At 44.3% G+C, this 72089-nt stretch overlaps 3 protein-coding genes and 1 pseudogene across 4 annotated transcripts; all 4 read right to left on the reverse strand.

The window, feature by feature from the left end:
• Window positions 1-7925: 7925 nt before the first annotated feature.
• LOC119327487 lies at window positions 7926-11040 on the reverse strand (annotated as a pseudogene).
• A 5069-nt stretch (window positions 11041-16109) lies between these two features.
• On the reverse strand, window positions 16110-17861 carry LOC119332358 (protein ALP1-like). 2 transcript variants are annotated; one of them, XM_037605543.1, is made up of 4 exons: window positions 17749-17861; window positions 17076-17545; window positions 16764-16989; window positions 16110-16686 (listed from the first exon to the last, which is right to left on the reverse strand). In XM_037605543.1, the coding sequence occupies exons 2-4, from the start codon at window positions 17520-17522 to the stop codon at window positions 16229-16231; spliced, it is 1131 nt and encodes a 376-aa protein (XP_037461440.1). In that variant the 5' UTR covers window positions 17523-17545; window positions 17749-17861; the 3' UTR covers window positions 16110-16228. The 2 variants fall into 2 exon arrangements, with proteins under 2 accessions (XP_037461440.1, XP_037461439.1); XM_037605542.1 differs by having other exon boundaries at window positions 17076-17579.
• Window positions 17862-21328: 3467 nt separating this feature from the next.
• Window positions 21329-23937, reverse strand: LOC119329352 (putative glycerol-3-phosphate transporter 5). Its single transcript, XM_037602384.1, has 2 exons — window positions 22846-23937; window positions 21329-21941 (listed from the first exon to the last, which is right to left on the reverse strand). Exons 1-2 carry the CDS (start codon window positions 23795-23797, stop codon window positions 21424-21426), a joined length of 1470 nt encoding a protein of 489 aa, XP_037458281.1. The 5' UTR covers window positions 23798-23937; the 3' UTR covers window positions 21329-21423.
• A 587-nt stretch (window positions 23938-24524) lies between these two features.
• On the reverse strand, window positions 24525-29091 carry LOC119329353 (hydroxyproline O-arabinosyltransferase 1-like). The gene is made up of 8 exons (XM_037602385.1): window positions 28592-29091; window positions 27694-27761; window positions 27410-27611; window positions 27229-27326; window positions 27033-27102; window positions 26861-26932; window positions 26667-26780; window positions 24525-24969 (listed from the first exon to the last, which is right to left on the reverse strand). The coding sequence occupies exons 1-8, from the start codon at window positions 28994-28996 to the stop codon at window positions 24898-24900; spliced, it is 1101 nt and encodes a 366-aa protein (XP_037458282.1). The 5' UTR covers window positions 28997-29091; the 3' UTR covers window positions 24525-24897.
• Window positions 29092-72089: the final 42998 nt, after the last annotated feature.

A 72089-nucleotide genomic window follows, 5' to 3' on the forward strand; every position in this document is an offset into this window, starting at 1 on the left:
TGAGCCTATGACTAATCCTTGATATTTCTCTTATGTTGACTATCTTATGTCTTGGATATATTTGCACCTTGCATGCTATCTAACCCATGTAGGTACTTGGATGAATCGAAATCTATGAGATTGCAACTCACTCACATCTTGAGCAATTTCTATATCACCAAGTCGCTACACAATGGTGGATGAAGACAAGGAAGCACGCAACCATTCAAACATATCCTTTGACAAATTCTATCATGATTGTCATTTTGGATACACAAGTGCTCTTCCTTGCAAAAACTAACCCATGTAGGTAGATGAACTCAAACTTCAAGTGATGCTCCCAACTCTTGATGAGCTACATCAACCTTGAGCAACCCACACAAGTTCAAATACATGATCATGATCAACACCACCACCCAAGGTATGTTATTCCATCTTAGAGAAGCTTTACTCCAAGTCATGGGATAAAGCAACTCAACAAGATGTGAATACATCAAGATGCTTTAACGAAAAATGGTAACCCCATTTTGAGGTTAAACGATGAGTATGACCAAAGATCAAGTAATCTCACTTGACTCCTAAGTCAATATACTCTAACATAGGTGACTTTCTCACCGCCCAATTCTAGATGAAGTTCTCTTGTGTTCTTTTCTGAGCTCTTGCATTTGTCTCATGCATATTTGTTTTCCTCTTCAAAAAAACTTCATCTAGATTCTTTTTAGTTTCTTCTCTTTTATTTTCCGTTCTGCATTTTTTGCATTAAATTCCTTGCAAATCCTTGTAAGATCTTACTTGTCTAGTGAGCTGAGGTGACAAATGTTTTCTCTGCGATGAACTCGGTCACACCGGGCTGTTTACTTCGGTCCAACCGAACCCTTTCGGTGCCACCGAAGCACCAAACTCGGTGCTACCGATTTCACTGCAGGAAAAACATCTTGCCACTTATTTCTGAATTCTTTTTGATCCAGCTTCACTCAATGAATCTTGTCCTCGACCAGCATCCTACTCAAATTCCTGCTTTGTTCTGTGACTCAAGGACCAAACCCATCATGACAAAAAATCCAGAAGAACCCTTCTTGGAAATTGATGTCAAAGGGGGAGAGAGATCATCATATCTATAGGGGAGAGAATACTCTAGGGAAGAAAGAGACCCCAGATGCTTGGTGTTCAAGAGGAGAGAAGTCACATGTCTTCAAGGGGGGAAAGACGTGTTAATATTTTCTCGATTGTATTAGCTCTGTTTATTTCCTTTGAGCTCTGTTTTTGCTCTGATTTTCTGTTCCCTATCTTCTCCCAATATCCCATGTTTGATTCAGGGGAGCAAGACATCTAAGTGAAAGAAATCCTTGAATTTACCCATGTTAGATTCAGGGGGAGCAAGACATCTAAGGGAAAGAAATCCTTGAATTTATTGCATATCTTTACCTTTGGGGACATGTCTTTATCCAATGTGGTACTTAGTACTCACTCTACATGTCATCCCAGTCTTGATACTCTTGTGGTCTCTCTTGTTTGCTCTGGCCAGTAGGTGTATCTGTGTTATCTAACCTTGTTTACGCAGGTTCATCTCATCCTAAGCCAACTCAAGACCACAAGGTAATGAGAATGACTCGTGAGCATGAAGGTACATCTCTCATACTTTCATCATTTGCTCTGATGCATATAACCAAGATACATATAACACATTGCTTACTCTGTCATGTTTATGCATTCACATGCTCCTATATTCCATATTCACATGATTGCATACATGTAGGAGGAGCCTATGCAAGTTACATGTCTTTCCAGAGCTTTACTTTCTACTCTTAATATCTTGATCTAAAGCGTTGATGTATGTTGTCATAAATTACCAAAAAGGGGGAGATTGAAAGCACAAGTGCTCCCTAGGTGGTTTTGGTAATTAATGTCAACATATCTCTTGTTGGACTAACATTTTTATCTAGTATGTTTCAGATAAGTTCAACAGTGAAGTGGCATGGACTAGAGGATGTGAAACCACTTCAAGATGCTAAGGACAAAGGATTGGCTCAAGCTCAAAGCTCAAGACTCTACATTTTCTATTTTAGTGATCCAAGATAACATTGAGTCTATAGGAAAAGCCAATACTATCAAGGAGGGATGAGGTGTTGCTTAATGAGGTTCTTGCTCAAAATGCTTATTGATATGCTCCAAAACCCTCAACTACTTTCTCACATCCACATATGACCTAAACCAAAAGTCAAACTCGGCCCCGCCGATTCTTCCTATCTGGTGCCACCGAGTTTCAAATGTCATAGCCACTGCCACAAACCCTAGGCAAATCGGTCTCACTGATAGGGATCTCGATCTCACCGAGATGGGATTGCAAACTCTCTATTGCCTATTGCAATACTTTCGATCTCACCGAAACTTGCGATCGGTCCCACCGAGATTGCAATGTAAACTCTCTGTTTCCTTTTTGTAACATTTCGGTCTCACCGAAATGAGCGATCGGTCCCACCGAGTTTACCTAACCAACTCTCTGGTTAGCTTATTACCAAAATCGGTCTCACCGAGTTTGTGTAATCGGTCTCACCGAGATTACATTATGCCCTAACCCTAATCATATCGGTCCTACCAAGTTGCATGTCGGTCCCACCGAAAACCCTAACGGTCACTAGCTTTGCTAAATCGGTCCGACCGAGTTTAACCATTCGGTCCCACCGAGTTTGGGAAGTTATGTGTAATAGTTAGATTTTGTGTGGAGGCTATAAATACCCCTCCACCACCTCTTCATTCGTGGAGAGTGCCATCAGAACAAACCTACACTTCCAACTTACTTTTTCTGAGAGAGAACTACCTACCCTTGTGTTGAGGCCAAGATATTCCATTCTTACCATATGAATCTTGATCTCTAGCCTTCCCCAAGTTGCTTTCCACTCAAATCTTCTTTCCACCAAATCCAAATCCTGTGAGAGAGAGTTGAGTGTTGGGGAGACTATCATTTGAAGCACAAGAGCAAGGAGTTCATCATCAACACACCATTTGTTACTTCTTGGAGAGTGATGTCTCCTAGATTGGCTAGGTGTCACTTGGGAGCCTCCGACAAGATTGTGGAGTTGAACCAAGGAGTTTGTAGGGGCAAGGAGATCGCCTACTTCGTGAAGATCTACAGCTAGTGAGGCAAGTCCTTCGTGGGCGACGGCCATGGTGGGATAGACAAGGTTGCTTCTTCGTGGACCCTTCGTGGGTGGAGCCCTCCGTGGACTCGCGCAACTGTTACCCTTCATGGGTTGAAGTCTCCATCAACGTGGATGTACGATAGCACCACCTATCGGAACCACGACAAAAACATATGTGTCTCCAATTGCGTTTGAATCCTCCAAACCCTTCCCTTTACATTCTTGCAAGTTGCATGCTTTACTTTCCGCTGCTCATATACTCTTTGCATGCTTGCTTGATATGTATTGTGTTTGTTAAACTTGTACCAAAAATCCACTTCAACCTAAAGATTTTAAAAACTGCAACTTTTGGTACTTAGTGTCTAATCACCCCCCCCCCCCTCTAGACACCTCTTCTCGGTCCTTTCACCTGTCAACAGGCTATTGCAGGCTTCCGTTAGTCCGCTCTTGGCAGACTGAAACCTTTCAATCACCATGCCCATAAGAACACGGTGCTCATCCACAATGGAAGCGCTGCGAGGCGCTTCTAGCTGATTATCTGGTGCCCCTGGTTGGACAGGGGTCACCGGTGGAATAGGCATACCCCCTTCGTTCGAAGGAGGTCGCGTGCCAGATCCCGGAGCCGTATCGGTCTCCGGAATATAGTCCGGTTGAGGGCCGAACTGAGTACGGCCCTCCTCCCTAGTCTCCAGGGGGACTGGTTCCCCCTGGTGTTCGGCGGCGGGGGCTTCGCCTTCGGGCACCCCATGAGCCTCTCCCTGGCCTAGGAAGGTCTGTTGCGAGAGAACCTCGTCGTGTCCTTTGGCCTTGGGAGAATAAGCGGTCGGCGGTGTCTCGCTGGCCATCTCCTTTGAGTCCAATGAACCTCTTGATGAGGATCGCTGGGAGCTGTCGTTGGCCGGACTGCAATGGCATAATTAACCATGTCAATACATTTAAGTGGAGATGCTGGACATATGGGTATACGAGAGTCATAGCACTTACGATGCAGCTTGAGGCTTGGTGCGGGGGTGCCGCTCCGGACTGTTGTCGACGTCCCACGCGGATTTGTCCGTGAAGGAGCCCTTCCCCTTCTTGGACGTCCCCGCCTCCAGGTTCGTGGAGGACGCCCTCTTCTTCTTTCCCTCATCAGGGGGAGGGTTGTTCTCCTCATCATCATCATCATCATCATCATCATCATCCTCGGCGGCGGAGGAGCGGGTCTTGTCTTCGGATGTCGCGTCCGAAGCACTCCTGCGACGGGGGCCACTCCGGACCCCCTTGGCCTTCCCCTTGGCCTTCTTCGACGGCGCTGTATAGGGCGCCGGCACCAGCATCTTTGCTAAACGCGAAATGACTGGTTCTTCAGGTAGCGGAGCCGGACACTGGATCCGCTTCGCCCTCTTCATCCATTCCTGAAGAAGTAATGACAGCAAAAGTTCAGATATCCTCCTTGAAACAAACAAGTATAGGACACGTTAAAAACTTACCTCGCTGGCGGGGTGGTTAATATCATGCCCACGGTCCGAATCCGTGGCTGGCGGTATCTCGTTTCCCTTGAAGAGAAACTTCCAGGCATCTTTGTGAGTGGTCTCAAAGAGCCTCTTCAGGGTATGGTGCTTCTTCGGATTGAACTTCCATAGCGGGAGGCTTCGGCTTTGGCACGGGAGAATCCGGTGAACTAGCATCACCTGGATTATATCGACAAGTTTGACATCCTTGTCCACCATGCTTTGAACGCGCGTCTGCAGCGCTATCAGCTCGTCTAGCGAACACCAGTTCAGGCTCTTCTCGACTCAGGAGGTGAGCCGCATTGGAGCACCGGGGTTGAATTCGGTAGCTGCGGCCCAGTTGGTGCTGCGGGGTTCTGTAATATAGAACCATTGTTTCTGCCATTCCTTGACAGTCTCCACAAAAGTGCCTTTCGGTCAGGAGACATTGGACAGCTTACTCACCATGGTTCCTCTGCACTCCGCTTGTTGGCCATCTACCACATTCGGCTTCATGTTGAAGACCTTGAGCCACAACCCAAAGTGGGGCTGGATGCGGAGGAAGGCCTCACACACGACGATGAACGCCGAGATGTTGAGGAAGGAGTTTGGGGACAGATCATGGAAGTCAATCCCGTAATAGTATATCAGCCCGCGGATGAAAGGGTGGACTGGAAACCCTAGCCCACGGAAGAAATGGGGGATGAATACCACCCTCTCATTGGGCTTCGGCGTGGGGGCGATTTGCCCCTGGGCCAAAAGACGGTGGGCGATTTCCTTCGCCAGGTACCTGGCCGCCCGAAGCTCAGTAATGTCCTTCTCCCGAACGGAGGAGACCATCCACTTGCCTTGACCTCCGGATCCGGACATGGTTGAGTGTTAGCTTCAGTGGGTAGAAGATGAGAACTTGGGCGCTGGAGCTCAAGATTGGAAGGGCGAGGAGAAGGCGTGGGAGAAGAAGGGGGAATCCTTATCCCCTTATAAAGGCAGTGTATATTGAACGCCTCCTCACTCGCCTTAAAACTCGCCTATTCCCAAGGGCTGTGTAAACGACATGGTTGGGTTACCCATACCCGTATTGATGAGAATCCCGCAATAAGGGGACACGATCTCTGCTTCGATAAGACATGCCAATGGCGACCGCGTCTCGAAACATGGAGCGGCAGACGGAAAACGGTTCGAAATTTTGACCGGACAGACGTGATGTCATGTTACAAAAAGTTGCCAGCGGATTGGATTCGTGGAATATTATATTCTCCCTACGGTTGTGTGTGGTGTGTGTGTTACAGGTCCGGACACGTCGGTACGTCCGAAGACTATTTTGGAGTTCGGAAGGAGGAACCCGCCTTGTAATGCCAAAGACAGATCTACGCGCCGGATACATTGTCATTGAAGTCGGGTTCAGGGGCTACTGAGGGAGTCCTGGACTAAGGGGTCCTCGGGTGTCCGGCCTGTTAGCCATGGGCCGGACTGATGGGCTGTAAAGATACGAAGACCGAAGACTGCACCTGTGTCCGGATGGGACTCTCCTTGGCATGGAAGGCAAGCTTGGCGACCAAATATGTAGATTCCTTTCTTTGTAACCGACCTTGTGTAACCCTAGATCCTCCCGGTGTCTATATAAACTGGAGGACTTAGTCCGGAGGGAGATAGACTCATTACCATAGTCATATAGGCTAGACTTCTAGGGTTTAGCCATTACGATCTCATGGTAGATCAACTCTTGTAATACTCATATTTATCAAGATCAATCAAGCAGGAAGTAGGGTATTACCTCCATAGAGAGGGCCCGAACCTGGGTAAACATCGTGTCCCCTGACTCCTGTTACCATCGACCTTAGACGCACAGTTCGGGACCCCCTACCCGAGATCCGCCGGTTTTGACACCGACAGCCTCCACATGTACATTACTGCTCAAGTTGTTTTTATCATATGCAGGTTTCTGGAGTTGTGTTATGGATTCATATGGCGAAGTTTCAAAAAGTTATGCTTTGTGCATGATGGCTCCCTTGTTTCTATGTTCATTTGTTTCAAATATTATGGTTGTGTTGCCTTTAGCATTTTTGATTTGTTACTTACTTTGATACATATTTTTCTACTGACAATATGCATTTCATTGGAGTTTGATGATTATTTGTGACATCTAAACTCTCCATTTTTTGTTACTATTCATATGATATTTGTATGTCTAAAATTTGTGTTACTACTTAATGAATCTGCATATATGTGTGCAGACTTGAGTAGGGTCCGAGATGAAAAAAAATCCAAAGATGACGCATGACTTGAGTATTTTTCACTTCAATTATTAATCTTTTGCAGGATTGTTAGTTACTTCAATTTGACTAGACAGCTTGAATGATGGTATCTTGTGTATAATATGGATTTGCTAATAACTATTTTATCCTTATAAGATGCATCTGATATTAATTTTCGTCATTGTTATGTATTCCCTCTGGCCCATAATATAAGAGCGTTTTTTACACTGGGACTGAGGGAGTACCATATATGATCTTTGTGGCATATATTACCATTGTTTCACTCTATACAAGCAAAGGGAAGGTAATCAATTTGAATATAAGCGCTGGAAACATAACATGTTTGCTCCTGTTAATGGGAGAACTATTGACATGACATTATCTTGCAGAAAATAATTATCATGGAACTTCTTGTTCACTGATTTCTCTGATGGAGTAGAGACATGATATGCCGAATTTCAAAAGACAATATTGTATTTCAAAATGCATGATTACATACCTCCTACATCCTTTGCACGGATTTTATTTTTCTTAGTTTTTATTTGCTTCTGTTCTTAGGTTCTTAAAACCGTAATGCAGGTATTGAGTTTTCATGTGCATGAATTGAGGATGTTTCTTACTCTGTTCGTAAACTACCTTGATCGTACAATGATCAAAGAGTACAAAGACTTCTACGTGGCCAGCTGGACCTCAAACCCACTGCCATTCCTTCTCTTATTTTAAAATAAAAACAACGTAGATGCATGCACAGGCTCCACCAGAGGTGCGGCGTGCCTCCGCTCATACGCCTACCAGTTGCAGGTAACAATGACTAAGAAAATGGCTTAAGATTAACCTAATCCAAGATTTGGAAAAGCATCGCCTTGTTCCAATCAGGACATCACAATGACCAGTTCCAAACCACTTCACATCTTGAGAGTCCATTTTTAAGACCAACCAAAAAAACGTGGCCATAGAACATCAGAACCTTAATACAAGACTTATCAGTCAGAAATATTTTAAATAAGTTCCACAACCGTTGAGTTGAATTGTTCTACTAGTACCACACAAAATTGGCCACATGATGAATTATTTGGCCCCCTGCAGAAAGGTCAATTGGTGCTCCGAATTTTTTTTGTGAATACAAAAAACTTAACTAGTACATAATCACCGAACCTATCCACAACAGAAAACCATGACCATCGCCAGCTTGTCTTAAAGTAAAGTACACCCAAGGATGTCCAGAAACCAACCATGTAGAACATCGCCGAACAACCAAACAGTATGATATAACCAACTTTATCATCTTCTTCTACATTTTCTTCGAGCTCAGGAATCGACGGTGTCACGGAGCAACTCTTTTTCAATGGTGGGCCACAGAGATATGGATTACCTTCGTAGCTGCTCTGATCAAATGTGAGAAACTGCCCCCTTGTTCCCGGTGTAGGACCGGACAGGTTGTTGTATGCCACTGAGAACACCGCAAGGGACTGTAATGCTACTAGCTCTGAAGGTATTTGGCCTGCCAAGTTGTTGTGTGAGAGATCCAAGCTCTCCAAATCACTTAAATTAGATAAGGACTGTGGTATTGATCCATCAAACTTGTTTTCCGAGAAATTCAATGCCCTTAACCACTTCATGCCACCTATACTTTCATGAATGGATCCTTTCAACTGGTTCGAAGAGAAATCTAGTCCAGTCATGTAGTTCAGTATGTTTCCCCTGTAATTGTCCTGCCTGCCCTTGGTCATGAATTCCTCTTGATCTGGCAGCCCAATAACATTGAATAAAACAGGAAAAGTTCCAAAACCAGGTTGGAAATCAAATAAACTGTCATCGGATCCCATAATGTTCATGCATAAAGGTAACTGCCCCGATAGTCTATTATGAGATAAATCTAGTAGACGCAGATACTTCAAACTGCATATATCATTTGGAACTGTCCCTTCAAACATATTGCCTTTTAATAGCAGTACTTTTAGCTTTGGAAAGGACTTCCCTATCAGCTTTGGAAGGACACCACTGAATTGATTTTCTTGGAGATCCATTGTATAGATATTATTTCCCAAGTACAATGGAATAGGAAAGGTTCCATTTAATCGGTTTCTACTCATATGAAGGTAGCGTAGATCCGGTAAGCAATGCACTGGACCAGAAAGGTTATTTTTCGACACATCAAGAAACACAAGCTTTCACAGGCCGCATACTTCCGACGGAATCGATCCAGCCAATGAGTTCCCTCTTAAATTCAAAATGGCAAGTTCTGAGAGTGCGGATATGCAAGTAGGGAGCAGGCCGGTCAACTTGTTATTGCTAGCATCAAATGTCATAAGTATCAGACTGTCACATAACTTCTCAGGAATTTTCCCGGCGATTTCATTATCGCTGAGCAATAGATGTTTAACGGCAGGTAATAGTATGTTTGGAGAGAACGACCCATAGAAATGGTTTCCAGACAGTTTTAGACCAATGATGTTTAACATATTTCCAACAAAAGCAGCCGCGATGTCATCTAAGAAATTGTTGTATGACAATTCTAAATACTGTAGACTATTCATATAGCTAAAGGAAGAAGGAAAGTTGCCCTTATAAGAATTCCCTGATAAGGATATGTAACTCAGATTTGGTAATGTGGTGTTAATGTCAACAGGTAATATGCTTAGCCTGTTAGAAGATGCATCCAACCATTGCAAACCGGTGTGTACTTTGGACGGAAGAAGAGGACCTGCAAAGGAGTTACTACCCAGAACTAAGTGTGATAGGTTGACATTATTTTCTATCAACCATGAAGGGAAGTTACCACTTAGGTTGTTGTTAGACATATCGACGAACTCTAGTTTATGTTGATGCAACAAAAAACTTGGTATGATGCCTGAATTGCCATTAAGGTTGCAATTTCGCAGCACTAGAACCTGAATCTGAGCTGGCAAATTTGTTGCTGGATTCTCAGTTTGCACATGAAAGTTGTTACCGCTGCTTGCAAGTTCCAGTTTAGTCAATTGTCTATGATTTTGTAAGGAACTCAGCGACAGAACTCCTTCAAGAGAGTTATTTACGAGTGAAAGCTTCTCCAACGATGTGAGTTTTGCAAAGATAAGAGAGGGGAACTTTACTATTAATCTATTATTTTCCGACAGACCGAGAATTCTGAGAGAAGTCAGATTTTGCATGCATGATGGAATCTCTCCAAATAAAAGATTGTCACTGAGATATAACACTTGAAGATCTCTCATGTTGCAGATATCTGTAATGAAAACACTTAGTGATTATTCTTTAATGCACCATGTCACCATCCTGGTATTGTAGTTGTACACATACGATGCATCATCTACTTGTTGATATTTTTTCCGAAAAGATTTACCTGTAGGTATGGTGCCTTTGATATCATTATTGCCTATGTCAAGAGTATCCACCTTCATTATGCTCAGTTCTGTACAATAAACAGCATGGTAAACCATGAGAAATGATTTGGAAGATGTGACTGGCACAAACAGATCACTACGAAAATGTTTAAATACTACATGCATCATTCTGATGTAGAGGCCGGGGGTGATCCTCCTTTTCTAAAAAACCGAAAAAGTTTAAATACTCCTCGGGATAAGAGAATTGAAAGCTCACTCTGTATTGTCATATTGGAGCTGAAGTCATTCCCGAGGAATAGGGACCGTAGTGATGAAATTGCAACCAAGGATGGGACGTCACTCTCCATTAATTTGCCATTATATGATAAATCAAGAACTTTTAGTCTGTGTAATTTTGACCATACTTCAAAGCCTGCAAAAATAAATAAACAAACAGCCTATGAGGAAAAAGGAACATTTGCTGGAGAACAGCATAATTGGTTTGAAAACCGCGCTCAATGAATCTAGAGAGTCTGGACGAATTACCTGCACCGGGTGTGCATCCTTGTATCTTGAGGCCGCTCAGGGACAGATCCTGCAGCTCTTGCAAGGGGAGGAACATGGTGGTGTTGAGTAGGCCTGTGCTGGAGGCAATACCGTGCGGCATGCTCAGGTCGAGGCCCGTGACACGAGCTGTCCGGGAGCTGCAGCTCACCCCCTCCCACCGGCAGCAATCTGTGGCGGTGCTATTCCAGTCCAGCGACGAGTTGTAGTTGAACTGGCCGCGGATGTCCAGAAGCGTCGCCCTCTCGTCGTCCCTGCACCCCTCGCACCCGCCGCCGCTGGATAGCACCGCCAAGCATAGTAGCAGGGCCATCGCCGGCGGCATGGTGCAGGGGCGCGGCATGGCCCTTGCTCCCGCACACGCTCGTGCTAACTGGCCAGGTCAAAGCTCGGAGAGTACTGACTGAGCCAAGTGCTACACACATATATAATAAGCTCGAGCAGTCTTTCTTAGGCAGAAGAATTTCATGAGCCCTGGTCGTGCAGGCCAACTGCGGCGTGTGACTGACTCGGGATTCAAAAGTCGGTAGGTGGAGAAACTTGACTGCGGTCGGATACCCTGGCCTGACCACCATAGACGCAGTCAGAGGTGGGGGGCGTGACACTCCCGGGCCCCCTCCCCTCTGGCCGGCCCTCTGGACGAAGCTTCCTCACACAACAAGCTTTATTCGGTACAGACTAGTATACTTTTAATAATATGAACATGTAACTTGTCAAATGCCACTTCTGCAGCAGGTGCTCAGATAGTCAGATGAACTGAAATGAAGTCATTTCGAAGTGTCCAGTAATCCACAGCCTAACATTCTCAAACAGTCCAACAATAAATTCCTAATTCCTCACTCTGACTCAACAATAAGTAGATTCAGAGACCAAGTCATGCGAGGTCGACTCAAATCGATCAAGTGCGCTGAAGAAGAAAACCCACTCAAACGAATCAGACAAACAGTACATGGTTACATGAGCAGGGTACTGCACAGCAGACAGGTGACCAGCTGAACCAGGAGAAAGGGTGATTTGTTCATTTTGGTTGCTCCTTCTAAAAGCATATATATATATATATATATATATATATATATATATATATATATATATATATATATATATATAGAAAGTCTATTAGTAGCCCAGGGTGAGGAATAGTAATTCTTCACCTCGGTTGGCTGAGCCAGATCTTACGTCAGTGTCCAACGAAATCGCCACGGTTTTAAGGCTGGTCATAGTGGAGAGTAACTTAGACTAGTAACATACATATGTTACTAGTCTATGTTACTACCTTCATAGTGGGTAGTGTCATAGGCGTGGTAACATAGTTGCCTTCATTTATTACTTTATAGACTCATTATGCATTGGAAACCGCTATGTGATGGTAACATATTATGTTACTCTATTTGCCTCTCTCCTCATTAACTACTTGCTACATCATCATTTTTGCTTATGTGGCATCTATGTTACTACCTATGTTACTCCCACTATGACCAGCCTAAGATTGTAAAAAGCCCTACCGTCCCCCCGCTGTAAAATTACATCGGATTGAGGTAATTTTACCTTTTATGCGTTGTTGTCTCGAACCCAGCCACCTCCCCGTCCTTTTCCGCTCTTTATTAAAAAAGAAAAGGAAAAAAGCTACGGACGGTTTCGACGGCGAACGGCGGCATGGTGCTCAGCGGGTTGACTTGGTCTTGGGCGGCGCCGTCGTTGCTGTTGGTGGTGCAGACTCAGCGGCGCGGTGCTCGGTGGCAGTAGGTGGCATCGGCGGTGTGGTGAGTCCTTTGGGTTCCTCAGTGCCGGGCAACGCGGGGGCTAAATCGACTGCGACCGCTTCGTGCTCAACAACGGCCACGACGGCACTGCTCCATCTCGCGGGCTACGGCGTCACTGCTCCATCTAGCAGGTTATGGCGGCGTCACGGTGAGCTCTCCACACTCTGGTTCATTGCCAGGATTTATTCCCCGGTATTTCTCCTCCCATCCCCTCTCAATCCAGAATTCTAAATCAAGGAACTTAGGCATAATCCTGGTCACCACTTGCTGGCTGCGGCGGCTGCCATGGTGCTAGGTTTTGGCCTTTCTCAGATTGGGTGTCTATTGATGCATCCCTTTGCTATTTTTGAAGTTCTACACGTTTCAGTTTGGGTGCACAAGTTTGAGTATGGCTTCGCCAGATTTGATAATGTGCATATCAGCGAAGACTGAACAAAAATTTGCATGGCCGTGGTGATCTGGCCTGCTTGGTACTCTAGAAAAATAGATGTTGGGGACAAATCAGGAAGAGCTTCTCTCCAGATCTGACTTATGGCCGCTTCCAGTCCTCCTACTAATCTTCTATCTTCCATAAATAGAGCTACCAACGCTTTTGTGTCTAATGACTCCTTAGGTTCAGGGGCTTGTGTCTAATTACTCCTCAATTTAGCATGCCCATATGCCGCATTTTTTGTCTGTCGTGGTCCATCAAATGTTAGTTATTCAATTAACAAACAAGAGGTAATTAGTGTAATCATTATTAGATCTATGTAGGTTTCATGTCTCTGGGTCGTACCGACAGAATTAGGCAATAAAACATGGGCTGTAAGATAATTGGGTTCATATACTGATTTTGGGATATATATTAGCTTGAAGAGAACTTACAGCTAGTACTCAAATTTGGGTGCACAAGTTTAGCTCAAAGAAGATGAAGTAAACTTACAGCTAGTACTGAGATGAGAAGTATCTCGGGTCTGTAGGTGCAGAATCAGGTTGAATTATAATGGATTTTCCCATTTGGATTGGCTTTCAAAGATGAATTGTCACCAGATATAACTTGCCTTCTTATATTTCAGTTGATAAAACATATAGGGTAATTAGTATTACTTACTTCTATATTTCAGTCCACTTTGGTTCTTGCTGATTTGTTCTAATTTCTGTTTTTAGAAAACAATGGTTTAACCATTGTTTTTTGTGTTCGTGTTGTAGCCTGTTGTGGCCTAAGGCGAGCTCAAGCCTGAATCCATGAGTTTAGATTGTATTACTTTTATCATTTGAGATCCTGTGGTCCAGTTTTAATTTGTGTTGCTCCAGACCTAGTATATGCAAGTTCTGTATCAGATCTCTGTTGTCAAAGGTAAATCTTCTAGCTGATGCATATTATGGGCTTACTACCCGTGCTGTTGTCTCATAACTATTAGGCCCTAATTTCTGATAGAAATTTCCTCCATTCAGCCTTTTTTATTTCCTTCAGAAATACATTCAGCTTGTTTGGGAGGGTCTACTTATAAGCATTTGTCTATTAGAGGTTGATATTCTGAAGTTGCTTTTGCTGCAATACAATGTTGGCATGTAATGTGCTTAGCTATATTACTAACCAATGACTAGATATGCAACGTTTCATGTAAAATAAAAAGAAAAACTTGGCTTACTTTCTGCATGTGGCCAAGGCATAATTTCTTATCCATCATAGAATGGATCTTTTTTCTTCTGGTCAAGCAAGGCATTTGTTGCTACCAGACTAGAATGCATACATCAACTATTTACTACTAAAACAGGAATCATTTATCGAGTTATTTCTACTGGAGCTTACCTCTTTATCATCTGTTTTGGCACATTTTTGAAACAAACATAATTGTATACATATTAATTTCCCAGCCATTGGCTCTATAGGGATCCATATCAACCTCAGAACTGTACCGAAGATCATTGCGATCACTGCGAGTCATGATGCTATATTTCCTTTTTTTCTTAGGCTCCCATCCTTTTGTAACTAATTTTCTATTTGATGGATATTACTTGCTACGTGTAGTCGTTCCTTGGTTATTAACTATGTTTTGCCAAATGAGGAGTTTTTTTTTACCATAGGTTGCACTTGTTATGTTCTGTTTAGGAGTTCCTGTAAGAGCTGGTACCCAGCAAACTATCTCTTTTGTTAAAGTAGGGATCAACCTTTTGTCAAAAATGGTTATCTACATTTTACAGTATATGCTTACTTGTGGTTCTATTCTTGTATTTAACACTCTGTAACTGCATTTTCTTAGGACTCCATTTTTTCCACTCTGGTGGGCGGTCGTCGATTCCCAATAGGCGGACCAGTCGTGCAACATCATTGGTGGTCCTCGGTGTCAGGTTTCCTTGATTATTGGCTTGCTTATTTGATGTGCTTTGCATCTCCTCCCTGCAACATGGTCAGCAACCAGGTCTTCGACGATGGAGCTCTCCAGTATTGCCCCCTCTCGATAAATTTGCAGTAGAATCTGTCTATTTTATACGCCCAATATGGTTATATTTAGTAAAGAAGTTTAGTTATCTGCCCATAAGTATGAATCTTTGTTGACTTGCAGCTTCTTTGCTATGGTTTATTTTTTGTTACTACGCATGTTCTAATATAGACTGTCGTCTTGCGTCCCCTTCATAACTTATTGGAATTTATTATGTTCCTTTCAAAAAAAAGTTCAGTACAAATTACGTCATGCATGTAAATTATCACGTCGAGCTTTGAAGCTCATAATCTTACATCGTCGAACATGCAAAAAATTGTCATGAAAGCTCATAATTGTCATGAAGTTCAAATTGAGAGTTCAAAATTCAAAATGTACTGAAGAAATAAAAAATGACTCCCGGAATTAATAAATGTTCCCCACCTGCAAACAGGTATAATATATACGAAATAATTTCAGAACAATGTTTTTGGACATGATAACGTTCCAACATCTTCTGGACTACTAGTCATATTGAATGGCACAATATAGATTTCATATTAAAAAATACCTACAATTTAGGAACGCGGCCTTGTCATATTGGAAATTCAAGATTGCTTACTAATGCTGATTTTCTCCTTTTTTTTTCTTCCTCGTCTAAACACGGGGGCGCGCACCCTTATCCAAAAAAAAAATCATGCACCCTTATCCAAAAAAAATCATCGCACAATCTCTCCTGTCCTTCTGGGCATTTTCAGCGCTTGGGATGGATTCTCTTGGCCATAATTTTACTTCACATGCAAACAATTTTACCTCACGCCCCTTGGTGCCTTCGTGGCTTTGTCCCGTAGTGTTATAGAAGCAAGACTAAGTTTAAAGAACGTAATCTTACCTCACACGTAATCTTACCTCACAACCATTTTTCCTACGGTGGATGGTTCGGCCCTGTGTGTGGGATGGCTGGGGTGAGGAATAAGAATTCCTCACCCAGGGTGACGAATAGCGCGACCCTATATATATAAGGATCTACTAGAAGAACAAGACAACTCCAAGTGACTAATCCAATAGAGATAGGGTTCACTACCATGAAAAGAAGAGATCGGCCGAGTAGGAGTGCTGGATTGTCGTGTGCCACTGTAATCTGTAAATGTTGTTGCCACAGCAGATTGTGTGACAGAAAAGTACATAGGGAGTAGAAAACAGCAGAAGTAGGTGTCATGTGCCTTGGGATTGGACTGGTGTTCATTTCAGCACATAATGTGACATTACAAACAAATTCCAGGAAGTACAAGGGTTCCGATTACAACATTACGATATTACAATGGTTCAAATGAAGCTATTACATACTACTGTGCTGCAAGTAGTTTTGTCGGTCTTCCCACATTTGATTGGCGATTCCCTGCTGAAAACTAACCATGTTTGCAAGTCCATTTGCTTGGCCACTTGTCGTTGGAGCATGGTTAATATTGGCAACACATTCAGCCTCGGGTATGATAAATTCATCTATCCCATCATTTATAACCCAGTTGTGAACAGTGCAACAAGCTATAACAACGTCTACTTGAGTAGGATAGGAGAAAAATGGCTTGGCCTCATCAAGGATTTTGAATCTCTCCTTGAGTGACCCAAATGCACGCTTTACGGTCATACGAAGAGAAAAATGTCTATGGTTAAACAATTCCTTCTCATCTTGAATAAGATTGTCCCCCCACTCATTTAAATGGGACCTCACACCACGAAAAGAAGGCAAGAACCCTGGTTTGGCTCCATGTCCAGCACCAACTAGATAGAATTTTCCTAACATATGAGCAACAAGCGGATTACTTTGCTGTACATAAATAGTGGCATTGACAAATGTAGCTACATCAAGTTACCTTGTGGGACACGTAGACTATTTTCACGTTTCAAAGCATCACGTAAAACTTGAGCATCATGTGCTGACCCCTCCCAACCAGCCAACACAAATGTGAACCGAAGATCAAAATCAACAGCCGCCATCACATTTTGAGTGGCATGGGTCTTTCTACCATGACAGCGAGGCTCCATGTCTTCTGTAACAGAGGCTCGTACATGTGTGCCATCAATAACTCCAACACAATCCTATTTCATGAAAATTAAAATATCAGGACCTAACCAGATTCATGCGTAGAAAATGAGGAGGATGTACCTGTCACCAAACCTCATACCTTAAAGTATGGATCCCATTGGTGATTCCCTTCTATTTTGGTTGGGGTCGCTGATGAGGGCTCTCTAATAAGGTCGTGCCGTAGCTCTCCAATGGCATGGATGACTTTTTTGAAATAACGACTAACAACTTCACCGGTTATACGAAAATTGTCCCCAGCTGGCGCATCCCTAACGTTGTGTCCAACAGTGTGCAAGAACGTGCCAACTTGCTGCTCAACAGACATATGAATCGTGTCTTGAAGCAACCTGCGGTCCCTTAAAAGTTGACAAAACCGGAAGAAAGGTCCTCTCCCAAGCCTAAGCATGTTCAAACAAGTTGCATCATCCTTCCATATTTTGTCCTCAAAATACTGTCTTCTCACCCTATCTGTCTCATCCATGAGTCCATAGCTTATGCATTCAGTCCTACTTTTCCTTTTCCCAGACCGGACAACCAAGGCCGACATGACGAGAAGCGTATATGACACAGCTGCACAAATTAACTTCTTTTACTTCTTGCCCATCTACAATGTAGAATTGAAACAGAAGAAAAAAAAATTGCTTTAGGATGACATACACAAAACTGAACTATATTCTTCTCTGAACTTCGGCTAACTGAACATACATACAGAAGCACACACACAACAATCACCAGTAAATCCTCTAAACAGATCGAGCAGCTAGGGTTCATACCAGAGGGGGAAATCGCCGAAAGGGGAGCTGCTGTCCGCCCTGGTCGTCGCCTTGCCGTCGGTGTCCTGGTTACCTCCTTCGCGCTGCAGAGGGAGAAAAATCGGAGCAAGAGGAAAGGAATCAGTTCAGAGAGACATCCGGTGAGAGAGAGAACGTATCAGAGAGGAACCGGAGCTACATCCAGCCGCTCGCTATCCACCGCCACCTTTTACGGGTACAAGCATGAGAATATTTTACAAATTGTACAACCCATGCGGCATTGACAATGTTTAACCAAGTGACTAGCCCAAGATAGAACAGAAAAAATTATTCCTACCTATTTCTAGTCAGAGTCGGATCACACTAGAGGAGAGCATGGACCAAACCAAACACATCGATCTCAAACGGAGTCCAAGGTCAATGCCTTGTTGGGGTCGGTGCGGGCGACCGAGAAAACTAGCCGCCGCCAATCGTCTCCCCCTCTACCAGCTTCAGGGTGTGGCGCTTGCATCAACGGGGAGGTCCTAATCCGGGGACGGCCTGTTATGGAGGTGCTGGAGAGTTGTTGTGGGACGGCGAAGGAGATGTGTGCTCGAGCGACGGCCTCTGTAAGGCGGTGCTTGACGATGGCGTTGTGAAGCTGGTGGACGGAGCGATCCAGCGCACCATCTTTAACGGTCGTCCAGCTGGTCTAGATCACTCGAGAAGAGGGTGTCGATGCATGGTTACAAACTGCGGTGAGCTCGACATCAGACTCATATTCAGTCATACAATGACATGGATGATTTGTTTCAGGTTTTCCTTAGGTAGTCTTTGTGTTTGGTCTGGGGCGACGAGGCAATGGCATTGCCATAGTGTCGGAATAATGTTCACCCCACTCTATCCCTGTCTGTTCATGTGCTTGTGTTGGCGGTGTACGTATGGAGTCTTGTCTCCAACTGGTCTTCCGGGGTTCGGTTGGTTTTGGTTTCCGATGGATTTGTCTGGATTTGGGCAACTTTCATGGATTTTGAAACTTCTAAAAACCCTTGTCGGTGTTTTTTTAACAGATCAGCGATTTACTTCGCAGATCATTGCCGCCGGCATCTCCTGTGTTCTACATCGACGATTTAACAATCGCTGCTTCTACAAGCTAAGTAGCAAGAGAAATAGCTATGCTTGTGCCGACTAGTAGGAGCGAGTGTAAAATTACAACTTCAAAAGGAGTGGGGCGTTTTGGAGCTCAGCCTCCATGGAGCCCGAATTTTCGAAAAAAAAACAAATTCAAACTTTTCAGTTTCAAAAAATTCTGATTTTTTACAAGTATACAAGGATGTGTGTATAATTTCGGGATGAACATCTTGAAATACATTCTGTACGAAAAGAACAAAATCATGGACTTTGGGGGTGAATAGTATCATATGTTGAAAAGCCATGGATTTTTTTTTTGCACAACCCTCATTTCAACATATTCGTCTTGAAAATTCACACACATGTGCACTATGCCTCCAGGTATATCTGTATTTTTGCAGAATTTTTTGAAATGTAAAAATATGAATTTTGATTAATTTTGGATTTTTCAGAAACCAACCTCCATGGAGCTTGGCCTCCAAAAGCAATTTTCGCTTCAAAAAGCATTATATTCTTGAGAGAAGCCCAGTTTGCAATCTTGAACTTTTTAGTTTGTCAAGAACCAACCATCAACTTTAAAACCGGCTAAAAATCAACCCCCAAACTTTGAAAACCATTCAACCATCCCCTTCCATGACTCTGGTTCTGACCTGTTGACCATACAATCAGCTATCTCAATTAGCCTAGTTAGGTGAAAAAGGTCATCTTTTTTCCCATATTGGTGAACAAATCGACCGCTCCTCTTCCTCCTCTATGGCGACAAAAAAGAGCATGTGAAGATGAGAGAAGCCCGTATTGAAACCTTGAATTGTCACCAAAGTATAAAAAGCAACCCTGAACTTCAAAATTGCCTACTTTACAATCTAGAACTCTGGAAATCAAACAACCATCAACCCTCCTCCCCTCAAACTAGTTTTCTGGGCTGTTTTGACATGTTGGCCATCCAGTCACCTATCCTAGTCAGCTGTCACGTCAACCCTTCTTTTTGTCAAAAAATTGACCCAAAAAATGAAATGCACAAGAAAAGTTGATTTTTTTCTGAAAACTGAATAGTACTATGCTGATCATACTCGGAAAGTTTCAATCTTATTGACCTAACGGATTAAAAATTAAAAGGAAAAAACATAATTTGGACAAATTTTGGTCAAAATGTAGCAAAAAATGAAAGTGCCCCGAAAACTGTGAAACAATTCTCAAAAAATGAACAATATTATGCTAATAATTGTGGGAAAGTTTCAATCATTTTTGCAAAATAGATTAAACAATACAAGGAAAATACTCCCTCCGATCCATATTACTTGTCGCTCAAACGGATGTATGTAGACGTATTTCAGTGCTAGATACACCCATTTGAGCGACAAGTAATATGGAATGGAGGGAGTACATATTTAGGACAAAATTTAACCCAAAAATGAAGTGCCCAGAAAATTTGAATTTTTTAGAAAAAAATTAATGCTACCATGCGGATCGTTTTGGGTAAGTTTCATTCATTTTTTTTGAACACAGTAAAATTTACAAGGAGAGTACATCCGGACAAATTTTTGTCAAAATTTGACCAAAAAATGGAGTGTCCAGATTTTTTAAAGATAATTCTCACAAGTGAGCAAGACTATGCCGACAATTCTAGGAAGATCCAAACATTGTTGCCAAATAGGTTACAAAATACAATGAACACTAGTATGCTGATCATTCTTGGAAAGTTTCAATATCTTTTACCAAACAGATTAAAAATTATAAGGTTTAGATATCTAGGTGCATGGCGGCTGAGTTGGCTGCTGACTAGGTGGTCAACAATTGAAAACCGATCAAAACAACCCAGAAAACTTATTTGAAGAGAGGAGGGTTGATAGTTGTCCGGTTTTCAGAGGAGGGTTGATAGTTGTTCGGTTTTCAAAGTTTGGGATTGTAAAGTAGATTGTTTTGAAGTTTAGCGTTGTTTCTTAGACTTTGTGACAATTCAAATTGAAATATGCACTTTTCTTTGGGGAGATCACCTTCATCTTCACGGAGTCGGCCGTCCCTCGAGCTTACTGAGGAAGCTCATGCCGGATCGACAACCGGCAACTACCATCCTCGGTATGTCTAGCATGAGAAAGTGCCGTGTCGAACACGGTACTCCCTCTGATCCAAATTAATTGGCATAGCTTTAATACAACTTTGTAGTGACTTTTGGATCATGATTTAACAGTAACAAAAATATATAGAGGATGTCTTATCTGGAGATAGTAATAATTCATAAAAATATGTAGTAAAGCCATCCACTCTAGGGAAACTTCTCTGCTCCTCGTCCACAAAAATCATGTGACATGACTAGAACATGGTTGACGCCACACCGTTTCAAGATCACGCGACCGGACCAGGCTCAACTTTGCACACAACAATCTTTTGGTAACTGCAGCAATCACCACAAACACGTTTTGTCAATCCCTGTATCCAGCCTAAAATTTCCATGGGTGTGCATATGTGCAACCAACCAACCAACCAATTTACATGAACCAAGAAATGGCCGTAACCTAACTCCTACAGACTTTTACAACTCCCGGGAAAAAAGCCTCTCATCAGTTCCCAAGCGCCAGCAAATAAAACCTAACGCCTGGCACCGATCTTGGCAGCTATCTCATCCCTGGCTATGCGTATCAAAAACACGAGGGCAAGGGATATGGACACGATCAGCATGAAGAACACGCTGTTCCATCCTCTTGTCGAGATGTACCCCGTCAGCAAGGGCCCCAATGCTGCACCAACAGAACCGGTGCCGTCGATTATCGCAGAGACAGTGGCTAGTGCACGTGAATTCCCCTTGATCGCGTCCTGGGTGCCGAGATCAGTTGCGACGGCCGTGGTGATGAGGGAGTATGGGCCGTTCACGAAGTAGCCGGAGAGGAACATGAGGCCGATGTTGTGACGCATGGATATGCTTCCGAATGTCCGGTAAAGGATAAGAGCGGGGATCGAGAGGAGAAGGAACAGAGCTGATGTTATAGCTCTGGCACCTATTGCGTCTGAGAGGAAGCCAGCTGAAATCCCTCCCAACACTCCTCCGATGTCGAATACAATGGACAGAATTCCTGAAGCCTTGTGTGACAAGAACTGGCCTGCTACAGCTGCAACATCGTGACATGTAACATAAGTCAGCAATGATACATTGGAGAAGTTCTTCACTGAAAAGCAATGCTTGCAGCAAAGTAGCAATAAGCTCCCAATGGCACTTATCACTTCTAATTTTCTCCTTACCATTAGTACTACGCAAGCAAAATGAAGGAATTGTGGGTAGTTTACACAATATTATAAGCAGATAAATAAAGACACCCCGGGGTGTCAACTGTTATCATATCTAGGAAGATAAATGATGCATGGAGAGCAGATGTTGATAGCATTCATTTCACTCAACAAAAAGAGGTTTTCAGTTCAATATGCAACATTTTAACCTCTTACAATGAACTGCTCAACAAACTAACACTGCTAAATAGCTACTTGTATATAGGCAGAAATGCTGAAAATAATACCAAAAATAAATTCAAAGAAGATCCCTAAGAATCGCTAGACATCAATTAGCCCCATCATATTACATTGTACTCCCTCGATTCACAAATATAAGATGTTCCAACTTTTTTCTAGTCGGATGTATATAGACACGTTTTAGTGTGTTTGTTCACTCATTTCAGTCCGCATGTAGTCCATATTGAAATATCAAAAACATCTTAGATTTATGAACGGAGGGAGTATAAAACAAAAGTTCTTTGTAGAACTTAAATTTCTGATTGCGCATGGAACTGAAGATTATGTTGTCCAATAAGCGACAAGCTAGCCGCGACATTAAAGTGAAACTACTGCTATATCAAGTTGCTAAGGTAGGATGAATGGTCTAACAGTTCAGAGCAATTCAAACCAATCCCGGCCCGTTTCTTCTTCTCTTTTACCCAAATTCACCAGATGTCCAGTGCAGATAAGGTGATATTTCGCTACTGTTACCGCAGGATAAACTAACTGAATATAAGAAGCACATACCATTGTTCCTGATGTAGAATGGCAACCAGTAGAGGAAGGTATAAGCAACAAGCTTGGAGAAGAAGAGGCAGAATGCATATTCCGCGACACCAGGCAATCTCCATGCCTCCAAGAACCCGATGGCCGTAGGTAATTGGGACCTCATTTCCATTTCCAATTCCAATTCATCATCATCATGCACTTCAGCCTCTTTCTTGTCCTCTACAAGAAGCTCCACCTCCTCCCCACCATCCCCATTCATCTCAACCTCCATCATTGAATCCAGGTCCAAGCCAGCATCGCTCGGGTGAGCGACCAAGAACACCAGCACCAGGACCCCGAGCGCGGCGATGACGAACGCGGGGACCAAGAAGGACCACCCCCAGCCGAACTCGAGCACGGCGGCGGCGAGGACGGAGCCGGCGATGTTGCCGACGGAGGTGTGCGAGTTCCACACCCCCATGATGGTCCCGCGGCGGGAGGCGTGGCCGAACCAGTTGCCCACGACGGCGACGACGCAGGGCCACCCGGCGGACTGGACCACGCCGCTGGCGACCTGCGCGGCGAGGAAGAAGGGGAGGCCGTGGACGCCCAGGAAGTAGGCCGCGCCGAGCGCCGCCGACGCGGCCCCCGAGGCGAGCATGGCGGCGCCGAGGAGGAGGCGGAGATCGGCGCGGTCGGCCAGGTGGCCCGCGGCGAACATGGCGGCGGCGTAGGCGGCGAGGAAGGCGACGTCGAGCTCGCCCAGGCGGTGGGTCCCCTCGGGCCCGGTGAAGGGCGCCCAGTCGGCCGAGAGGACCGCCTTGACGATGCTGGGCGGCTTGCGGGAGGCGTGGAACGCCGCGTAGGCCGCGAAGGTGAGCGCCAGCACCGCGTACTGGCGCCGCCGGACGGCCCGCGCGTTGCCGCCGACAGTGGGGGTATGGCCTCCGTGAGGGGGCGCGGGGGAGGCTGGCGCTGCCGCGGGTTCCATTGAGGAGGAGGAGGAGGCGGCGGCGGGGGCTAGGGAGGAGCGGAGGGGTCTGTGGTCATCGGAGGCGGCGGGGTGGGATCTGGCAGGCGAAGGGAAGAAGAAAGAGGACTGGGAGGAGAAGTACGAACGAGGGAATTGACTTTTCCTTTTTCTTGTTCGCTAAATTAAGGTAATGTTATCTGTCGAACATCAGCTGGGAGGGGATGACAAGCGAACACTTTTTCCTAGTAGTTTTAGTTGGTTTGCGAAATCTTAAACCAAAAATGTCTTTTTTCTGAAGAAACTGTCATGTTGTCATGAAGTTGTCAACCCCTCACAACTAAAACTGCCAGTGAAATCGTTCAAAATGCCACCCCCTCCCAGCGAACGTTCGCCAGCTGAGAGGGTCCTAGATTAAAAAGGCAAAGGAGAATATTTTCTCGTGGTCACTTTATCTTCAGTAATATAAAAGAACCTTTTGTAGGCAAAACAAAATGTAGTGTGTTCAAGGTGTGATTTATGTTGTTGATTTTGGCCTCTAACAACTGCATTCTGATTAAAATGAGCCTTTTGTAGGTCGAGTGATAATTTATACCAAGTAGGCAGAAGACAAAGATCATTAGTGTAAGCTAAGTAAGTAAGGGCAAACATGTCACTTCTTGAAGGGCAACTTCATTTTATACAACCACCGTTATATTACTCATCAAACTTGAATACTTTGATTCATGCAGTTCAGCTTCTCCTCAAATAAAAAAACAAGTAAATAGAGGATTCCATTGCCTTGCCTAAAATACAGTGTACGCGTGACTTCTCTGAAGCAGAAAGGACTCAGGATGAAGTCACAACTCACAAGTCAGGAATGAGCATCAAGAACAAGAGCTCAACATGCCTCACACTCATTTCCATTGTAATTCTCACCTAAGACATACTATATGTGTGACTGTAACTAAAGAGATCACGTTGTTTTTGCACTAGTTTTGCTTTCGGATTTCAGCAATCCAAGGCCAGCATACACACGCTTGGAGTCAGGGCCCTGAATAAACTCGTATGAGCCACTTATCCAAGCTTGGCTGGTGATCGAGCGAACAAAATCAGCTTGACAAGTATCAGATTGTACAAGGTCACTCGGCTGCGTAAGATTCCCAGTTGGGTATGCTGGCCGTTGCTTCATTAACCATTTTCACAAGTGTCACCTGTGGAAAACACAAAATCCACTATACGCGTTAACAAATATTCCAAGAACATAGGATAAAGGCATAGTAAAAAAAGGGACTTGTGGTAAGTGTGAATCATCGTCTGTTATGTAATGTGTACTGAGTACTGAGAAAGATAACAAAACTCTTCATAAAAGACTAGATAACCAAGACAGTGCGGGTTCGGTACAGAATAAAAAAGTACAAACAACAACAACAACAACAACAACAACAACAAAGCCTTTAGTCCCAAACAAGTTGGGGTAGGCTAGAGGTGAAACCCATAAGATCTCGCAACCAACTCATGGCTCTGGCACATGGATAGCAAGCTTCCACGCACCCCTGTCCATAGCTATCTCTTTGGTGATACTCCAATCCTTCAGGTCTCTCTTAACGGACTCCTCCCACGTCAAATTCGGTCTACCCCGCCCTCTCTTGACATTCTCCGCACGCTTTAGCCGTCCACTATGCACCGGAGCTTCTGGAGGCCTGCGCTGAATATGCCCAAACCATCTCAGACGATGTTGGACAAGCTTCTCTTCAATTGGTGCTACCCCAACTCTATCTCGTATATCATCATTCCGGACTCGATCCTTCCTCGTGTGGCCACACATCCATCTCAACATACGCATCTCCGCCACACCTAACTGTTGAATATGTCGCTTTTTAGTCGGCCAACACTCAGCGCCATACAACATTGCGGGTCGAACCGCCGTCCTGTAGAACTTGCCTTTTAGCTTTTGTGGCACTCTCTTGTCACAGAGAATGCCAGAAGCTTGGCGCCACTTCATCCATCCGGCTTTGATTCGATGGTTCACATCTTCATCAATACCCCCATCCTCCTGCAGCATTGACCCCAAATACCGAAAGGTGTCCTTCTGAGGTACCACCTGGCCATCAAGGCTAACCTCCTCCTCACACCTAGTAGTACTGAAACCGCACATCATGTACTCGGTTTTAGTTCTACTAAGCCTAAACCCTTTCGATTCCAAGGTTTGTCTCCATAACTCTAACTTCCTATTTACCCCCGTCCGACTATCATCAACTAGCACCACATCATCCGCAAAGAGCATACACCATGGGATATCTCCTTGTATATCCCTTGTGACCTCATCCATCACCAATGCAAAAAGATAAGGGCTCAAAGCTGACCCCTGATGCAGTCCTATCTTAATCGGGAAGTCATCAGTGTCGACATCACTTGTTCGAACACTTGTCACAACATTATCGTACATGTCCTTGATGAGGGTAATGTACTTTGCTGGGACTTTGTGTTTCTCCAAGGCCCACCACATGACATTCCACGGTATCTTATCATAGGCCTTCTCCAAGTCAATGAACACCATATGCAAGTCCTTCTTTTGCTCCCTATATCTCTCCATAAGTTGTCGTACCAAGAAAATGGCTTCCATGGTCGACCTCCCAGGCATGAAACCAAACTGATTTTTGGTCACGCTTGTCATTCTTCTTAAGCGGTGCTCAATGACTCTCTCCCACAGCTTCATTGTATGGCTCATCAGCTTAATTCCACGGTAATTAGTACAACTCTGAACATCCCCCTTGTTCTTGAAGATTGGTACTAATATACTCCGTCTCCATTCTTCTGGCATCTAGAATAATGGCCACTAGAATGACAAAAGTAAAGGTCCTTGAATAGAAAACTAATATTAGAAGCTGTAGGCAGGGCTGGACCATACCACACTTTGAGGTACGCCATTCGGAGGTAATGGCAAATTTCTACGAGGAGGTTTATTCTCGTAGGATCTTTTGTCAAACCTCCACTCTCCAATTTTGCCATAAGTTAATTTGCCCTAGTTAGAAGAAGAACATGGTTAAAGAATGAACTTGTAAGATGAATCCTGAAATTTTGCATCAAGAGAGAAGTATATACCTTCATATCATAATCACACCCATAAGTATAATGTATAATAAATGAATCACCAATTTCAAGGTCCCATGGTGGCTAAAACAACAGAATGGAATTATCAGCTCAGAGCAAAATTGCACAATTCCCCAAAATACATGGGTCACATGCTCGTAAACCAAACAGTCACATACTAAACCTGAATCATGAAATCCTTGTGTAAGATGTTCCCCACTCCATGGAGAGCAGATGATACAGCATACGCGTACCTGTTTTCCAGAATAACAGCATAGAAACATCAGTATACAGAATAGGTAGATATGCTGCACGCCTGATTGAAAGCTTGAACGTATTAACGAAATTAGATAATGAATTAATGATTGGTAGGCCTTTACATTTCAAGAACCCAGCCAAAAGCTTTATCTGCTTCGGGATCTTTCTTCATTGCTAACGAAATGTTCATCCATGTCGGTGCGATCCTAGAAAGAGATTCCTAGCAAATTAGGGAGAATATAATTGATTAATTACTTCAGTATGAGTAGATGCTCTGAATATATTCCACTGCAACAAAAATACCTTTTCAATGATGACAGGAGAATTTCCTATTGGGTCAATGTTAGTGATCGGCCCTTCCTTTTCGGGGAAGAATTTACGCAGCACTTTTTCATATTTTTTGGGCTCGATATAGAAGAAAGGGAAAGCTGCTGCCCGGCCATCTCTTGATAAGTTTGGGATTGGTTTGACAATAAGATGATCTGGCTCTGCCATCAAGATATATCTACAGCACATATGGAAATCAACTAAGATATTGATTCTGAAGGTTGATGTATGCTTCTTATATGAGTTTTCTATAAACTTACTCTTCCGGAATGTCTGCCTTCTGGAGCCATTGAACAAACGCCCAGGGCCTATTAAGAACAATGTATCCCTGAGATTTGGATGAACTCTGTTAGGAGAAAATTCTAACAAGCAGCATTCTGGGAACAATTTGCTGCAGAAAAAAAAAACATTCTCAATGATATAATGCATGGTTTTGGTACTAAGGCTCGGTGAAAAACTTTGTGAGATCTTGACTTGTTCGTCCATCAGTATGCCAGTCATGTTGCTACACCAAAACTGAACAATGATAGGAGTAGATTATATCCAAACAGTGACAGTTCCACTTTACCAGAAGGCTCTGTCATCATGAGAGACATACTGAGTACCAACTAAAGGTTTATTAGCAGCTGGCATCCTAAATCGATGGTTCCTGCTCTGAACGCCACATGATGAAAAGTGGGTAGCAGCAGGGTCCAATCCCTGTTTACCCATCCTAGCTGCCAGACAGTCTTTTGCCATCAACTTGGCCCTGACCATTTTCTCAGATCCACATGCACTTGATCCCCACATGCTTGTGCACAAGGTAAGGCAGGGCAGCTGTTGTTTTGTCCAGAAGTTCAACGCTCATGTGTCAGTGGAATTATAATCTACTATGCCCTGACCTTTCCAGTGCGGCAGAAGTGGAGGTTTGGGACATCAAATTTGTTATAGTGGTGCTGTGTTAGTGCCATGAAACTCAAACTGAGCATGAAACTGAAGAACACGAACCAATGTCTAGACAGTTTCAGGAACTTCTTTGCTGATCTTCCTACCAACCGATTCACGTGATCCGCACGAACGACCCGCATTTCTCCACAACTCTACCCAACCAGCAACAGGGTAAAAATAAAATTGCCGTTTCACCTAACCGAGCAACTGTGCGCGGGGTGTTACTGTTACCTGATCCGCCCCGTCGGGGAGCGGGTCGGCGACGAAGGTGGGGATCTCGTGGACGAACTCGTCGGGCTTCCCGGAGTGCAGGATCCTGGTGAAGCCGCCCATGTCGGCGCTGCCCGGCCGCCGCCGCGCCTCCTTGAACCAGTGGTACATGACGCGGCACTGCCACGTGTTGTACACGGACCCCGACGCGGTCACCGCGGTGTGGAACAGCCTCCGCCCGCCGTCGCTGCTGGCGCCACCGGAGGCGAGGCGGCGGGATGACGAGGCGGTGGTGGCGGCGGGGAAGGAGGCGGTGGGGAGGGGCAGGAGGGAGCGGGAGGAGAGGACCGCGTTGTAGGTGAGGAAGGCCGCGGAGAAGGCGATGAGCACGAGCCGCAGCGCGCCGCGGCCGCACGGCGCGGCCATGGCGAGGCTCCGGGCGGAGGTTGGGAGCTGGGACTGACTCTAGTGCGCGTGCGCGGCGTGGACAGTGCTGCCCCGAAAGGCCAAAACTCAACGCTACGCCAAGCAAACTTCCATCTAACGTCCACCTGATCCGTTTAGGATACACAAGAAAATCTATATCTATATCTATCTACTATATCTATCCGGCGGAGGACGTACTGAAGTTGAGAGAGGCCAGGTTCTTGACCGGCGAAATCTCGCATAGGATGCCTGCTCAAGGGCAGGTTATTCCCACTCCCAAGCCCGGTGAGAGTGTGGTGTTCATGTCTCACTTCCTTCGGGGGCTAGGCTTCCCGACGGATCCCTTCGTGAGGGGGCTCATGTATTATTATGGGCTGGAATTTCACGACTTAGCCCCGGAGTCCATCCTCCATATTTTCTCATTCATCGTCGTGTGTGAAGCCTTCCTCCGTATCACTCCTCACTTCGGACTATGGCTCAAGACCTTCAAAGTAGAGCCGAAGATGATCGAGGGACGACATGCGGAGTGCGGGGGTGCTTTTATAAGCAAGAATGCTGGTACTCCATGGCCCGAGGGCTCTTTTCAAGAGGAGTCCGGCTTATGGCAGCGAGAGTGGTTTTACATTACCGCTCCCAGGGCCCCTAAGCGGGTGGCGCCACCTGCCTTTTGCTCGGGTCCCCCGCCACGACTGGCGTCATGGGTCAATACGGGGCTGGACTAGGGGCCGGCAAAGGACGTGCCCCTGTTGCAAGGCCACATCCGAGATCTCCTAGAAAGAGACATCAGTCTGGTCATGGTGACGCATGTTATGTTAATTCGCCGAGTTCTGCCCTGCAAACATCGCCCCCTCCGCCTGTGGGAGTTCAACCCGGAGGGACCACGAGTTCTCCAACATTTTCTTGGCATGACGCCCGTGGAGATGTACAAATTGTTCTTCGAACCACAAGTAGTGTGTCCGGATTCTATGGAGGACGCATGTCTGAGCTGCAATCGTCCGGATACTCAAGTAAATAGCCTCGTGCCCGGACTCGCTATCCGTATATTTATCATAAAATTGCCCCTAAAAAAGTTGTCCTTTAAACAGGAGTGGATAGCGAAAGCAAAGCTAATCAGGTGTCCGGCCCCCCTCCCCGAGACCACGCCGGGTCCCGTGCTAGTCAGGATGTTGGAGGTTGTGCCTTCAAAGGAAAGCGAGGGAGGGGACAAGGGAGCTACAGCCTCCTCAAAGGAGGTTGTCCGGAAGGGAGGAATCGAAAATTCCTCTCCTCAGGGGAAGAAGAGGACCGCCTCTGAAGACCCGGAGACCATGGCCTTAAAGCGGGGGAAGCAATCTTCGCCAGAGGGTCCTGTTCTGGGGGATACTTCGGCCGAATTATGCCCTCAAGGGGATCAGCCCTCCACCGAGCCGTAAGTAGAGGGGAGTTTTCTTTTTAAGAAACAAGAGAAATCCCTGCTTTATATCTGAGAAAAGTAATCGAAAATTTACCTTGTAGCTCGGACCTTAGCCCTTCTCAGCAGAGCTCGTCTTCGGGGGATCTTCTTCCGGAGATGATGGAGAGCGGAACGCCTCCCCCTGCCGTACCGTCTTGCGAGGCGGGCGACCCTGAGGTATCGTCGCAGAGGGTTTCTCCGAATCCGGCGGGGCCGGAAGGTAGTCATATGCCCCCCCAAAGCCCTTCACGTCCGGCCTTCAAAAAGGGCCATCGGACGAGTCCGGCGCCGTCTGGTGCGCGGTCGGAGGAGCTGAAGGATCTGCTAGGGCGAGCATCTATCTTAGAGGAGCACCGTGCATTGATGGGTACGGTGATTGAGAGGATTTCATCCGCGGAGAGCGGATTGCACGAGGTCGTCAGGAGTTTACTGACAAGTTTTGAGGTACGCGAAATAAGGTACCCTTTTTGGACAGTTGCGCATAAATAAGATGCGCCCTGTGTAGATAGTAGCCCCTGAGACTCTGTGTATTGTCAAAAGTGACGGCGCACAGAGGATCATAATCCCAGGTCTAATATGCCGCCTTTATACGTAGGTGGCGAAGTGTCCGGTGGCCAGCCGGACTGATGGATTTGCCGAGCTAAAGCGGCAACTTGACGTGGCAGATGCCGACATCGCGCTTGTCAACAAGCGGCTTGACGAGGCACAAGGTATGTAATTCCTTCGGCGGCACCTGGTAAGAGGAGCTTTATGCCAGTATCTTACAATGTGTGCGCTTGATGCAGATGGTGCTGCTGCCATGGAGAATCTTCGGGCAGAACTTGCCCGAGCCAAGGAGCAAGCCATGAAAAGTGATGCGGCTGCCAGAATGGCAATTGAAGAGCTGAAAGCCGAACAGGCTGCTCACTACCGAAGCAAGAAGGAAATGGCCGAGATGGCCGTGAAGCTGAAGAACGCTGCTGACCGTTGCAAGCTTCTTGAAAAAGAAGATCGGGCGGAACAGACGGACCTGAAGAAGGCCGTTGCCGATGCAAAGGATGCTCGCTCTGCGATGAGAGCTGTGAAGGAGGAGCTGCGTCAGGCCGGAGAAATCGCGGCTGGAAAGCCCTTTATGCTGCGGAGAAAGTTCTGTGATCCTAAACATGCTCCGTTAGACCAGATGTGGAGTACGGCGGACACCTATCTGCATTTAGCAGTGAGTGCCGCAGATGCGGCCGAGCACTTCCGAGATCAAGAAGATCGCGAAGTGGAAAAGCTCTTCTGGTCGCAGTTCCACAATCCAGAGCGTCCACTGTCATTAGCCGATCGTTTGGCCGAATGGGCCGAGCTAAATAGGTTGTACGGACTCGCCATGAAGTATGTCGTGAGTCATCTGTGGCCAGAGAGACCAGAGCCGAAAAGTTATTTCAACTTGGTGCAGCAGTTCCTTGGTGCGGCGTCGCATATCGATGCGATGAAGAGGTCAGCGTGCATAGAGGGTGCGCGGATGGCTCTTGCCCGTGTCAAGACATACTGGGCGGAAATGGAAGCCACCGCTGTTGCATCCCCAGACTCGGATGGAAGTCGAGTACCTGCCAAGCGCTATTTTCAGAAAGTTCTGCAAGGCGCTCGTTTAATAGAGACGCAGTGCTCGAAGGATACTATATTCGAATAGCATGTATTATTGTAAAACAATATTTAGATAAATTGTAGAAGCTTTTTATACTTGTGCCTATAAGTATTATGATACCTCCTATGCGGCCGTTTAACATATATGTATATATAATCTAAAAGATGGCAGTCGTCGGCTTCAGCCCCCACGCACATAATGCGGGGGTGTTTGTAGAAGGCGCATTTTCACACTTGATCCAACGTCTTGGTCCTACAAAGGAGGTGATAGCGCAGCGAACTAGGCAATCGGACTATGATGCTTTATCACTTTCATTTAGCCATAGGAGTTTGACATTGAGACTACTTATATAGCCCCTGGTGGCGCCTGCGCTCGCCCGAACTCGGGGCGCGTATGTGCCTGGCCGGGAAATGGCCCTTCGTTAATGCGGAGGGATCCTAAAGATTCCACTATATCATCGAGTGGTTGACCAGTCTCACCCTATATCATGACAGTCAGTTTTCGGCTTTCTCTATTGAGGTGCTCGCCTGGCCGAACTGGGGCACAATCGCAGTAGTTCTCCTCGTGCCGCCTTAGCCGATAGAGTGGAACGTAAGGTAGCAAAACACAGGAGCCGGGCAAACCCAACATTTGACCAAAGACATGATTCGGAGCTGATGCATATAAGGCCAAACTCGCGACGCTGAACACTCCCTAAGGTATTCGGTCTTTATGAGGGCGGGCGGGATAACGCCCTTAGTAATAAGTCCCTAGTGTCCAGGTACGCGCAAAACTCTGACGTGGCCACATGCCAAAACGCCAGCCTCCTCCTTGGTTATACCAAGAAACCAGGGGATGTGTATCAACAAGAGGCAGTAAAAAAGGTTTACGCAGGGTCTTAATCTGAAAAGAATCCTTGGAACGGGTCCCTGCTGCACGTCTGCGCCTGTGTCTCCGTTGTGCCGTATCTTGGACGGGCGTAGCATGGTGTTCATCTGTAAAAGAGAGGAACTTAATTAAAGAAAGATCGTGCCGAACATGAGTTATACTAAATAAACAAAGTATGAATCGAAATGGGTAAAATTGAGCTTTATTGTCTCTTGTTTTATATGCGCGGAGCCCCTAGTACAGGGGTATATGGCTATTAAGCCTTTATCAGTTGTATGTTTATGCCGAACTCGTCTAGCCGTGTCCGTGGTCTTGACGACCTGTTTAGATGGTTTGACTGGTGAAGCCGCTTTATTGTGGGGCTGTCAAGGCAGCCACACCGTTTTCCGTGCGGGAGGAACACTCAATGTCTTCCCTTTAATGAGATGATGCCTCGTGGACCGGGCATCTTAAGCGTAAGAGATGTATAATGCAGTATTGCGTTAAAGCGGGCGAAAGCTTCGCGTCCCAGCAGTGCTTGATAGCTACTTGAGAATGGGGCGATGTGGAAAGTTAGCTGTTTGCAATGGAAGTTATCGGGGGAGTCGAACATAACTTTTAGCCAGAGAGAACCCATGCAACGGGCATCTGGGCCTGGCGTTACCCCTTGAAAGGAGGTTTTGCTATGGCGAATTTTTGTTGGGTCTATCCCCATGTTGCGGATTGTGTCCTGGTATAACAGGTTTAGACCACTGCCGCCGTCCATCAGGACATTTGTAAAATGGAGTCCGTCGATTATTGGATCTAATACCAAGGCAGTCCAGCCTGCGTTCCGGATACTTCTAGAGTAATCCTGATGGTCGAAGGTGATTGGTTTTAACAACCATTGGCGAGACTCCTTTGGGATAGGCCATATGGCGCATATCTCTTGTGGCGCCGTTCTGTTCGTCATGTGAAGTAAGTTTACTGTTTTGACTTCTTGTGGGAAATCCTTATGTTTCCTGGTGCTCTGCTTATGGGGTTCGTCGTCGTCCTCACTTGGTGTGTCGAGCCCCTTGTGTTCGACGTTGAGCTTGCCGACTTGCTTGAAAACCCAACAATCTCTGTGGGTATGGTTCGCAGGCTTCCCGGGAGTACTGTGTATTTGACATATCTTGTCCAAGATTTTGTTTAAGTTGGATAGCTCGTCCCTGTTATCCTTGAGGGGTGGCTTTCTCTGATTCTGCCACGAGCTTTGGAATCCGGCGTTGACCGCCGTGCTCTTCGGGTTGTTTCCCTTATTCCGGCGCTGGTCCTTGCTGCGTCGGGGTTTTCCGTTTCCATCCCTAACTTTGGATGTACTTGGGTCGTTGGTGCTGCATCTTGCCAACCGGCTGTCCTCTCATGCGCAAAAGCGGGTCATGAGGCTTGTCAATGCGGCCATTGTTCTTGGCTTTTCTTGGCCGAGGTGTCTGGCGAGCCATTCGTCTCGAACGTTATGCTTAAAAGCTGCTAGGGCTTCAGCGTCCGGACAGTCGACTATCTGATTCTTTTTAGTAAGAAATCTGTTCCAGAATTTCTGGGCTGACTCTCCGGGCTGTTGAGTTATGTGACTGAGATCGTCTGCATCCGGAGGGTGGACATAGGTCCCTTGAAAATTTGCCCGGAAAGCATCCTCAAGCTCTTCCCAACTTCCAATGGTGTTTTCGGGAAGGCTTTTGAGCCAATGCCGGGCCGGCCCTTTAAGCTTGAGGGGTAAGTATTTTATGGCGTGGAGGTCATCTCCTCTGGCCATGTGTATGTGGAGGATATAATCCTTGATCCAGACCCCAGGGTCTGTTGTTCCGTCGTACGCATCTATGTTTACAGGCTTGAATCCCGCTGGAAATTCATGGTCCAGCACCTCATCGGTGAAACATAGGGGGTGTGCGGCACCCCTGTATTTGGGTGTGCCGTGATGTTCGGATATTTGTTGTGTTGCATTGCTTACTAGAGCTTGCTTTCTTGGCTCGTATATAGATATGCCTGGGCCGTCTTTTTGATGTGGATCCTTTGGTGGATCGCATGCCGGCTTGTGTGTGGCGCCGCTTGCCGCTCCATGCTAGCCATGCGGTCGTCCATCCGACCGGATGGCTTTCCTATTTTTTGACTGTGGGGGCTCTAAGGCCTCCTCGTCAAATTTAGGCAGTAGCTTTCGCTTTGGATAGCTTTTTGTGCGGCGAATGTCGACATATTTGTCTGCGGTGTTGCGTACTTTGCTCCATCTGATTCTGAGTGCATCTTCCGCAGTTTTGAGCTTCCGCTTCTGCTTTTTCAGGCTATGCGCGGTGGCGACGAGCCTTTTGTGGAGGTTCTTCTGCTCCATGAGTTTATCCGGCGTAAGGTTGTCCGGACTGTTGTTTTCGCCGGGGACGGGGTGTTCGGTTTGTTTATCCAAGTTTCCCTATTCGGACGCTTGCTCGAAGGCATGTTCGTCGTCCGCCGGCTTGTCCTGCTCTATGGCTTGGTCTGTATGGCTGCTATCTCTGTCGAGGCGGGGCTTGGAGCGGCGCTTACGTCGCCGCTTTGATTGCTTTTCGAGTGAACGATCCCTCGTTGCATCCCTGTGTTCCTCGTCGTCGCTTCCTTTGGGTGTGTCCACCATGTATACATGATGAGATGAGGTGGCTGTCCACTGCCTTATAGGCGTTGGTTCGTGTTCATCTCCTACATCGTCGTCCATACCGTCGATGCCTTCGGAGTCGAAGTCGAGCACGTCGTTTAAATTATCGACAGTGGCTACGAAGTGGGTGGTGGGTGGGCTTTGAATTTCTTCATCATCCGCATCCCAACCTTGTTGACTATAGTCCGGCCAGGGCTCTCCTGATAAAGAGAGAGACTTTAGTGAATTCAGAATATCGCCGAAAGGCGAGTGCTGAAATATGTCCGCGGCGGTGAACTCCATGATCGGCGCCCAATCGGGTTCGATCGGTCGAGGCGCGGAGGGCTTGGAGTTTGGAGAGGAGTCCAGTTCCTTGGAGTCACGGGCTTTGCAGAGAATAGGGCTGGTGTTCGGCTCGATCGCCGTAGAGATTGCAGCCCCCGAGGTGGTGTCTAACCACCCATCCTCGATTGGTGTGATCGGCTCCGAGCTAGGGGTCGGAGCGGACACAGGTGCGGCCTCCAGGGCACTGTTCGGCCGCAGAGCTAAATCATGTCCATCGTGACAATGCGGCGCGCTCGGCTGTGGCTCGAATCCGTCGAAGATCGAGTCTCCGTGGATGTCGGCCGTGTAGTTCAAACTTCCAAATCTGACCTGATGGCCAGGGGCGTAGCTTTCGATCTGCTCCAGATGGCCAAGCGAATTGGCCCGTAGTGCAAAGCCGCCGAATACGAAGATCTGTCCGGGGAGAAAAGTCTCACCCTGAATCGCATCGCTGTTGATGATCGGAGAAGCCATCGGGCCTAAAAGTGACGACACAGAGGAACTCTCAATGAAAGCACCAATGTCGGTGTCAAACCCGGCGGATCTCGGGTAGGGGGTCCCGAACTGTGCGTCTAGGTCGGATGGTAACAGGAGGTAGGGGACACGATGTTTTACCCAGGTTCGGGCCCTCTTGATGGAGGTAAAACCCTACGTCCTGCTTGATTAATATTGATGATATGGGTAGTACAAGAGTAGATCTACCACGAGATCAGAGAGGCTAAACCCTAGAAGCTAGCCTATGGTATGATTGTTGTTCGTCCTACATACTAAAACTCTCCGGTTTATATAGACACCGGAGAGAGCTAGGGTTACACAGAGTCGGTTACAATGGTAGGAGATCTACATATCCGTATCGCCAAGCTTGCCTTCCACGCCAAGGAAAGTCCCTTCCGAACATGGGACGAAGTCTTCAATCTTGTATCTTCATAGTCCAGGAGTCCGGCCGAAGGTATAGTCCGGCCATCCGGACACCCCCTAATCCAGAACTCCCTCAGAGGCGCTCAATGAAATCCGTCAGTTTGCTCTTGGTCTTGGAGGATTATGGAAGAGGATATGTAGATCCTTCCAATCCCTAGCGATGTACTAGAAGTTATAAATGGTGGTGAGTATCAGGCATCATTTTTTCTGAATCTAGGCAACCAAATATATCCTCTTCTCCGGCCCAGTGATTCGTAGATGATTCATAGTAAAGTGTCAGAGCGAGGTGATTCTAGCATTTGCCTCTTCTGTGGAAACTTTTAGGGACTACGTATCATTCAACAAAGGCAGACCTTCTGACTGCTTCTGTGAATTTGTGTTTAACAGAACATTAGGTTTCTAAATTGTGCAGACGTGTGCAGAGAAACTATATATAGCCAATAAAATTGACAGAGGAAGGCTTAGGTGCTAACCGTTAGGTGAAGTAAGGTTGGTTTCCTATCTTATGTGGTTTGTCAAAAAGAAAGGGCTTCCACCACCATGAATATTCCACAAAAACCAGACTTCATACTTGGTAATACATGAAGCTGCAGTCTTTATAGATATCCTGTATAGATCAAGGATATACATTATCATCTGCATTCATCTGGTGTTTTTTTATGACAGATGGTTGTGGCTGAAACCGCACATCTTCATTGAGATTTAGATGGACAGGATAAGAGTGTCGAGAAAGCATAGTAATCCAGATCATAAGCCTTTTTCTACAATAATGGACTCAAAAATGAAAGAAAAACATCGGCCTGAATGTCTATACATGAAATAATCAAATAATTCTATACCATGGCTTACTGATGCAAATATGTTGTCTACTAGGTAGTTATGCATTAGTCAGGCACTTTCTAAGGTGGTCAGCTGACTGCTCTGTTGTCATGGATGTGGGAAAATCTTCATATATAGTATTTTCTTGGTACAATCTCTATACCGTCCATTGAGTTTGAAAATGCTCGCGGTACTCCAATTCTGAAGCTCTAGTTTATGTGGGATGTGGGGAAAGAGGAAATGAGATGTCTGATGTTCTCATATATGGATTTCCCCCAATTGACAATGACATTGCCAGACATGATGTGAACAATGGAGCCGCTTACATTCCATGGCAAGCTCACCATGGTCGCTTTCTTACTCCAGATGGGTGGGAGGGAACATGGAGGAAGAGGGAGCCACCCAAGGTCCGGTTGATATGGCGGCGTGGGCAAAGGACACGATGGTGCGGCCGCTAGAAGCGCTATTCTTCCTGCCCTCATCCTCCGAGAACGACGGGGACAAGGGAGGAGGCATCGGCTCTATCCTAACAGAGGGGGAGAAGAATGGGAAACGGGAAGAAAGATCGAGTTCATGCGTGTTCTCTGTGTGTGTGTCGGTCAAGTTTTCAATGAGCCAAGCCCAAAAAATAGTGCAGAACAAATTACAAATGAAATATTATATTCCAAAAAATGTTCATCACCGTAAAAATGATTCCATTTAATAAATATTCTTGAAATAAAAAACACCTTCTCAAAACAAAATAAATATTCATGTTTTTCTGAATAACAAAAAATAAAATTAATTAAAGACTATTTCATACCAAAAATAATTACCCGGTGTAAAGTTATATTTAATATTTCGCCCGGTGCAATGCACGGGCATTTGTAGTAGTCTATATCTATATCTATATCTATTATTAAAAGGAGATGATATTCTTAGTTTCGTCCTACTTCTTTTTGCATGATAATTCGTTCTCATCCATATCATAAAGAACAAAGTGCAAGTCACATAAAGACCGACATGACAAAATTGAAAAGATAGTAGAACATCTCTAAGCTTGACACTAACGCCCGTCACCTGCCTCCGGCACCATCACAGCAGCCACCGAAGAAAAGAATGACGAATCACCTCCTCATCCGAGCTCGACACGGCTCCATCGCTGATATGCAGCTTTGCGGAACTCCATTGTGGCCCACCAAAATTGAAGCCCTTACCGTTGAACAAATCAGACCGGGGCAACACCTCGGACACGCCATCGAACTTCAGATCTGGCACCCCACCACGACTAAAACGCCGAAGGAGGAAACCATATCTACCATCCACGAACCACGAGCCCAGCACATGCTCCGTCTTCCAGATGTCGTCGATGCAGATCACAATCTGCATCCGCTCCTGGAATACCTCCCAGGCTCTGCACCAACGCTGGAGCAAATGCCGTCGCAACGGCAGAGCCTGAGGACACATGTCCACCATGAGGATGCCGCTGCCGCCACACCATCTTTGCTTGAACATACTGGTTTTCAAATCCATCCCCAACCATAGAGGACCGATGGCCTCGTCGGGGAAGGATCTGAATAATCTTTATTCAGCATTGTCATCGTCGCCGCTGAAGCAAAGACGATGAACAACCTTAAAACCTAGACTACGAGAGTAAAAGCGATCCATGCGCGTGGATCCGGCGACCCACCTCACCATGGACGACCGAGGTCGCCGGTGTAGGGGAGCCGCCGGATAGCGACGTTGGAAGATCGGCCTCCCCTGGCGGCGGCTAGGGTTCCAGCCGCCAGGGACAAGAGGAAAGCAGGAAAGAGTACGTTCGCATGGGGGGAGTACTCGGTTTCGTCCTGCTTCATTTGGTCCCGCTTCAACTAATTTCACGTATGCTAATTGGTTTCGTACTTGCCACCTGTTTTGGCCCAACAGAGGATGCCCACCCGGTGCACACTGTGGCCCAGGTCCGAAGAACCAACAAAAAATAAAATTGTCGATGGGAGGGTTCGATCTCATAACCCGCCAACTAGCCACACACAGTTTGTCCAACTGACCTAGCTAGAGATATGAGAGGATATTTTTTCTCCCATTGCAACGCACGGGTCTTTTTGCTAATGGAACTGAAATATCATGATAAGTGCACGTGTGTGGCATGAAGCAATTTCATCCTGACATTGACAATTTTAGTTATCCGATGATAAAAAATTTAGTTACGAAGCATGGCAACTTTCTATTTGAATGACAAATTTTAGCTTTTTTGAGGTTTTTTATGTCAATTTTAGTTATAAAAACATCATGATGGGGTTATTTTGTGTCACACATGTGACACTTATCATTTGGTTTTTTTGCGAAGAAAGATAGTTTCTTCGTAAGAGTGTTTTCATTTGCATACATCATGATTTACATGTGGCCAAGAAAAACATCTGCATTTCACTAAAGAACAAGAGGAAATTTTCGTTTATTATTTGGGAAACACTGGAAATCACCTGGTTGATTTCTGTTCGCCCCGTCGACCTCCTTGACTGCTATGGACGCCTCTCTATCAAGTGCACAACCAAAAACAACGGTAGCTCGCGTCCGCTTCTCAAGGAGGACGACAGGAAGAGGGCGCCTCCACCACGGCTGTGGCCGACATTGCAAAGGACGGTGACCTTGGCAAACTGTCAAACAACTTGCGGGAGTCGACGAAGGAGTTGGCCGGCGAAGAGACGCACGCCTCCCTTGGGCTAGGTGGCTAGCCTAGAGGCGTCCGACGAGCGCGCCGGTGTCAGGACGAAGGAGCTGGCCGGGGCGGCGAGGCGGCTTCCTGCTCACGGTGGCGTCAGAAGGTGGGGTGGGAAGCTTTGGTGCCCCGATGGCGAGACGATGGTGGCAACGACGTGGGAGGTGGCGGCGTTGGGGGAGGTGTGTCGGCACCGGCTGCTCGCAGAGGAACCGGAAATGGGTGGCAGCGACGCGGTGGAGGCGCGCGAGGGATTGCTATCGATATTGGGGTGAGAGAGGATGGCCAATGTGCCACCGACTAGCGGGCCAGGGGGAGGAGTATGCGGGCGTCGCGCACATCCATTTCGTGTCCACCCTGATGCAAATGAGGCTCAAAATTGGGTCGGAAATGGGTCGGCAGATGGACGAAAAGCGAAGGCTTGTCCGTTTGAGTCGGCGTGTTGGGCCAACTTTTCTGTCCGCGCCGATCCAAACGGACGCGCGCAGATGAAATGGATCGGCGCGTTGGAGTTGCTCTAATGTCTTAGTAAGAGTGTTTTCATTTTGCATACAACATCATTTTCATGTAGTCTTACTCTTCCTACAAAAAATATTTGCATTTACCTAGAGAACAAGAGGAATTTTTTATTTAGAACCACAATATTCAGCAAACGTCAGATTTCTAGGCATCACAAATCGAATGTTTTTCATGGTAAATTATATTTCTTGAGGGTGACGAGTTTACTTTGTAAGCATGGCAAATCCGACTTAGTTTATATTTTTGCCAGGAAATTATTGTGTTTGCAAGCAAACTAAACTTGTCATCCTCTTGTCAATATAGATTGCCATGAAAAAAGTTTGATTTGCCGTGTCTAAAAAATCTGACATCAAATTTTTTAGCACGCCATTTATTTATTATTTGGGTACACGCCGGAAATCACCCGATTGATCTCTGTTCGCCCGTCGGCCGCCTCAAGCGTGCGACACGTGCCCCTGTGCTTGTGACTGTTCCATCTCTCTCGCACCGCTCCATCCTTATCTCTTTGATGGCCATGCCGAACAAGTGGACTCATCCTCCCTTCCTCTATCCCTTCTTTTTCTGACCATCTACTAGATCTCGCCAGAAGGACTTCACCCTCCTTCATAGTTGCAGCAGACTGCCATGGCCGCTTTTCCACCAACCATGCGACCAAAAACAACACTGCTTCTCAAAGAGAACAAGAGGAAGAGAAATGCCGCCACCATGGCGGTGTCCGACATTCCAAAGGACGGCAGCCAGTGCTGTCAGATCTGAACATGCCGGACTTCGTTTGTTGTGAGACGACGGTGCTGCAAGTCGACATGCTCTGCAACATGGGCTCGCCGCCACCGATGTGCTTCGTCGCCACCGATGTGCTTTGTCGCCACCGATGTTGTGAAGGGAAGGGCTCGCTGCAGCGCCATGATGACCCACAAGTATAGGGGATCTATCGTAGTCCTTTCGATAAGTAAGAGTGTCGAACCCAACGAGGAGTAGAAGGAAATGATAAACGGTTTTCAGCAAGGTATTCTCTGCAAGTACTGAAATAAGTGGTAACAGATAGTTTTGTGATGAGATAATTTGTAACGAGAAACAAGTAACAAAAGTAAATAAAGTGCAGCAAGGTGGCCCAATCCTTTTTGTAGCAAAGGACAAGCCTGGACAAACTCTTATATAAGGAAAAGCGCCCCCGAGGACACATGGGAATATCATCAAGCTAGTTTTCATCACACTCATATGATTCGCGTTCGGTACTTTGATAATTTGACATGTGGGTGGACCGGTGCTTGGGTGTTGTTCTTACTTGAACAAGCATCCCACTTATGATTAACCTCTATTGCAAGCATCCGCAACTACAACAAAAGTATTAAGGTAAACCTAACCATAGCATGAAACATATGGATCCAAATCATCCCCTTACGAAGCAACGCATAAACTAGGGTTTAAGCTTCTGTCACTCTAGCAACCCATCATCTACTTATTACTTCCCAATGCCTTCCTCTAGGCCCAAATAATGGTGAAGTGTTATGTAGTCGACGTTCACATAACACCACTAGAGGCTAGACAACATACACCTCATCAAAATATCGAACGAATACCAAATTCACATGACTACTAATAGCAAGACTTCTCACTTGTCCTCAGGAACAAACGTAACTACTCACAAAGCATAAACATGTTCATAATCAGAGGGGTATTAATATGCATATAGGATCTGAACATATGATTTTCCACCAATTAAACCAACTAGCGTCAACTACAAGGAATAATTAACACTACCAGCAACCTACTAGCACCAATCCCGGACTTGAAGACAAGAATCGGATACAAGAGATGAACTAGGGTTTTGAGATGAGATGGTGCTGATGAAGATATTGATGGAGATTGCCCTCTCCCGATGAGAGGAGCGTTGGTGATGACGATGGCGATGATTTCCCCCTCCGGGAGGGAAGTTTCCCCCGTAGAACAGCTCTACCGGAGCTCTAGATTGGATCCGCCAAGGTTCCGCCTCGTGGCAGCGGAGTTTCGTCCCGAAAGGTTGCCTGCTATTTTTTTCTCGACGAAAGACTTCATATATGAGAAGATGGTCATCGGAGAGCCACCAGGGGGCCCACGAGGTAGGGGGCGCGCCCTAGGGGGGGCGCCCCCCACCCTCGTGAGAAGGGTGTGGGCCTCCTGGTCTTCATCTTTGGCGAGGATTTCTCATTATTTATTATAAGGTGTTCCGTGGAGTTTTAGGACTTTTGGAGTTGTGCAGAATAGGTCTCTAATATTTGCTCCTTTTCCAGCCCAGAATTCCAGCTGCCGGCATTCTCCCTCCTTATGTAAATCTTGTAAAATAAGAGAGAATAGCCATAAGTATTGTGACATAATGTGAAATAACAGCCCATAATGCAATAAATATTGATATAAAAGCATGATGCAAAATGGACGTATCAACTCCCCCAAGCTTAGACCTCACTTGTCCTCAAGCGAAAAGCCGAAATCGGAAAATATGTCCATGTGTTTAGAGATGAAGGTGTCGATAAAAATAAAATACGGACATGAGGGCATCATGATCATCCTTATAACAACAACTTATATAATTTTTTTGTCATATAATCTCTAATGCTACAGTAACAATTCAATCACAATATCAAATATGAATCGTAAACTTCATTGAAAACTAACAAACTACAATCTCGGTCATTGAAGCAATTGCAATTTATCATAACATAGGAAAGAGTCAATGTATAAGAGCTTTTCAGCAAGTCCACATACTCAACTATCATATAATATTTCACAATTGCTGACACTCACGCAATACTTATGGGTGTGGAGTTTTAATCGGACACAGAGAAAGATAGGGGCTTATAGTCTTGCCTCCCAATGTTTTACCTCAAGGGTAATGTCAACAGTAATAGTTCATGAAAACCCACATCCAATTAGCCATATATACCGGGATCTTTCCAACATATTGTGCTTGCCAAAGGGTAAAATGTAAAAAGGAAGGGTGAATATCACCATGACTCTTGCATAAGGTAGAAGATAATGATAAAAGATAGGCCCTTCGCAGAGGGAAGCAGAGGTTGTCATGCGCTTTTATGGTTGGATGCACAAAATCTTAATGCGAAAGAACGTCACTTTATATTTCCCCTTGTGATATGAACCTTTATTATGCAGTCCATCGCTTTTATTACTTCCACATCACAAGATCGTATAAAGCTTATTTCTCCCACACCAATCAATCAGACATATTTAGAGAGCAATTTTTATTGCTTTGCACCGATGACAACTTACTTGAAGGATCTTACTCAATCCATAGGTAGGTATGGTGGACTCTCATGGCAAAACTGGTTTAAGGGTATTTGGAAGCACAAGTAGTATCTCTACTTGGTGCTGAGAATTTGGCTAGCATGAGGGGGAAAGGCAAGCTCAACATGTTGGAGGATCCAAGACAATATAATTTATCTCAGATGTAGGAAAACATAACCCATTACGTTGTCTTCCTTGTCCAATGTCAACTCTTTAGCATGTCATATTTTAATGAGTGCTCACAATCATAAAAGATGTCCAAGATAGTATATCTATATGTGAGGACCTCTCTTTCTTTATTACTTCCTATTAATTGCAACGATGACCAAAACTATACTTGTCAACTCTCAACAACTTTTACTCATCATACTTTTTCTATGTGAGCTCATTACTCTCCATGAGATCCATATGATCTCTTTGTTTCTTTTTATTTCTTTCTCTTTTCTTTTATTCACTTAGGATCATGGCAAAATAATCAAGCCCTTGACTCAACACTAATCTTTATTATATAGCTCACGGACTCAATTACATAGAAGGATATTAAGGCAAAACTCACAACTAGATCATGCCATAAACTTTATTCTACTAGATCAAAATACTACTAATAAGATCGAACTAAGGAAAACGGTAAAGATAAAAGTGATGGTGATACGATACCGGGGCACTCCCCCAAGCTTGGCAGTTGCCAAGTGGAGTGCCATACCCAGGTGATTATGTCTCTCTTTTCGGGGATGGTGATGCGATGTTTTTGGCGATGATGCCCTTCAAAATACGATTCTCCTCCTCAAGCTTGTTTACTTGATGCTTGTGATCCATTATTTCCTTCCGGAGTTTTCCTATAACAGCCAAAGCTCCCTGCACCCAAGGGTGTTGCATAGCTGCGGGAGAACCGGTGACACTCTTTTTGATATTCTCATAAGAAAGAAATCTAACATTGGAAGGCATAACCGAGTTTGGAATAGCTGAGCTCTGCAGTTCTCCCATTGTGAATCTAGCTTGGAAGCGAGAGGTGACTTCTTGATCCTCCATGGCATCTACCCTCATTAGGTCAGCCTCCATCTCTTCCTCCGTTACTGGCCCAAAGTGGTCAGGGTCGCTGTTTGCCCTTGGTTCTGGTGCCGGATTAGATACTCGGCTCTCCCCGACCGACTCTTGAGAAGACATCTTCCTCTAATCTGCAGCAGCAACAGCTCAAAACAAAAACAGAGGATTTTTGCGTGATACGGGAGTCAAAACCCCAGGAGATTATATAATGAATTTTTACCGATCAAAATACGTATCCTGCAAGAAAACGGAGTCCGAAAGGCACACGAGGAGCTCACGAGGTAGGGGGCGCGCCCAGGGGGGTAGGGCGCGCCCTCCACCCTTGTGGGGCCCTCGTGTCCTTCCTGGACTGCTACTTAATTTTCTATTTTTCTAAATATTCCAAAACGGAGAAGTATTGCCTTAAAAATTGTTTTGGAGTCGGTTTACTTACCGTACCACATACTGTTGGGGAACGTAGCAATAATTCAAAATTTTCCTACGTGTCACCAAGATCAATCTAGGAGATACTAGCAACGAGAGAGAGGGAGTGCATCTTCATACCCTTGAAGATCGCTAAGCGGAAGCGTTACAAGAACGCGGTTGGTGGAGTCGTACACGCAGCGATTCAGATCGCGGTCGATTCCTATCTAAGCGCCGAACAACGGCGCCTCCGCGTTCAACACACGTATAGCCCGGTGATGTCTCCCGCTCCTTGATCCAGCAAGGGGAGAGGGAGAGGTTGGGGAAGACTCCGTCTAGCAGCAGCACGATGGTGTGGTGATGGTGGAGGAGCATGGCACGCCAGCAGAGGCTTCGCCAAGCACTGCAAGAGACGAGGAGGCAGAAGGGTAGGGCTGCACCAAGAGGGAGAGAGACTCGTGTGTGCGGCAGCCCCAAAACCCCCACTATTTATAGGAGGAGGGGAGGAGGGTGCAACCCCTCTAGGGTTCCCACCCTTAGGGGGGAGGCAGCCCTAGATGGGATGGAGGGGGCGGCCAAGAGGGGGAGAGGGGGGGCGCGCCCTAGGGTGGGCCTTAGGCCCATCTGCGCCTAGGGTTTCCCCCTTCTCCTCCTAGCTGCGCCTTGGGCCCTGGTGGGAGGCGCACCAGCCCACTCAGGGGCTGGTCCCTTCCCACTCTTGGCCCATGCAAGCCTCCGGGGCTAGTGGCCCCTCCCGGCGAACCCCCGGAACCCTCCGGTGGTCCCGGTACATTACCGGTGATGCCCAAAACACTTCCGGTGGTCAAAACCACACTTCCTATATATTATTCTTTACCTCCGGACCATTCTGGAACCCCTCGTGACGTCCCGGATCTTATCCGGGACTCCGAACAACATTCGGTAACCACGTACAAACTTTCCCTATAACCCTAGCGTCATCGAACCTTAAGTGTGTAGACCCTACGGGTTCGGGAATCATGCAGACATCCCAAGACAACTCTCCGGCCAATAACCAACAGAGGGATCTGGATACCCATGTTGGCTCCCACATGTTCCACGATGATCTCATCGGATGAACCACGATGTCGAGGATTCAAGCAATCCCGTATACAATTCCCTTTGTCAATCGGTACGTTACTTGCCCGAGATTCGATCGTCGGTATCCCAATACCTCATTCAATCTCGTTACCAACAAGTCACTTTACTCGTTCCATAATGCATGATCCCATGACCAACTACTTAGTCACAATGAGCTCATTATGATGATGCATTACCGAGTGGGCCCAGAGATACCTCTCCGTCATACGGAGTGACAAATCCCAGTCTCGATTCGTGCCAACCCAACAGACACTTTCGGAGATACCTGTAGTGCACCTTTATAGCCACCCAGTTACGTTGTGACGTTTGGTGCACCCAAAGCATTCCTACGGTATTCGGGAGTTGCACAATCTCATGGTCTAAGGAAATGATACTTGACATTAGAAAAGCTTTAGCAAACGAACTACACGATCTTATGCTACCCTTAAGATTGGGTCTTTTCCATCACATCATTCTCCTAATGATGTGATCCCATTATCAATGACATCCAATGTCCATGGTCAGGAAACCATGACCATCTATTGATCAATGAGCTAGTCAACTAGAGGCTTACTAGGGACATGTTGTGGTCTATGTATTCACACATGTATTACGGTTTCCGGTTAATACAATTATAGCATGAACAATAGACAATTATCATGAACAAGGAAATACAATAATAACCATTTTATTATTGCCTCTAGGGCATATTTCCAACAGTCTCCCACTTGCACTAGAGTCAATAATCTAGTTCACATCACTATGTGATTGTAATGAATCCAACACCCATGGGGTTTGTTCATATCTTGCTTGTGAGAGAGGTTTATTAGTCAATGGGTCTGAACCTTTCAGATCCATGTGTGCTTTGCAAATCTCTATGTCATCTTGTAGATGCAGCTACCACGCACTACTTTGAGCTATTCCAAATAACTGCTCTACTATACGAATCCGGTTTACTACTCAGAGTCATCCGGATTAGTGTCAAAGTTTGCATCGACGTAACCCTTTACGACGAACTCTTTTACCACCTCCATAATCGAGAAAATTCCTTAGTCCACTAGTTACTAAGGATAAGTTCGACCGCTGTCATGTGATCCATTCCTGGATCACTCTTGTACCCCTTGACTGACTCATGGCAAGGCACACTTCAGGTGTGGTACACAGCATACATACTGTAGAGCCTATGTCTAAAGCATAGGGGACGACCTTCGTCCTTTCTCTCTCTTCTGTCGTGGTCAGGTCTTGAGTCTTACTCAATACCCACACCTTGTAACACAGCCAAGAACTCCTTCTTTGCTGATCTATTTTGAACTCCTTCAAAATCTTGTCACAGTATGTATTCATTTGAAAGTACTATTAAGCGTTTTTGATATATCCTTATAGATCTTGATGCTCAATGTTCAAGTAACTTAATCCATGTTTTCCATTGAAAAACACTTTTCAAATAACCATGCATGCTTTCCAGAAATTCTACATCATTTCTGATCAACTATATGTTAACAACATATACTCATCAAAAATTCTATAGTGCTCCCACTCACTTCTTTGGAAATACAAGTTTCTCATAAACTTTGTATAAACCCAAAATCTTTGATCATCTCATCAAAGCGTGCATTCCAATTCCAAGATGCTTACTCCAGTCCTTAGAAGGATTGCTGGAGCTTTGCATACTTGTTAGCATCTTTCAGGATTGACAAACCCTTCTGGTTGTATCACATACAACCTTTCCTCAAGAAAATCGTCGAGGAAACAATGTTTTGACATCCTATCTGCAAGATTTCATAAATAATGCAGTAACTGCTAACATAATTCAACAGACTCTTAGCATCGCTACGAGTGAGAAAGTCTCATCGTAGTCAACTCCTTGAACTTGTCGGGAAACATCTTAACGACAAGTCGAGCTTTCTTAATGGTGACACTTACCATCTGATGTCTACTACACAACCTTCTTCTTGTAGACGTTGTTGGGCCTCCAAGTGCAGAGGTTTGTAGGACAATAGCAAATTTCGCTCAAGGTTTATCAATCCGTAGGAGGCGTAGGATGAATATGGTCTCTCTCAAGCAACCCTGCAACCAAATAACAAAGAGTCTCTTGTATCCCCAACACATCCAATACAATGGTAAATTGTATAGGTGCACTAGTTCGGCGCAGAGATGGTGATACAAGTGGTATATGGATAGTAGATAAAGGTATTTGTAATCTGAAATTATAAAAACAGCACGGTAACGAATGATAAAAGTGAGCGTAAACAGTATTGCAATGTGTGGAAATAAGGCCTAGGGTTCATACTTTCGCTAGTGTAAGTTCCCTCAACAATACTCACATAATTGGATCACATAACTATCCCTCAACATGCAACAAAGAGTCACTCCAAGTCACTAATAGCGGAGAATGAACGAAGAGATTATGGTAGGGTACGAAACCACCTCAAAGTTATTCTTTCCAATCAATCCGTTGGGCTAATCCTATAAGTGTCACAAACAGCCCTAGAGTTCGTACTAGAATAACACCTTAAGACACAAATCAACCAAAACCCTAATGTCACCTAGATACTCCAATGTCACCTCAAGTATCTGTGGGTATGATTATACGATATGCGTCACACAATCTCAGATTCATCTATTCAACCAACACATAGGACCTCAAAGAGTGCCCCAAAGTTTCTACCAGAGAATCACAACGAAAATGTGTGCCAACCCCTATGCATAGGTTCATGGGCGGAACCCGCAAGTTGGTCACCAAAACATACATCAAGTGAATCACGTGATATCCCATTGTCACCACAGATATCCACGGCAAGACATACATCAAGTGTTCTCAAATCTTTAAAGACTCAATCCGATAAGATAACTTCAAAGGGAAACTCAATTCATTACAAGAGAGAAGAGGGGGAGGAGAAACATAAGATCCAACTATAATAGCAAAGCTCGCGATACATCAAGATCGTATCATCTCAAGAACATGAGAGAGAGATCAAACACATAGCTACTGGTACATACCCTCAGCCCCGAGGGAGAACTACTCTCTCCTCATCATGGAGAGCACCGGGATGATGGAGATGGCCACCGGAGAAGGATTCCCCCTCCGGCAGGGTGCCGGAACGGGTCTAAATTGGTTTTCGGTGGCTACGGAGGCTTCTGGCGGCAGAACTCCCGATCTGTTGTGCTCTCTGGAAGTTTTATGATACGTAGGTATATATGGGTACAAGGGGTACGTCGGTGGACCGAAGGGGGGGCCACGAGGCAGGGGGGGTGCCCCCCTACCCTCGTGAGCACCTCCTTCATCTTCTGACATAGGGTCCAAGTCTATCCGGTAGGTTTCCTTCCAAAAATAACTTCTCCAGTTGATTTTGTTCCGTTTTGACTCCGTTTGATATTCCTTTTCCTCGAAACACTGAAATAGGCATAAAACAACAAATCTGGGCTGGGCCTCCGGTTAATAGGTTAGTCCCAAAAATAATATAAAAGTGGAAAATAAAGCCAAATATTGCCCAAAACAGTAGATAATATAGCATGGAGCAATCAAAAATTATAGATACGTTGGAGACGTATCAGCATCCCCAAGCTTAATTCCTGCTCGTCCAAGAGTAGGTAAATGATAAAAACAGAATTTTTGATGCAGAGTGCTACTTGGCATAATTTCAATGTAATTCTTCTTAATTGTGGCATGAATATTCAGATCCATAAGATTCAAGACAAAAGTTTAATATTTACATAAAAACAATAATACTTCAAGCATACTAACTAAGCAATTATGTCTTCTCAAAATAACATGGCCAAAGAAAGCTATCCCTACAAAATCATATAGTTTGGCTATGCTCTATCTTCACCACACAAAATATTTAAATCATGCACAACCCCGATGACAAGCCAAGCAATTGTTTCATACTTTTGATGTTCTCAAACTTTTTCAATCTTCATGCAATACATAAGCGTGAGCCATGGATATAGCACTATAGGTGGAATAGAGTGGTGGTTGTGGAGAAGACAAAAAAAGGGGGAAGATAGTCTCACATCAACTAGGCGTATCAACAGGCTATGGAGATGCCCATCAATAGATATCAATGTGAGTGAGTAGGGATTACCATGCAACGGATGCACTAGAGCTATAAATGTATGAAAGCTCAACAAAAGAAACTAGTGGGTGTGCATCCAACTTGCTTACTCACGAAGACCTAGGGCATTTTGAGGAAGCTCATCATTGGAATATACAAGACAAGTTCTATAATGAAAGATTCCCACTAGTATATGAAAGTGACAACATAGGAGACTCTCTATCATGAAGATCATGGTGCTACTTTGAAGAACAAGTGTGGTAAAAGGATAGTAGCATTGTCCCTTCTCTCTTTTTCTCTCATTTTTTTTATTTTTTTATTTGGGCCTTTTCTCCTTTTTATGGCCTCTTTTCTTTCTTTTTTTATTTGGGCTTCTTTGGCCTCTTTTATTTTTTTTGTTTGGGCTTCTTTGGCCTCTTTTATTTATTTTTCGTCCGGAGTCTCATCCCGACTTGTGGGGGAATCATAGTCTCCATCATCCTTTCCTCACTGGGACAATGCTCTAATAATGATGATCATCACACTTTTATTTTCTTACAACACAAGAATTACAACTCGATACTTAGGACAAGATATGACTCTATATGAATTCCTCTGGCGGTGTACCGGGATGTGCAATGACTCATGAGTGACATGTATGGAAGAATTATGAACGGTGGCTTTCCCACAAATACGATGTCAACTACATGATCATGCAAAGCAATATGACAATGATGAAGCGTGTCATAATAACGGAACTGTAGAAAGTTGCATGCCAATATATCTCGGAATGGCTATGGAAATGCCATGATAGGTAGGTATGGTGGCTGTTTTGAGGAAGGATATGGTTGGTGTATGATACCGGCGAAAGGTGCACGGTACTAGAGAGGCTAGCAAAGGTGGAAGGGTGAGAGTGCGTATAATCCATGGACTCAACATTAGTCATAAAGAACTCACATACTTATTGCAAAAATCTATTAGTTATCAAAACAAAATACTACGCGCATGCTCCTAGGGGGATAGATTGGTAGGAAAAGACCATCGCTCGTCCCCGACCGCCACTCATAAGGAAGGCAATCAAAAAATAAACCATGCTCCGACTTCACCACATAACGGTTCACCATACGTGCATGCTACGGGAATCACAAGCTTCAACACAAGTATTTCTCAAATTCATAACCACTCAACTAGCATGACTCTAATATCACCATCTGCATATCTCAAAACAATTATCAAGTATCAAACTTCTCATAGTATTCAACACACTCATAAGAGAATTTTATTATTCTTGAATACCTAGCATATTAGGATTTTAAGAAAATTACCATGCTATTTAAGACTCTCAAAATAATCTAAGTGAAGCATGAGAGTTCATCTATTTCTTCAAAATAAAAACTACCACCATGCTCTAAAAGATATAAGTGAAGCACTAGAGCAACAACAAACTACTCCGAAAGATATAAGTGAAGATCAATGAGTAGTTTAATAATTATGCAACTATGTGAAGACTCTCTAACATTTAATAATTTCAGATCTTGGTATTTTATTCAAACAGAAAGCAAAGCAAAAGAAAATGACATCTAAGAATAGCAAACATCATGTGAAGAAGCAAAAACTTAGGATCAACCGATACTAACCGATAATTGTTGAAGAAGAAAGGTGGGATGCCAACCGGGGCATCCCCAAGCTTAGACGCTTGAGACTTCTTGAAATATTATCTTGGGATGCCTTGGGCATCCCCAAGCTTGAGATTTTGTGTCTCCTTAGTTCCTCTCATATCACGGTCTTCCTAAATCTCAAAAGCTTCATCCACACAAAACTCAACAAGGACTCGTGAGATAAGTTAGCATAAACCATTGCAAAAACCTTATCATACTCTACTGTAGCAAATCACTAAAATTATTATTCAACATTGCATACTAAATTTCTCTGCATATTTAATAGTCCTATCCTCAAATAGAATCATTGAAGAAGCAACCATATGCAAACAATGCAAACATAACAGCAATCTGCCTAAACAGGACAGTCTGTAAAGAATGCAGCAACCTCCATACTTCCCTAGCTCCAAAAATTATGAAAGAAAATTCCCACTGTAGTAAATTTATGAGATCTTAATATGCAAAAGGTTTCAACATTTATCACATTCTGACTTTTCTAGGGAATTATTGCAACAGCGGTAAACTTTCTGTTTTCAAACAGCAACATGCGGACTTGTAACATAGGCATAGTAAAGTCTATCAATGCCACTTTTATTAAAATAAAAGATGCGAAAATTTTTTCTAAATAACAGCAAGCAAATATTAAAAAAATAAATTGACCCTCCAAGGAAAACAAATATCATGTGGTGAATAAAAATATAGCTCCAAGTAAAGTTACCGATGAACGAAGACGAAAGAGGGGATGCCTTCCGGGGCATCCCCAAGCTTAGGCTCTTGGTTGTCCTTGAATATTACCTTCGGGTGCCTTGGGCATCCCAAAGATTAGGCTCTTGCCACTCCTTATTCCATAGTCCATCGAATCTTTACCCAAAACTTGAAAACTTCACAACACAAAACTTAACAGAAAACTCATAAGCTCCGTTAGTATAAGAAAATAAATCACCACTTCAAGGTACTATAATGAACTCATTATTTATTTATATTGGTGTTAAACCTACTGTATTCCAACTTCGCTATGGTTTATAAACTATTTTACTAGCCACAGATTCATCAAAATAAGTAAACAACACATGAAAAACATAATCTGTCAAAAACAGAACAGTCTGTAGTAATCTGGATCAAACATATACTTATGGAACTCATAAAATGCTCAAATAAATTTCTGGACGTGAGGAATTTATCTATTAATCATCTTCAAAAATAATTAACTAAATAGCACTCTCCAAATAAAAATGGCAGCAGTTCTCGTGAGCGCTAAAGTTTCTGTTTTTTACAGCAAGATCACAAAGACTTCCCCCAAGTCTTCCCAAAGGTTCTACTTGGCACAAACACTAATTAAAAGCATAAAACCACATCTAAACAGAGTCTAGATGAATTATTTATTACTAAACAGGAACAAAAGGCAAGGAACAAAAATAAAATTGGGTTGCCTCCCAACAAGCGCTATCGTTTAACGCCCCTAGCTAGGCATGATGATTTCAATGATGCTCACATAAAAGATAAGAATTGAAACATAAAGAGAGCATCATAAAGAATATGACTAGCACATTTAAGTCTAACCCACTTTATATGCATAGGGATTTTGTGAGCAAATAACTTGTGGGAACAATAATCAACTAGCATAGGAAGGTAAAACAAGCATAACTTCAAAACTTTAAGCACATAGAGAGGAAACTTGATATTATTGCAATTCCTACAAGCATATATTCCTCCCTCATAATAATTTTCAGTAGAATCATGAATGAATTCAACAATATAACCAGCACCTAAAGCATTCTTTTCATGATCTGCAAGCATAGAAAATTTACTACTCTCCACATAAGCAAATCTATTCTCATCAATAGTAGTGGGAGCAAACTCAACGAAATAATTATCATGTGAGGCATAATCCAATTGAAAACTAAAATCATAATGACAAGTTTCATGGTTATCATTATTTTTAATAGCATACAAGTCATCACAATAATAATCATAGATAGCAACTTTGTTCTCATAATCAATTGGAACCTCTTCCGAAATAGTGGAATCATTACTAAATAAAGTCATGACCTCTCCAAATCCACTTTCATCAATATAATCATCATAAATAGGAGGCATGCTTTCATCATAATAAATTTGCTCATCAAAGCTTGGGGGACAAAAAATATCATCTTCATCAAACATAGCTTCCCCAAGCTTGTGGCTTTGCATATCATTAGCATCATGGATATTCAAGGAATTCATACTAACAACATTGCAATCATGCTCATCATTCAAATATTTAGTGCCAAACATTTTATATATTTCTTCTTCTAGCACTTGAGCACAATTATCCTTTCCATCATACTCACGAAAGATATTAAAAAGGTGAAGCGTATGAGACAAACTCAATTCCATTTTTTTATAGATTTCTTTTATAAACTAAACTAGTGATAAAACAAGAAACTAAAAGACTCGATTGCAAGATCTAAAGATATACCTTCAAGCACTCACCTCCCCGGCAACGGCGCCAGAAAAGAGCTTGATGTCTACTACACAATCTTCTTCTTGTAGACGTTGTTGGGCCTCCAAGTGCAGAGGTTTGTAGGACAGTAGCAAATTTCCCTCAAGTGGATGACCTAAGGTTTATCAATCCGTAGGAGGCGTAGGATGAAGATGGTCTCTCTCAAGCAACCCTGCAACCAAATAACAAAGAGTCTCTTGTGTCCCCAACACACCCAATACAATGGTAAATTGCATTGGTGCACTAGTTCGGCGCAGAGATGGTGATACAAGTGGTATATGGATAGTAGATAAAGGTATTTGTAATCTGAAATTATAAAAACAGAAAGGTAACGAATGATAAAAGTGAGCGTAAACAGTATTGCAATGTGTGGAAATAAGGCCTAGGGTTCATACTTTCGCTAGTGTAAGTTCCCTCAACAATACTAACATAATTGTATCACATAACTATCCCTCAACATGCAACAAAGAGTCACTCCAAAGTCACTAATAGCCGAGAACGAACGAAGAGATTATGGTAGGGTACGAAACCACCTCAAAGTTATTCTTTCCAATCAATCCGTTGGGCTATTCCTATAAGTGTCACAAACAACCCTAGAGTTCGTACTAGAATAACACCTTAAGACACAAATCAACCAAAACCCTAATGTCACCTAGATACTCCAATGTCACCTCAAGTATCCATTGGTATGATTATACGATATGCGTCACACAATCTCAGATTCATCTATTCAACCAACACATAGGACCTCAAAGAGTGCCCCAAAGTTTCTACCGGAGAATCACGATGAAAACGTGTGCCAACCCCTATGCATAGGTTCATGGGCGGAACCCGCAAGTTGGTCACCAAAACATACATCAAGTGAATCACGTGATATCCCATTGTCACCACAGATATCCACGGCAAGACATACATCAAGTGTTCTCAAATCTTTAAAGACTCAATCCGATAAGATCACTTCAAAGGGGAAACTCAATTCATTACAAGAGAGAAGAGGGGGAGGAGAAACATAAGATCCAACTATAATAGCAAAGCTCGCGATACATCAAGATCGTATCATCTCAAGAACACGAGAGAGAGATCAAACACATAGCTACTGGTACATACCCTCAGCCCCGAGGGAGAACTACTCCCTCCTCATCATGGAGAGCACCGGGATGATGAAGATGGCCACCGGAGAAGGATTCCCCCTCCGGCAGGGTGCCGGAACGGGTCTAGATTGGTTTTCGGTGGCTACGGAGGCTTCTGGCGGCGGAACTCCTGATCTATTGTGCTCTCTGGAAGTTTTACGATACGTAGGTATATATGGGTACAAGGGGTACGTCGATGGACCGAAGGGGGGGGCCACGATGCAGGGGGGCGCCCCCCTACCCTCGTGAGCACCTCCTTCATCTTCTGACGTAGGGTCCAAGTCTATCCGGTAGGTTTCCTTCCAAAAATAACTTCTCCAGTTGATTTCGTTCCGTTTTGACTCTGTTTGATATTCCTTTTCCTCGAAACACTGAAATAGGCATAAAACAGCAAATGGGGCTGGGCCTCCGGTTAATAGGTTAGTCCCGAAAACAATATAAAAGTGGAAAATAAAGCCCAATATTGCCCAAAATAGTAGATAATATAGCATGGAGCAATCAAAAATTATAGATACGTTGGAGACGTATCACCATCATTGTCCGTCTTCCTTTTAAAATCCATGTGCACCCAACAGCCTTACGACCATCAAGTAGTTCTTTCAAAGTCTATACTTTGTTTTATACATGGATCCTCTCTCGGATTTTATGGCCTCGAGCCATTCGTCGGAATCCGGGCCCACCATCGCTTCTCCATAGCTCGTAGGTTCATTGTTGTCTAGCAACATGACTTCCAAGACAGGATTACGTACCTCTCTGAAGTAGTACGAACCCTTGTCGACCTATGAGGTTTGGTAGTGACTTGATCCGAAGTTTCATGATCACTATCATAAGCTTCCACTTCAATTGGTGTAGGTGCCACAGGAACAACTTCCTGTGCCCTGATACACACTAGTTGAAGTGACGGTTCAATAACCTTATCAAGTCTCCACCATCCTCCCACTCAATTCTTTTGAGAGAAACTTTTCCTCGAGAAAGGACCCGTTTCTAGAAACAATCACTTTTGCTTCCAGATCTGAAATAGGAGGCATACCCAACTAATTTTTTTGGGTATTCTATGAATATGCATTTATCCGCTTTGGGTTCGAGCTTATCAGCCTGAAACTTTTTCACATAAGCGTCGCAGCCCCAAACTTTTAAGAAACGACAGCTTAGGTTTCTCTAAACCATAGTTCATATGGTGTCGTCTCAACGGAATTGTGTGGTGCCCTATTTAAAGTGAATGCGGTTGTCTCTAATGCCTAACCCATAAACGATAGTGGTAATTCGATAAGAGACATCATGGTATGCACCATATCCAATAGGGTGCAGTTATGATGTTCGGACACACCATCACACTATGGTGGTCCAGGCGGTATTAGTTGTGAAACAATTTCCACAATGTCTTGATTGTGTGCCAAACTCGTAACTCAGATATTCATCTCTATGATCATATCATAGACATTTTATCCTCTTGTCACGATGATCTTCAACTTCACTCTGAAATTACTTGAACCTTTCAATAATTCAGACTTGTGTTTCATTAAGTAAATATACTCAACATCTACTCAAATTATCTGTGAATTAAGAACATAACGGTATCCACTGTGTACCTCAACACTCATTGGACTGCACACATCAAAATGTATTACTTCCAACAAGTTGCTTTCTTGTTCCATCTTACTGAAAACGAGGCCTTTCAGTCATCTTGCCCATGTGGTATGATTTGCATGTCTCAAGTGATTCAAAATCAAGTGAGTCCAAACGATCCATCTGTATGGAGTTTCTTCATGCATATCTACCAATAGACATGGTTCGCATGTCTCAATCTTTTAAAAAATGAGTGAGTCCAAAGATCCATCAACATGGAGCTTCTTCATGCATTTTATACCAACATGACTCAAATGGCAGTGCCACAAGTATGTGGTACTATCATTACTATCTTATATATTTTGGCATGAACATGTGTATCACTACGATCGAGATTCAATAAACCATTCATTTTAGGTGCAAGACCATTGAAGGTATTATTCAAATAAACAGAGTAACCATTATTCTCCTTAAATGAATAACCGTATGGAGATAAACATAATCCAATCATGTCTATGCTCAACGCAAACACCAAATAACAATTATTTCGGTTTAACACCAATCCCGATGGTAGAGGGAGCATGTGATGTTTGATCACATCAACCTTGGAAACACTTCCAACATATCGTCATCTCACCTTTAGCTAGTCTCCGTAGCCTTTTATTTCGAGTTACTAACACTTAGCAACCGAACCGGTATTTATTACCCTGGTGCTACTAGGAGTACTAGTAAAGTACACATTAATATAACGTATATCCAAAATACTTCTGTCGACCTTGCCAGCCTTCTCATCTACCAAGTATCTAGGGTAGTTCTGCTTCAGTAACCGTTCCCCTCATTATAGAAGCACTTAGTCTCGGGTTTGGTTCAACCTTGGGTTTCTTCACTAGAGCAGCAACTGATTTGCCGCTTCATGAAGTATCCCTTCTTTCCCTTGCCCTTCTTGAAACTAGTGGTTTAACCATCAACAATTGATGCTCCTACTTGATTTCTACTTTCGCGGTGTCAAACATCGCGAGTTGCTCAAGGATCATCATGTCTATCCCTGATATGTTATAGTTCATCATGAAGCTCCAATAGCTTGGTGGCAGTGACTATGGAGAACCATCACTATCTCATCTGGAAGATTAACTCCCACTCGATTCAAGCGATTGTAGTACTCAGGCAATCTAAGCACATGCTCAACGATTGAGCTTTTCTCCCTTAGTTTGCAGGCTTAAGAAACTTGTCAGAGGTCTCATACCTCTTGACGTGGGCACTAGTCTGAAATTCCAATTTCAGTCTTTGGAACATCTCATATGTTCTGCGACGTTTCAAAAACGTCTTTGGTGCCATAATTCTAAACCGTTAGTATTACGCACTGAACTATCACATAGTCATCAAAACGTGTATGTCAGATGTTTCCCAACATCTACAGACGGCGCTCGAGGTTCAACACACTGAGCGGTGCATTAAGGACATAACCCTTCTATGCAGCAATGAGGACAATCCTCAGTTCACAGACCCAGTCCGCATAATTGCTACTGTCAACTCTCAACTAAATTTTCTCTAGGAACATATCTAAAACAGTAGAACCAAAGCGTGAGCTACGACATAATTTGCAAAGACCTTTTGACAATGTTCATGATAATTAAGTTCATCTAATCAAATTAATCAATGAACTCCCACTTAGATAGACATCCCTCTAGTCATCTAAGTGATACATGATCCGGGTCAACTAGGCCGTGTCCGATCATCACGTGAGACGGACTAGTCATCATCGGTGAACATCTTCATGTTGATCGTATCCACTATACGACTCATGTTTGACCTTTCGGTCTTCCGTGTTCCGAGGCCATGTCTGCACATGCTAGGCTCGTCAAGTTAACCTAAGTGTATTGCGTGTGTAAATCTGGCTTACACCCGTTGTATGCGAACGTTAGAACCTATCACACCCGATCATCACGTGGTGCTTCGGAACAATGGACCTTAGCAATGGTGCACAGTTAGGGGGAACACAATTCTTGATATTTTAATGAGGGATCATCTTATTTATGCTACCGTCATTCTAAGCAAATAAGATGTAAAAACATGACAAACATCACATGCAAATCATAAAGTGACATGATATGGCCAATATCATCTTGCGCCTTTGATCTCCATCTTCGAGGCGCGGCATGAACACCATCATCACTGGCATGACACCATGATCTCCATCATCATGATCTCCATCATCGTGTCTTCATGAAGTTGCCTCACCAACTATTACTTCTACTACTATGGCTAGCGGTTAGCAATAAAGTAAAGTAATTACATGGCGTTTTCATTGACACGCAGGTCATAACTAAATTAAGACAACTCCTATGGCTCCTGCCGGTTGTCATACTCATCGACATGCAAGTCATGATTCCTATTACAAGAACATGATCAATCTCATACATCACATATATCATTCATCACATCATTTTGGCCATATCACATCACAAAGCAAACCCTGCAAAAACAAGTTAGACGTCCTCTAATTGTTGTTGCATGTTTTACGTGGTTGCTATGGGTTTCTAGCAAGAACGTTTATTACCTACGCAAAACCACAACAGTGATATGCCAATTGCTATTTACCCTTCATAAGGACCCGTTTCATCGAATCCGATCCGACTAAAGTGGGAGAGACAGACACCCACCAGCCACCTTATGCATCAAGTGCATGTCAGTCGGTGGAACCAGTCTCACGTAAGCGTACGTGTAAGGTCGGTCTGGGCCGCTTCATCCCACAATGCCGCCGAATCAGATAAGACTAGTAACGGTAAGCAAATTGAACAAATCATCGCCCACAACTACTTTGTGTTCTACTCGTGCATAGAATCTACGCATAGACCTAGCTCGTGATGCCACTGTTGGGGAACGTAGCAATAATTCAAAAATTTCCTACGTGTCACCAAGATCAGTCTAGGAGATACTAGCAACGAGAGAGAGGGAGTGCATCTTCATACCCTTGAAGATCGCTAAGCGGAAGCATTACAAGAATGCGGTTGGTGGAGTCGTACACGCAGCGATTCAGATCGCGGTCGATTCTGATCTAAGCGCCGAACAATGGCGCCTCCGCGTTCAACACACGTACAGCCCGGCGACGTCTCCTGCGTCTTGATCCAGGAAGGAGAGAGGGAGAGGTTGGGGAAGACTCCGTCCAGTAGCAGCACGATGGCGTGGTGATGGTGGAGGAGCATGGCACGCCAGCAGGGCTTCGCCAAGCACTGCAAGAGATGAGGAGGGAGAGGGGTAGGGCTGCGCCAAGAGGGAGAGAGACTCGTGTGTGTGGCAGCCCCAAAACCCCCACTATTTATAGGAGGAGGGGAGGAGGGTGCGCCCCCTCTAGGGTTCCCACCCCTAGGGGGGCGGCAGACCTAGATGGGATGGAGGGGGCGGCCAAGAGGGGGAGAGGGGGGGCGCGCCTTAGGGTGGGCCTTAGGCCCATCTGCGCCTAGGGTTTCCCCCTTCTCCTCCTAGCTGCGCCTTGGGCCCTGGTGGAAGGCGCACCAGCCCACTCAGGGGCTGGTCCCTTCCCACTCTTGGCCCATGCAAGCCTCCGGGGCTAGTGGCCCCTCCCGGTGGACACCCGGAACCCTTCGGTGGTCCCGGTACATTACCGGTGATGCCCAAAACACTTCCGGTGGTCAAAACCTCACTTCCTATATATTATTCTTTACCTCCGGACCATTTCGGAACTCCTCGTGACATCCGGGATCTCATCCGGGACTCTGAACAACATTCGGTAACCACGTACAAACTTTCCCTATAACCCTAGCGTCATCGGACCTTAAGTGTGCAGACCGTACGGGTTCGGGAATCATGCAGACATGACCGAGACAACTCTTCGGCCAATAACCAACAGCGGGATCTGGATACCCATATTGGCTCCCACATGTTCCACGATGAATCGGATGAACCACGATGTCGAGGATTCAAGCAATCCCGTATACAATTCCCTTTGTCAATCGGTACGTTACTTGCCCGAGATTCGATCGTCGGTATCCCAATACCTCGTTCAATCTCGTTACCAGAAAGTCACTTTACTCGTTCCGTAATGCATGATCCCGTGACCAACTACTTAGTCACAATGAGCTCATTATGATGATGCATTACCGAGTGGGCCCAGAGATACCTCTCCGTCATACGGAGTGACAAACCAACATACACTTTCGGAAATACCTGTAGTGCACCTTTATAGCCACCCAGTTACGTTGTGACGTTTGGTGCACCCAAAGCATTCCTACGGTATCCGGGAGTTGCACAATCTCATGGTCTAAGGAAATGATACTTGACATTAGAAAAGCTTTAGCAAACGAACTACACGATCTTGTGCTACCCTTAAGATTGGGTCTTGTCCATCACATCATTCTCTTAATGATGTGATCCCGTTATCAATGACATCCAATGTCCATGGTCAGGAAACCATGACCATATATTGATCAACGAGCTAGTCAACTAGAGGCTTACTAGGGACATGTTGTGGTCTATGTATTCACACATGTATTACGGTTTCCGGTTAATACAATTATAGCATGAACAATAGACAATTGTCATGAACAAGGAAATACAATAATAACCATTTTATTATTGCCTCCAGGGCATATTTCCAACACATACCTATTCCTTTTCGGAGTCTGAAACGTTCTGGAAAGTGTCCCTTATGTATTCCTCCGGGGTTACGGTTTCAATAATATTGGTTTCAACATTTATGGGATTACCTGAGATATAATGTTTGACTCTTTGACCGTTTACCACCTTCGGATTTGTGCCTTCGAAGTTGTTGATTTTTATGGCACCGGAACGATAGACCTCCTCGATAACATAGGAGCCTTCCCATTTAGAGAGAATTTTCCCTACAAAAAATCTTAAATGAGAGTTGTATAACAATACATAATCACCTACATTAAACTCACGCTTTTGTATCCTTTTGTCATGCCATCTTTTAGCCTTTTCTTTAAACAACTTGGCATTTTCATAAGCTTGGGTTCTCCATTCATCAAGTGAGCTAATATCAAATAACCTCTTTTCACCGGCAAGTTTGAAATCATAATTGAGCTCTTTAATAGCCCAATATGCCTTATGTTCTAGTTCGAGAGGTAAGTGACATGCTTTTCCGTATACCATTTTATACGGAGACATACCCATAGGATTTTTATATGCAGTTCTATAGGCCCATAATGCATCATCAAGTTTCTTGGATCAATCCTTTCTAGACCTATTGACAGCCTTTTGCAAAATTAATTTGAGTTCTCTATTACTCAATTCTACTTGACCACTAGACTGTGGGTGATACGGAGATGCAATTCTATGATTGACGTCATATTTAGCAAGCATTTTACGGAAAGCACCATGAATAAAATGTGAACCACCATCAGTCATTAAATATCTAGGGACTCCAAACCTCGGAAAAATAACTTCTTTAAGCATTTTGATAGAAGTGTTATGATCAGCACTACTAGTTGGAATGTCTTCTACCCACTTAGTAATGTAATCAACAGCAACTAAAATATGTGTATATCCATTAGAGGCAGGAAAAGGTCCCATATAATCAAAGCTCCAAACATCAAACGGTTCAATAACAAGTGAATAGTTCATAGGCATTTCTCGACGTCTACTAATATTACCAATTCTTTGACATTCATCACAAGATAGGACAAACTTACGGGCATCCTTGAAGAGAGTAGGCCAATAAAAACTGGATTGCAATACCTTATGCGCAGTTCTATCTCCCGCGTGGTGTCCTCCATAAGTTTCAGAGTGGCACTTGCGTAGGATCTGTTCCTGTTCATGCTCAGGTACACAACGTCTAATAACACCATCTACTCCTTCTTTATAAAGATGTGGGTCATCCCAAAAGTAATGTCTCAAATCATAGAAGAACTTTTTCTTTTGTTGGTATGTGAAGCTAGGTGGTATAAATTTAGCAACTATGTAATTAGCATAATCAGCATACCAATGGGTACTACGAGAAGTACTTATGACATTTAATTGTTCATCAGGGAAACTATCATCAATAGGTAGTGGGCCATCAAGAACATTCTTTAACCTAGATAAGTTGTCTGCAACGGGGTTCTCAGCTCCTTTTCTATCAAAATATGCAAATCAAATTCTTGTAGCAAGAGAACCCATCTAATAAGTCTAGGTTTAGCATCTTTCTTCTCCATAAGACATTTAATAGCAGCATGATCAGTGTGGATAGTTACTTTAGAATCAACAATATAAGGTCTGAACTTATCACAAGCAAATACAACTGCTAAAAGTTCTTTTTCAGTAGTAGCATAATTTCTTTGAGCATTGTCTAGAGTCTTAATAGCATAAGGGATAACATTTAATTTCTTATCAACTCTTTGCCCTAGAACAGCACCTACATCATAATCACTAGCATCACACATAATTTCAAAGGGTAAATTCCAATCAGGTGGCTGAACAATAGGTGCAGAGACTAATGCTTTCTTAAGTATTTCAAATGCTTCTACACAATCATCATCAAAGACAAATGATATATCTTTTTGTAATAAATTAGTCAGAGGCTGAGAAATTTTTGAGAAGTCCTTAATGAACCTCCTATAAAATCCGGCGTGACCAAGGAAACTTCTTATACCTTTGATGTCCTTGGGACATGGCATCTTTTCAATAGCATCAACCTTGGCTTTATCAACTTCAATACCTCTTTCAGAAACTTTATGCCCAAGACAATACCTTCATTAACCATAAAGTGGCACTTTTCCCAATTCAAGACAAGATTAGTTTCTTCACATCTCTGCAAAACTCGATCAAGATTGCTCAAGCAATCATCAAAAGAAGATCCATAGACGGAGAAGTCGTCCATGAAAACCTCACAAATCTTTTCACAGAAGTCAGAGAATATAGCCATCATGCATCTTTGAAAGGTAGCAGGTGCATTACATAAACCAAAAGGCATACGTCTATAAGCAAAAGTACCAAAAAGGCATGTAAAAGTAGTCTTTGATTGATCTTTAGCCGACACAGGTATTTGAGAGAAACCAGAATAACCATCTAGAAAGCAGTAATGTGTATGTTTGCATAATCTTTCTAGCATTTGATCGATAAAAGGTAAGGGGTAATGATCTTTCTTAGTGGCCTTATTTAATTTGTAGAAATCAATTACCATCCTATAACCGGTAATAATTCTTTGTGGAATCAATTCATCTTTATCATTAGGAACAACAGTAATACCTCCCTTCTTAGGGACACAATGAACAGGACTTACCCACTGACTATCAGCAATGGGATAAATTATACCTGCCTCTAGAAGCTTTAGTATTTCTTTTCTTACCACTTCTTTCATTTTAGGATTCAGACGTCGTTGAGGATCACGAACTGGTTTGGCATCTGCTTCCAAATTTATTTTATGTTGACATAGAGTGGGACTAATTCCCTTAAGATCATCAAGAGTATATCCAATAGCAGCACAGTGCTTCTTCAGAGTTTTCAATAATCTTTCTTCTTCATGCTCTGAAAGGTTAGCACTAATAATAACAAGATATATCTTCTTTTCATCAAGATAAGCATATTTAAGATTATCAGGCAATGGTTTAAGCTCAAACACGGGATCGCCCTTAGGTGGAGGAGGATCCCCTAGGATTTCAACAGGCAAATTGTGTTTTAGCATAGGTTCTTGTTTAAAGAATACTTCATCTATTTCCCTTCTTTCATTCATAAACATATCATTCTCATGGTCTAGCAAATATTGTTCTAAAGGATCATTAGGAGGTACGGCAATAGAAGCAAGACCAATAATTTCATCCTTACTAGGCAATTCTTCTTGCGGTGTTGTTTACTAAATTTAGAGAAATTAAATTCATGAGTCATATCATCTAAGCCAATAGTAACAACATTCTTTTCGCAGTCTATCCTAGCATTAACTGTATTCAAGAAGGGTCTACCAAATATAATGGGACAAAAGCTATCTTGTGGGGAACCAAGAACAAGAAAATCAGCAGGATATTTAGTTTTCCCACACAAAACTTCAACATCTCTAACAATTCCCACTGCAGATATAGTATCTCTATTTGCAAGTTTAATTGTAACATCAATTCCTTCTAACTCAGCAGGTGCAATTTCATGCTTAATTTCTTCATATAAAGTATGCGGTATAACACTAGCACTAGCACCCATATCACATAAGCCATGATAACAATGATCTCCTATTTTAACAGAAATAACAGGCACACCTACCACAGGTCTATGTTTATCTTTAGCACACTGTTTAGCAATTCTAGCAGTTTCACCACAGAACTGAATAACATGCCCATCAATATTATCAGACAAGAGATCCTTAACAATAGCAATATTAGGTTCTACTTTAACTTGCTCAGGAGGTGTATATGTTTTAATATTGCTTTTACGAACCATAGTTGAAGCTTTAGCATGATCCTTTATTCTAACAGGGAAAGGTGGTTTCTCTACATAAGAAGTATGAACAATAGGATCATTATAAGTGATAGTCTTTTCTTCAACTTTAATAGGTGCAGCTACTTTTACTTCTATGGGGGGATGATATTTAAACCACTTCTCCTTAGGGAGATCAACATAAGTAGCAAAATATTCACAGAAAGAAGCTACTATCTCAGAATCAAGTCCATATTTAGTGCTAAACTTAAGGAAAATATCGGTATCCATAAAAGATTTAACACAATTAAACTTAGGTGTCATACCTGACTCCTTACCATTGTCGAGGTGCCAATCTTCAGAGTTGCGTTTAATTCTATCCAATAAATCCCATTTGAATTCAATAGTCTTCATCATAAAAGAGCCAGCACAAGAAGTATCAAGCATGGTGCGATTGTTTTCAGAAAGCTGAGCATAAAATTTTTGAATAATCATTTCTCTTGAGAGCTCATGATTGAGGCATGAATATAACATTGATTTAAGCCTTCCCCAAGCTTGAGCGATGCTTTCTCCTTCGCGAGGCCAAAAATTATATATATAATTGCAATCACGATGAACAAGATGCATAGGATAAAACTTCTGATGAAATTCCAATTTCAATCGTTTGTAATTACAAGACCTCATATCATCACATATCATATACCATGTCGATGCATCTTCCCTCAAAGATAAGGGAAAGACCTTCTTCTTAACAACATCTCCGGGTACACCTGCAAGCTTAAATAATCCACAAACTTCATCCACATATATTAGATGTTCATCAGGATGTTTTGTTCCATCTCCTAAAAAGGGATTCTAGCAGTTTTTCTATTATACCCGAAGGAACTTCAAAGCAAGTATTTTCATTTTCAGTAGGTTTAGTAGGTTGAGGAGCAACTCTTTGCTCTACTGGTCGGGGTGAAGATACCCCGAACAAGCCCCTCAGAAGATTACGTTCCATAGTAACAAGTGACAGTAAATTTCAGCACACTATATAAATTTTTCCTTACCAAATTCCACCTACCAAAGGCGCTTCACATCCCGGCAACGGCGCCAGAAAAGAGTCTTGATGACCCACAAGTATAGGGGATCTATCGTAGTCCTTTTGATAAGTAAGAGTGTAGAACCCAACGAGGAGCAGAAGGAAATGATAAATGGTTTTCAGCAAGGTATTCTCTGCAAGTACTGAAATAAGTGGTAACAGATAGTTTTGTGATGAGATAATTCGTAACGAGCAACAAGTAACAAAAGTAAATAAAGTGCAGCAAGGTGGGCCAATCCTTTTTATAGCAAAGGACAAGCCTGGACAAACTCTTATATAAGGAAAAGCGCTCCCGATGACACATGGGAATATCGTCAAGCTAGTTTTCATCACGCTCATATGATTCACGTTCGGTACTTTGATAATTTGACATGTGGGTGGACCGGTGCTTGGGTGTTGTTCTTACTTGAACAAGCATCCCACTTATGATTAACCTCTATTGCAAACATCTGCAACTACAACAAAAGTATTAAGGTAAACCTAATCATAGCATGAAACATATGGATCCAAATCAGCCCCTTACGAAGCAACGCATAAACTAGGGTTTAAGCTTCTGTCACTCTAGAAACCCATCATCTACTTATTACTTCCCAATGCCTTCCTCTAGGCCCAAATAATGGTGAAGTGTTATGTAGTCCACGTTCACATAACACCACTAGAGGCTAGACAACATACATCTCATCAAAATATCGAACGAATACCAAATTCACATGACTATTAATAGCAAGACTTCTCCCTTGTCCTCTGGAACAAACGTAACTACTCACAAAGCATAAACATGTTCATAATCAGAGGGGTATTAATATGCATATAGGATCTGAACATATGATCTTCCACCAATTACACCAATTAGCATCAACTACAAGGAGTAATTAACACTACTAGCAACCTACTAGCACCAATCCCGGACTTGAAGACAAGAATCGGATACAAGAGATGAACTAGGGTTTTGAGATGAGATGGTGCTGATGAAGATGTTGATGGAGATTGCCCTCTCCCGTTGAGAGGAGCGTTGGTGATGACGATGGCGATGATTTGCCCCTCCGGGAGGGAAGTTTCCCCGGCAGAACCGCTCTACCGGAGCTCTAGATTGGATCCGCCAAGGTTCCGCCTCGTGGCGGCGGAGTTTCGTCCCGAAAGGTTACCTGCTATTTTTTTCTCGACAAAAGACTTCATATAGGAGAAGATGGTCGTCGGAGAGCCACCAGGGGGCCCACGAGGTAGGGGGGCACGCCCTAGGGGGGCGCCCCCCATCCTCGTGAGAAGGGTGTGGGCCCCCTGGTCTTCATCTTTGGCGAGGATTTTTCATTATTTATTATAAGGTGTTCCGTGGAGTTTTAGGACTTTTGGAGTTGTGCAGAATAGGTCTCTAATATTTGCTCCTTTTCCAGCCCAGAATTCCAGCTGCCGACATTCTCCCTCCTTATGTAAACCTTGTAAAATAAGAGAGAATAGCCATAAATATTGTGACATAATGTGAAATAACAGCCCATAATGCAATAAATATTGATATAAAAGCATGATGCAAAATGGACGTATCACGCCACTGCTGCAGTAGCATCACAGGTGTTGCAGGAGGTCGTCGAAGCATCATTGGTGCTACCGAAGGGTTGAGCATCGCCCATGCTATGAAGCATCATGATGTCCTGCAAGTGCACGGGAATATGTAGCAATTTCTTGTTAAGTAAGGTTTGTCGATCCCACATGAAGCGAATAAGATGGCACCACAATCCCCACAACTATGTTGTCACTTAACACAACTACGCTCACAACCAAAGACGGTTTTATTCCCCTCGGTGATATAAAGAGCAAAGACGATTTTGGTGTTTTTTTTGGTTGATTTGAGTCGTAGTAAATCCGTACTATTAAGAAAGGGTCTGCTTTGAAAAGGTATGAGTGAAATCAACATGTACACAACCTCATATACACCCACATACCCTTCCCGCAACTTGGAGAATCCATCTGTTTGTTTGGGCACTTTTACAGCACCCTATCGGTAATACCGCTTTGTTGCACGGTAGTATGCGGTACTTGGACTACCGCTTGAGAAATCCCTTCTGTGCAACTTTCTATTGCCTGATTTTATTAAGCGGTAGTGGCGCGGTAGTAGCCCGGTAGTACCGATTGTGCGGAGAGAGCCCGGGCATTGTTTGTAAAGGTTCACTCACCGCTTTCAAGGGCCCACTAATGGAATCATGACATCTTGCATTCTGCAAGGGCGTGAGAAGAATACAGTGTCCCTAATGGCTTCTTCGAAAGCATTATGCCTCCACACCGCTCCAACGGAGACGTACCTCCTCTTGAAGGGAGGGAACTTCAGTAACATATCCTCGTCTCCATCGACTCCACTTCTGGTTATTACTAACTTTTACTTTGCGCAAGCTTATATTGTGTTGTATCTTGTGATTGCTTGTGTGCTTATTATTGTGCTTGTCACATAGGTTGTTCATCTAGTTGCATATCTAATCAACCTATTTTATTGTCAAGCCTAATTTGATTAAAAAATCTAAAAATTGGTAGTCGCCTATTCAACCCCCTCTAGTCGACCATATCAATCCTTTTAGTGGTGTTGGATGAGAGCCCCAACTGCAAGCGGAGGAACTATGATCATTACCATGAGGAGGCGGGTCCAACTCATTTCTCAAGGTGATCCTTGCCCTGAGATGGACTGCCCGCCTATGCCTCTAGACTTCATGAAGCACTTTCCAGTTGTGCCTTATGAGTTCAAACTGAACGCGAACACCGGCTGCACATGGAGGGTCACGGTTTGGCTGATGAACGGCAGGGTCACCCTCGATCAGGGTTGGGGCCCCTTTGCTGTTGTCCACTAGATCAGGATCGACTACATTGGTCACCTTCATGCTGCCGACTCCCGACACCCTGAAGGTGATCGTCTTTAACGACGACAACATTGAAGTGGTGACCAAATGCAAGAAGTACGACAACGCCTTCGCCGTGAACTAGAGAGCTCTTTGTTGTCTGATCGCGCGTGTTGGTTTGTGGTTTAAGACTATGTCATACTGTTTTCGGTTTAAGACTGCTTGTTTAAGTGTTGTATTATGTTTAACTTGTTCCTATATGCTATCTATTTTGTGTGTCTCTGATTTGTTCTGCCTGCTAGTGTGCTGGTAACCTCACCATCTTCACAGGAAGATTACCACACAACATGTGTTGCATGTAACAAAACACGTACCTTGACTTGTGTTTCCACATAAACAAGCTGGCAACCAAACAACTTGTCGTCCATTTCTCCACAGCTAGGCTAGAGAGTATGCAGACAAGTAAACAACACAAAGATGTTGGTTTCGAATCTGTTTTTCCTCAATCAGACATACTTCCTCCGTTTCGAATTACTTGCCGTAGATATGGATATATCTAGATATATTTTAGTTCTAAATACATCAATTTCTGCGACGAGTAATTTGGAACAGAGAGATTACAACGCACGTAAATCGATGCGGGGAAACAAACACGCCCAATGTCTCCCCACGAGCGTCGATGCAACCATGTAAGCTAGCAACACACGTACTACCTCGCAGGGGTGGACAGCAAGCAACCGCCATGCGTGTGGTCGTATCATTGTATGCGCAACAGTGTTACAGAGAGATAGTAGAGTATGTCTGTACGCAGACGAGGTCACGAGACACCACGGCTACGCCTTCCGCGGCGGTGGCCCCGGCGCCATGGTGGCCCTCGGCGGGTTCGGCACCGGCGACGGCGGCCTCGACGCCAACCTCTGCAGCAGAGACCTCCCCATCACAACCCTCTCGCCTCCGCGTCCGCCGTACGCTCCTCCGGCTCCGGCAGCCCGCACCATCACGTCACCATCTGCAGCTGCATCGCAACTCGCAAGCAATATTAATACGGAGTCCGTCCGCCCAGTGCCGTCGGCCGTCGCCGAGCAGCTCAACCGGGGACGATGACCAACGTCTGCAAAACGATCCAGACAGGGTCACGCATGCACGTACCTGGCAGGACACGCGAGGAGCAGGCTGCCCAGGTCGTGGAAGAACTCAGGGCCACGAGGAGCACGGCCACGAGCAGCCAGGCGAGCACACCGCCGCGACCCATGTCGTCGTCGTCTTGCTCTGAACTTGATAGGTGGTGTCGAGTACAGCTTGTATAGTTTTCGGGAGATGTATTGTATCCCCGTCAACTTGCGCTGTAATGTACGTATATATATATCGTCGGCGGGCGATGCGATCGGCATGATGAGGTCGAACCGCCGGAGCCAATCTGCAACCCAATGATGATGACATATCCAGCGGATTAAGCTCCAGCAGATTGGCACTAGCTACTTGCTAGCGGTTGCGGTTTAATCAACTGGGTGTGTCGTCTCTGCAGTGCGCTAACTTATTGCAGCTCGTGCACGGGTTTGTGGTTTCGATGTCGGAGCCGGATCGGATCGATGCATCGGTTGACTTTGCTGCTTCCTAAACAAAGCTGCACACTCCAGATATAATTAAGCTCGCCGCCGGCCGGTCACCTCGAAACGCTGCTGGCCTTGCATAATAAAACGGCGCCGACGGACGATAGTGCATAGAGCACTGTCGTTATTCGTTGGGAAGTACTGTAGCATCGATGCTACATCTCTGATGAACGCAACTGAATTCTTTGATCGGCGGAAATACGGACGGCGTGTAACGCGTGCTGTCATGTTGCAGTGGACTTTGCGGAGCTCCACGACAAACAATTCGTTGAGAGTATTATACATAGTCGAGACTAGAGGACCCTTATTGTAAGGCCATTCGTACGCGATCTAAGTAGCTTGAACTCGCTCGGATTAGGGGGGGTGGACTCGGACTCCTGCCATACTATCTTTTTTTTTTGAAAGTTCCTGCCATACTATCTTTTTTTCTTCTAAACGGAGGCATAAGCTTTGCCTCATCCATTAATTAAGAAGGAGAATGAAGTTTATTTGTTACACCACACATATTACATGAGGTCCATTACTCTTCCGGCATTACGTTACCCAATTTATGTGCACCCGCAGTAACCCAAAGTCTAGCTTTTCTTTTGATGGTGTCGAAGATGACCGGCGCAGGTGTTGACTTGTGCCTAAATATACGAGCGTTTCTCTCATTTCAAATGATCCACCCAACTAGCATAGTGAGGGATGTCATGGCCTTTCTATTGGGGATGTTGCTGCCAGACATGTTTCTCCACCAAAGCGAGAGAGTGC

Source organism: Triticum dicoccoides, chromosome 7A (genome assembly GCF_002162155.2).
Source record: "Triticum dicoccoides isolate Atlit2015 ecotype Zavitan chromosome 7A, WEW_v2.0, whole genome shotgun sequence".
NCBI lineage: Eukaryota > Viridiplantae > Streptophyta > Magnoliopsida > Poales > Poaceae > Triticum > Triticum dicoccoides.

Coding starts and splice junctions, on each gene's coding strand:
- LOC119332358 (XM_037605543.1), bottom strand. CDS start 17,522: ATGTCGGCCTTGGTTGTCCGGTCTGGGAAAAGGAAAAGTAGGACTGAA. Junction 16,990..17,075: donor AATGGGATCCATACTTTAAG/GTATGAGGTTTG, acceptor TTCATGAAATAG/GATTGTGTTGGAGTTATTGA. Junction 16,687..16,763: donor TAGTCTACGTGTCCCACAAG/GTAACTTGATGT, acceptor CTCATATGTTAG/GAAAATTCTATCTAGTTGGT.
- LOC119329352 (XM_037602384.1), bottom strand. CDS start 23,797: ATGGAACCCGCGGCAGCGCCAGCCTCCCCCGCGCCCCCTCACGGAGGC. Junction 21,942..22,845: donor ATTCTACATCAGGAACAATG/GTATGTGCTTCT, acceptor ACGATGTTGCAG/CTGTAGCAGGCCAGTTCTTG.
- LOC119329353 (XM_037602385.1), bottom strand. CDS start 28,996: ATGGCCGCGCCGTGCGGCCGCGGCGCGCTGCGGCTCGTGCTCATCGCC. Junction 27,612..27,693: donor AAGGCAGACATTCCGGAAGA/GTAAGTTTATAG, acceptor TATGTGCTGTAG/ATATATCTTGATGGCAGAGC. Junction 26,933..27,032: donor ACAAGGATTTCATGATTCAG/GTTTAGTATGTG, acceptor CTGTTGTTTTAG/CCACCATGGGACCTTGAAAT.